This window comes from Bos grunniens, chromosome 2 (assembly GCF_055505025.1).
Source record: "Bos grunniens cultivar Pamir isolate PY7600 chromosome 2, Bosgru_T2T1.0, whole genome shotgun sequence".
In the NCBI taxonomy this organism is placed as follows: Eukaryota; Metazoa; Chordata; class Mammalia; order Artiodactyla; family Bovidae; genus Bos; species Bos grunniens.
In genome coordinates, this window is record NC_141166.1 from 612,866 (window position 1) to 684,746 (window position 71,881).

Below are 71,881 nucleotides of genomic sequence, written 5' to 3' on the forward strand. Positions count from 1 at the left end.
CCTCCTTTTGTGTGACCTGGAGTTTTGTAAGCATCCTAAATACCTAACAGAATCAGGTACAAAATGTGAGAAGAATGAACATAAAGAGAAGTGAAATGTCATTCTCTCTCTCTCTTTTTTTGTTTTTTTGCTGGACTCTGCCTTTTAAAAATTTAACTGATTGGTTGATTTCTTTTGGCTGCACTGGGCCGTCACTGCCGCACACCCGCTGTCTCTAGTGTGGCCTGCAGAGGCTCCTCTACTGCGGCGCCTGGCTTCTCACTGTGGCGGCTTCCCTTGCTGTGGAGCAGCCGCTCCAGGGTGCGCACACTTCAGTGGTCGGCGTGCACAGGCTTCATTGCTCTGTGGCTTGTGGGATCCCCCAGACCAGAGATCAAACCTGTGTCCCCTGCATTGGCAAGTGGATTCTTAACCACTGCACGTCCAGGGAAGTCCCCGGACTCAATCTTTCTGAAAGAACTGAATTTAGTTTCAGGAGGGAAGTATAGCAGTGGTCAATGGTGGTTGGGGAATCTTTAAAGAACTACTCTAAAGGAAGTCCTAGGATGGCTGGAAAGAGCACTCATGGTAAAAAAAAAAAAAAAATGAAACCAGAAACCAGACCCAGAATTAGAGCTGCTGGGGACAGAATGGGGCGGTGCTGGGCCTCTGGACACACTCTTCTCTTTCACATCAGCTGCTGCCCACAGATGTCATTTAGGACAATAGCCCTGAGCGGTGGAGACTTGGCAGATGAGTTGGGGAGGGAACCCAAGGTTTCTCACCACACTGGGGACAGCTTCTCATTCTCCCGGGGCCACTAGGTCATCTGAGGTATTTATTTCAAAGGCTGAATTTATGGCTGAGGCTTAAGCTCTCTTATGAAGATAAGAGAGTAGGTGGGACTTGTACTCAGAGGAGGCACACCCTTTTAGGAAAATGGGAAACCTGGAGATGAGCAGGGTGAAATGAAACAAATGATTATATTTCTTATCTTTTAAGAAGATAGAGAGTGTCAACTAAATGTCAGAATATATTTTGAGTGAACACACAAATTTGTTCGATGAAGAAAGTAATTATTTTAATTTTCCTTCCTTAGAGACAAATACCTTCCTATACAAAAATTATGAAATGAAGAATGTTTCTGCCAATAATATTTAGCAGGAGAGAAATCCATGTAGTATTTCATCATGCCTCTGAAGGTGTCAACTAGATTTCACCCCAAAGTAAATTTCTTCTGTATTTGATGAGCATGTCTGCCTGTGGGACTGTGACACCCACCAGGGGACTCATGATGTATGTGCTCCTGCTTCTTTCCTGTGCAAGGGGGTTTAAGAGCTTATCTATGCGACCAGAGTGCCTGATCTTCCGCCAAGACATAACCCCTTAGGTTGCTTCACCCACCACTGAAAAGGTTCACAGTGGCTTGGCCACATATCTGAGGCCATGATAGAACTAAGGTTAGGGCTCCAAAGTTGCCTGATTCCCACATTGGGAGGACTCAAGATGACTGAAGGCACTTGCATCCAGAGGGTCAGGGGAGGGCACAGCAGGAAGGGTGAGGACTCTAAACGACTTCAGTGGGTATTGGAGAACAAAGCCTGATGCATTTGATCAAGAATTAGTTATGGAAATGTTTGAGAGTGGTTGTTCTATGGAGTCAAGATTCCCCAAGTGATCACTGTGAGGGTTTCCTGGGATTTGATGTAAATCATAGGAATTGAATATTCATTAAATAGCTGTGAACAAGTAGGTCTAATCAGAGTATAACAGCTCATGACTTTCATTTTTTTTTTCTGTGTAAAATGGAAATATTACTACGTTATTTATGTGGGGAGTAGCCCATAGTGCTTTGACCCCAGAGAGGAGGGTTCCCCATATCTCTGCATGCCTGTGGTTTGGTAGGAGGGGTCACACCCAGGTGAGTGGTTGGGGACTCATGCCTGGAGTATCTAGCAGGGCTTAGAGGCTTGGATCTCATGACTTCTTTCCATCTCCTCAGCTTTATCTGGTCAGTTTCAACCATCCTGCATGAGGATGCAGAGGAGGACAGTGGTGGCTGAGTTCTTGACCTTGAAACAATGAGAGGGACTTGCTCTGGCTCCTGGTTTGATCTGTGTCTTGCCAAATTGTCTGATTTCTCCTTTCGGCCTGGATCTTCTAACACCACCCAGGAAATATTAATGCCAGTAACATCCACCACTCTGTTAGGCATATGGCAGCTCAGAGACTGATATGGAAACACCCTCTTTCTGTCATTCACACCCACTTGTTACAGGATCCATAAAGGTTGTGACTTTAGAGGACAGATGGGAGAGGTTTCTATTAGAAGAAGAAAAAAAAAAAACTACAACCCTCAGGCTCACTAGAGAAAAATCCCCTGATTTACCATGTGAATGGCTACAATGGCCTCAGGTGTGTAGTGAGCATAGAGGACAGTGATGAGTGTGAAAGAAGTCTCCAACCAGGAGAACAGGCATGTCGTTAGGTGAGCCCAGTGTGACAGAAGCTGGGGCAGAGGTGGTGATGGGCAAGAAGGAGTAAGGAGGGATTATTTACTTTTCCTAGTTTTAAAAAATATTAAGCTTTTATAGACTATATTTGAACATTTTGGTAGCTGCAAAAAAGATAAATAAAATTTCCTCACTACCTTCTTCACAATAACCCAATTTCTCTCTGTTCTTAAACTTTGTTCAAGTTTGAAAATTGAAATCAATGTGTGTCCATTCTTATTTTTAATGGTGACTGTGCATTGAGGAGAGAGGGTAGAGTGGACTGAATAAAGCACAAGGCACTGGACAGCAAACTGCAGACTAGGGCGCTCCAAGCCCGCACTCCCCACAGTGAAGTCAGCAAAGCAACCAGGGTCTGCCAGTGCAGAGGACCCGAGAAGCAGCAACAATGATGTCTTTTCTGCTCCCATCATTGCCAGCCCTAGCAGGAGTCCAGATTAGCTCCTGGGGTGTGTGTGTGCCTCTATGTTTGTACATGGGTGTGTGTGTGCGTGTGTGTGTACTTAGTATTTCTTCCTGCCACATAAGTGAATCTGGATGCTTCTAGTAAGCAATGGCCATAGCATGCAAACAGCACAGTGAAAAGGGTAGTGTCTTTGGGAGTAGAGTGTGCACACAGAGTTTGTATAATGGGTCCAGGTGCAAACTTCCAGTTGTTCCCGTGGTTCATACCTGTTTTGTGAGGGGAATGGTCTTCCCTTGGGATATCAGCTCAAAGCTTATGGAGACAAGGACTGCACAGGTGTATGTTAGAGCCAGCAGCTCTGGGCATGGATGATTGGGCAAACCAAGTGAATTGCTCGAGGCTCCTGACATGAAGGAAGAGACTGTGGACATAGGGACCCCAGGCCTGCAGAGTCAGAGTTCTGATTGCCTGCAGGGGCTGTGGGTGTTAGTGGAACAGAGAGGTGCAGGGGCTGAGATGCCAGCTGCCTGTCCCAAGACTATAGCAGGAGGGAGCAGAGAAGCACGTGGTGTGGCCCATCTTTGTTTCTGGCACGTCTTTCTGTCCAGACACCAGGCTACAGGGCAGACTTGATTCTTGCTCTTTAAAACCGCTTTAGCTATTCTAACTCTTCATTTTTCCGCTTCATTTTTTAAAAATCACTTCCAGTAGTAAGTGCTAAAACTTTGTTTTCATTTGACAGTTTGCCATCGACATCTTTCCAAGTCAATACCTATGGATCTAACTCATTTAAACAACAGCAATAAACCAAAAAGCAAAGTGATAGTCTTGTGTTATGTGAATGCACTGAAAATTTACTTAACTGGTCCCTTGCCGTGTTTTCTACATTCTGTTATTATGTAATCCTGATACCAACGTTCTTAATATATATGTAGTCGCACAAACGTTCTCACACACCCATTTCTTGTCACCTGCCTTTGCTTGGTAAAGACTAAAAGGCCACTTACATAGTCAAGTTTTCAGTCGTTTCCTTCCTGGCTTCTGAGCCTTGTATTTTTGTACTTTAGTAACATCTCAACTCTGAAATGACAGAATAAGATGTCTTCCGTGCTTTCCTTCTTTCTGTTTTACTTTCGCTGTTTCAGCTCACAGTTCACACAGCCCAGCCCCTGCAGAATCTCCCTTGCTCAGGTTGGCCTGCGGCCCTGCAGTCTCGCGGGGAGGGCCTCTCCGCCGTGGCCTCCCGCTCTCCGCCCGCCCTCGTCTGCCGCCTGGGCCGCTCCGCGACGCCGCGTCGCGCTGTCCCGAGCGGGGAGTCCCCTCCGAGGCAGAGGCCCCGGGCGAGCTCGGGCGTTAGGGCGGTCGGCGCCGCTGCGGCCTGCCGGCGACTCGTCCCGGGGACCCTCGAACCGGTTGTCGGGCGCCCCTGGCGGCCGCTTTCAGAGCGTTCCTTTCCTTCGGCGACCTTCATAAGGGCTGCCACTTAGCCAGCAAAACCGGGATAGAGCTCCAGAGACCGGCAGCACTGGCGGCGATGTCCCCGGTGCTGTGGTGACCTAGGCAGATCTGCTCCTGCTGAAGATTGGATCCGCAGGGCTTTGAGAGGCGGTCTAGTGCCGTGGCCTCCAGTAGGCTGCCGCTCACTCTGGTCGACCAGCATCTCCCCTCATTCTTCCATCCGTAGAGCCTCGGAGCGGGCAGGAAGAGGGTCTTCAGCGCCGGAGTGCCTGTGGCTCGGCGGCCAGGCTCCTGGGTCACCGTCAGGGGCGTCCGTCTCCCCTCCGCGGTCTCCCCGCTCCAGGGTCTGGGTCTTCGCCAGCTTGGACGAGACCGTGCTCGCAGGGCTCGTTGGCGAGCGCCCCTGGGCCCCGTCTCCGTGCCTAGACGCGTCCTGCTCACGCCGTACGTGAACGTTCAGGCTTGCATGGCGAGGACGTGCCGTGTCTCTAGAAGCTGTGCGGCGATCCGAACGTTTCGTCCGCCTGGGTACAGCTCGCGGCGAAGAGAGTAGCGGTGCCCCGCGTGGTGTCCTGGGTCCACATTTTCCTGTTTTCCCGCCTCGGGTGATAATGGCAGTGTGTCTCCGTTGGCAGACGTTGCAGGGTTCCCGCCTGCCGTCCATGAATTCCGGGCGTCCTACCCCGGAGTGGGGCCTAGCCGGACGCGCTGAACAAGGCTGCGCTGAGCTGCACGCCCAGCCCCCCACCCCGAGCTCGGATCTCCCGGCGCCACGTCCTCGCCGCTTGGGGGCCCAGGGCCGTGCGGCGGGGTCTGCTCCCTGACGTGCGCTGTCGTGTCACCAAGCCCTGCGTCCGTGCGAGCGCGAGCTGCGTCTTTGCGTGGACCGCCTGTAGTTTCTGCTGTTCTTGCGGGCTCGTCGTTTGTGTGAACCACACACGGGTCCCACGACGCGGGCGAGCAAGGAGGTCGCCCAATGTGCGGCTCTAGTCCTTCCCGGGCTCGGTGGTGAGAAGCGCCAAACAAAACTTTGAGATCCAAAAAGTGGCCGGAGACGTCCGTTGATGGTACCAAGGTACCGAACCTGGCTCGATCTTTAGTTCTGGAAGAGCCTCTGAACACGCGTCGACGGGAGGACGCTTAGGGGAGAGAAATGCAACCTGCGTGGAACTCGTAGGAAATGAGAGCAGAGTGGTGCTGCTGTACCTTCGCCCTCCGTTCCGGATTTGTACAGGTGGCTTTCATGCTGTTTGGTCGTAGCTGGGTGGTCACAGCCGACAGGTCGACCAGGTGGCCAGGCAACTTCGGCGCTCTTAAATTTAACATACTATAGGATGTAGTAGATGAAGGACATTAAAATCTATAATAATGAAAATTACTATTATCGTTATCACTCGCCGTTACTGTAATTATTACCATTGTCTGTAATTAATGATAAAAGTTTACCCACAAAATAGCTAGCTGCTCAATTGAAGAGGACCAAAGAGGAGTTTCAGTATGTCTTACATATTCGTTTAAAAGCAGAGGAAACTCTCTACAACCCCCGAGGCCCTGCCCCATGCCCCGCAGCAACCATTCTGGAAACCCACACCCCCAAATTCTGCAGCAATAGGCCTCAAGGTCTGGTCTTGGTGAGTGACTGTTTCCTCATTTATCCTTTCCAATTAGAAACAAATCGGCGGGAATATGCTCCTCTAAGCAATCCCGTGGGTGCCCCTGTTCCTGTCAGCCTCCAACTTCCCTACATCACAAGCTCTCAGCAGGACATGCCTTCCTGTTTTGCTACCACTCCTATGCGTACCCCTAGTCTCAGCCTAATGCAAGTGGTGCTGGCTGACCCCTTGCAATGCAAATAGTAGCTGCTCGATGCACTTACTGATCTGTATTTTTAAATATTCATAAACCTGATAATGGAAGGATAATATTGAGTTAGGAACATGTGTGACATTGTTAACAATTTCCTTAGTATTTAGACATTAAATGGAGGGCTCCTTATAACGTTTCCATCCTAAAACTAAAGCTATTGAAAGAGGGGAGAGAAGCTCAAGAAGCAAGTGATATACAAATATATACATATATATAATTATTGGCTAATTTGCACTGTATGGCAGAAGCCAACACAAAATGGTGAAACAATTTCCCACCAATTAAAAACAATTTTTAAAGAATACTCAAGCTATCCGAATGCCTCTTGTATGCAAAGACATGTTGCCACGTTAATTTTTTCACTTTTAGTAGGATTCTAAAATTGGAATGACAAGACGTTTGTTGACATCTTTAAAAAATTGCTTTCTAGAAACATATCCATTTATGTATGTGTGTACTGCACACTAGCCTTCATTTAATTGCCATATTTTGAAAAAAATTAATGTAGAAGGAATTGATTTTTTGCTTGTGAGACCAATGTTTTATGTTTTTGTGTTTTTATTCATTATGGAATCTCACCTGTGTGTCCTCATATTGATATTCGATAAAGATTTAAAGGGATCATTAAGCAGTTGTGAAACTTTTTCTCTGAGTAGCTCCCTCCTTTTTGATGCTCTGCCACACAGATTATAGCCTCCCTGGCCTCCCAGCTCACCAGTGTTCTCAATTCAGATTTTTGCCAGAATGTTTATGGTTCCTCTACCCTCAGCTGCAGCGTGAAAACCGCCTGAAGGCAGAGAGCTGCAGAGTCATGAGGTTGATGTGTGTGCTCACCTTCACTCGAGGAACCTAGTCCTGGAGCCTAACACTGCCTGCTGTTCAGGGTCTGAGAATCAGTTCCTATTTTGTTCAGCTTTCTAACTCCCAATAGTAGGTGAGGAAGTCTAGACGCTGTTCCTCTTATCGTTGCAGGAAGGGGAACCCTTCCCAGGGCCCTAGAGTGGGCTCACATGTGCTGACAAAGCAAGAGGCTTGATGGGGAAGGGCAGGCAGGAGAACAGCAGCAGGGCGAGGAAGCCCAGGGGACTTCTCGCCACATGACCTGCAGTCTCAGGTTTTATGGTGATGGGGTTTGTTTCCAGGTTGTCTCTGGCCAAGCATTCTGACTCAAGGTTCATTTCATGTATTTTGTTCAGCTTTCTAATTACCAGTAGTAGGTGAGGAAGTCCAGATACTCCTTCTTGTATTTAAAAGCAGAAATCACATTTCATTTTAAGAGAAAATTATACTTTTGAATCAATAATTTAAAATCACCTAACCACAAAGGTTTGAAGGTGTCTTTTGTTTCATATTCTTTGTTTTGCTCATGAACATGTTAAAATGAAATATCAGGGGACACACTTAGATGGCTTTCCCCCTGTCACCCCCAGAAGAACTTTCTCCCAATAAATCCTGGGTAAGGTCTTAGGGGTCTCTGAGTTTGAATTCCTAAGGTATATCAAGTCACTGAGGCCATTTTTGCTCCTGTTTTCATAAGATCTGTTGGTCTAATAAGTCACACTAAATTTTCCCACAGTTTATATTGTGGAGAATTTTTTTCACCAGAATCCCAGTGTCCATCTTCTTTTTCAGTCACTAGCAGTTCATTCTGTTCTAAAGTGTGCAGTTCACTATCTCTGGATTGGCTTGAGGTGACGACTTGTGGGAAACTTGGAAGCTCACTTCTCATTTCTAATCCATGAATTTGAATTAAAGGGACCTTAAGGCTCTTGTATTCATTACTAAATAAATACTTATCAATGGAGAATTGTAATCAATGGAGGCACATTAACAAATGAACAGATAGGGACCCTGACCTCATGTGACTTTCTGGAGTACACATACTCTTATAAATAAAAATTTTAATTGGGGAAAAGTTTTGATTAGCATTATAAAGAAAAAACTAAGCTTTCCAGGTGACTCAGTGGTAAAGAATCCACTTGCGAAGCAGGAGACACGGGTTCAATCTCTGGGTCAGGAAAATCCCCTGGAGAAGAAAATGGCAACCCACTCCAGTATTCCTCCCTGGGAAATCCCATGGACAGAGGAACCCGGCAGGTTGCAGTCCCTGGGGTCGCAGGAGTCACATGACTTAGTGACTAAAAACACTGATGGGAAACATCAGGATCACGAGGGATGGTAAAGGGGAAACACCAGCATTAGACAGGCTGGTCCAAGAATGCCCATCCGAGAGGTTAATATCTGAGCTGCCATCCAGGTGAGCAGAAAACAGCAGCCACTTTAAGCTCCAGGACAACGGCATTCTAGGAGAGGGAAGAGCAGGGACAAGGGCCCTGAGATGGGCACCAACTTGGAGGGTGGAAACACATGGGGGCTGAGTTGACATGAGTGAGCGCACACGTGGTGACGGGAAGGGGGGCGGGGGGCGGGGGGCGGGGTCAGTGCTAGCTCAGTGCTGCCAGTCCCTGATCCCAGGATTTGATCCTGCTCTGAATACTTCTCACATAAATACAGCACATTGATGCCACGTGCCCACACAGATGGATGACACAGGGCCCTGGCAGTCCGACAGAGTGCATGCAGTAGTCAAGGCACCAGCAAGATCACAGGATCTGAGATCAGCAGGAATCTTGATGGTACCAGAGAGCCTATTTTAAACTCAGGAGACTGAGGAGCAATTTTTGTAGTCTTGGCCAGTATGGACCAAAATAAATTTATTTCTACAGTTTGAGAACTGTTGCCTCAAAAAAATGTTGGGCATTTTATGAAGTTTATGTAGAAAGAAAACATAGAACCCATGCCTAGAAATCCTACTTCCATGGGAGAAAGCCCACCAGGAAAACTGCTTGGAAAGTTCAAGGAATGTGACTTTTAAATTATAAAAGAGAAAGACAATGAAATACAAGTAAAGTTCAGAGACAGAAGGGGTTGATCCAAAGCCGGCAGGCTTTGTCCTGAAAAACCCAGCACACAGCACACTTGCTCACCTTGCTGGGTTTATTCCTACCATGCTTTCCCATGAACTGTAGCCCGCCAGGCTCCTCTGTGCATGGAATTCTCCAGGCAAGAATACTGGAGTGGGTTGCCATTTTCTTCTCCAGAGGATCTTCCTGACCCAGGGATCAAACCCGTGCCTCCCGCATTGCAGGCAGATTCTTTACGACCCAAACCACCAGGGAAGCCATTGCACTTTACATGGTGCCAATTTAAAACTCAGTTTAAGTAATTTTTTTCAGGTTAAGTAATTCCTAAGACCCAAATAGCTGCCCCTTGATGTTATCTGCACACTGGCGCATGTAGTCTGCAAGAACCCACTCTTCCCTGAAGCCCTCCAGTCACCAGCCTTTTCCACACGTGTCTCCCATCACATCTGTCCGCCGGTGTCATGGGCTCTCTGCCCGACTCTGCACAGAACCGTTGCTGACGGCATCTCTTTTAGGCAAGGAGTCATTCTGTCAGCCATCACCTAAACTTCAACGTCCTCCCATCTGAGATTGTATTTCTATGTTCCTTAAAAGAACATTTTAACAAAATCTCGATTTGAACATGAATGGTTTTACCTACCAATTTTATCTGTTTTTCATTGTATCCCATGGTCTGATTCTGCCCTTAGCCTCTCATGAAGCAACTTGCCAGAACTTATGAATGACTTCTGATCCCTTTTCCATTTACCACCACCCTTCTGTGGCACATGCTTCTGTGACACGCCCTTATTGCCATGACGCTCTCCCCTTCCTTTTGGAATGCCTGCTGTTGCCTTCCTGCCTCTCTGCTGCATCCTTGCCCGTGTGTGTCTCTCCCTGGCACTCACAGCAGGTTCACGGCAGACTCACTCACACGATCTTCCCTTTGGAGTCCGCACCTCCCGTTTTAGCTGTGATATTTGGGTACAAATTCCCAGGTACAAATTCTCCAATCAAGACTCCTGCTCCCACGTCTGGGCTCTGTAGAATCGTTACCTGAATAATTACCATGGATCAAACATAATATACCTTTCCTTCTCCCCAGTTACACCCCTTACAGACCATCTCTCTCTCCTGGGCACCAGGATCCCTGGTTCAGATCATCCATGACCCATTTCTCTACACTCAAGGAGTTATCTGGCCATGTTGGCTCCAGCTCTAAAGGGGTGAGTTGAGCATGATGGACCCAGAGGAGAGTGGAGACAACAGGTACGTACCTGGTGATGTTGTAAATGCACCGAGAATAAAGGGCAGTGCTGATGATAGAACAGACTGTAGAGGGTTTCTGAAGGTTAGAAAACGTTGGAAAGCAGTTTTAAACACAGGTGGGGGAGTGGTGTGATGGAGAAGTTGCAATTTAAAGAGAAAGGCTCATTGCTGGCTCAGAAGGATCTTACTGGTAGCATCTTATCAAATGCTCTCTCTGTTACAAATACTCCAGGTTACAAATCCTTTAGAAATATATCCTACACATTTGCTAGCAGCAGAATAACACAGGCCAAAGTTCTACATTGCAGCCTTGTTCGTAATATAAACAGATTGTTGCATATCAGTGTTCATCCCACTGTGGATGGGCAAAGTGTATTATAATAGTACATCATCCATTCAGTGCACTGCTCTGCAGGAAATTATGTCCTGATAGAGGACAATTTCCAAGGCATTGTCAAATAAATAAAAGCAACATATACAAAACACCATGCTTAATATACCACTATGTATGTTTTGAATTAGGGCATGAAGGAGAAATATATTTTCATGTCTGCTTACAAGGAACTCTAGAAGGATCTGTAAGAAACAAAATACTACCTGTGGAGGCCCAATGGCCCTGGACACACAGGCTAAATGACAGGAGGCACAGATTAAGGCAAAGTGTATTTTGAGTATCTTGAATCATGTGCCTGTATTATAACCTCTTTGGAATTTTCAATAAATTGAATTTTTAAAAACCTCCAAAGAATAAAATTCATTTTACTGTTTTTATTTTACTATATTATTTTTACTGTTTTTACCAACTGAATGACTTTCTGGTTGTTTTACCATGGTTGTCGTTTGGCTTCTCTAAAATGTCTATTCATGAGTCTTTTCTGGTGGTTTTGACGTTTTTAACTTTGATAAGAAACAAAAAGATTTTTCTCAACACCCTAGGTAGTTCGTCCTTTTCTTTTTTCCTCCTTTCGGGTACTTTATATACTTTGTGGGTTTTGGCACTATTTTCATAACTTTTATTTGCAAGAAAGAGGATAAAGTTATCTAGTTTGCTAGGGTTGCCAGAATAGAATACCACAGACTGAGGCTTAAACAACAGAATTGCCTCAGGTTATCCCATCTCACAGTACTCAGCTGCTCAGAGCTCTCCCTTACTGTTCTATTGTGTCATGTTAGCAGTTACGTTTCCACTTTGTTACTAACTTTAGTTGTATTTTTTCTTAGTCGATATAGCTAAAGATGTGTTACTTCTGTTGACCTGTTTGAAGTAAATTTTGTTTAAAATTGATTTCTTTGGTGTTCCTCTTTTGTGTGTTTATCTGAGAGCTAAACTTTACTATTTTCACTCCTTCTTCTAGCTTTGAGTTTGGTCTGTGTTCCCCTTTCTGCCTAGGGTAAAGATAGGTTGCTTATTTGAGCTTTCTTTTTAATGTATGCATTCACAGCTTTACATTTCACTGTTGGTGATGTTTTTTGCAGAATCCCATACATGTTGGTATGCTCTGTTTATATTTTGATTTCTCTCCAGGTGTTTTCTAAGTTCTTTTTAAAATTATTTTTTAGCCTACTGGTTATTTAAGACTGTGTTTTATCTTCACATACTTGTGGATTTTCCCACTTTTCCTTCTACTATTAACTTCATTTCATTGCATTGTGACAGGAAAAAGTTCCTTTGTACGATGTGAGTGTATTTATAGTAGACTTATTTTCTGGCCTAACATATGGTCAATTTTGGAGAATGTGCCCCGTGCACTTGTGAAAAGTATGGAATCTGTCTCTGCCCAGGTCACACGGTGCCCTAGCTGCATGGTTCTTAGGGGTCACCTCTCACGGTCGGGCGCGACTGTTGGGTCGGTCGGCCATTTTCGTGCATTAGTCACACGAGGAGATCACTGGGACAAAAGGGACGCCTTTCTGTCAGCCGGTGACTCTCAGTACCCCATTCTATGGCAGATATGCTAAGAGTGAGCTCTGGTATGTCCCAGGAGCCTCTCTCAGGCTCAGCCCTTGGCTACATTCTCAGAAACTGGAAAATTTAACCCTGCAAAAGGCCTGGCCCAAATACAAACTCAGTTCAGTTCAGTCGTTCAGTCGTGTCTGACTCTTTGTGACCCCATGGACTGCAGCACGCCAGGCCTCTCTGTCCATCACCAACTCCCCGAGCTTACTCAAACTCATGTCCATTGAGTTGGTGATACCATCCAGCCATCTCATCCTCTGTCATCTCCTTCTCCTCCTGCCCCCAATCCCTCCCAGCATCAGGGTCTTTTCCAAAGAGTCAGCTCTCCGCACCAGGTGGCCAAAGTATTGGAGTTTCAGCTTCAGCATCAGTCCTTCCAAAGAACACCCAGGACTGATCTCCTTTAGAATGGACTGGTTGGATCTCCTTGCAGTCCAAAGGACTCTCAAGGGTCTTCTCCAACACCACAATTCAAAAGCATCAATTCTTCGGTACTCAGCTTTCTTTATAGTCCAACTCGATGTTCACTCTTGCTGTTGTAGCCACACGTTCTTCAAAACAAACTCACCCAGAAGCACGATGCAGACAGTGGAGTGCAGTTTATCACACTGGTGGGCCCGAGGCAGAGTCTCCTCTTATCCAAGGACCCTGACCAGTTTTTCTGAAAACCTTATATACCCTAAGTGTACGTGTCCAAACTCACCTTCCCAAATTCCCTGAAACTACACTGAACAAAGCAAAAGAAAGATACAATCAAAGTTAACCCGTGATTCATAAGCCTTAAGCCTGGGTAGTTAACAGCAGACAATTATCAATAGGTCATCCCCCAATAAGCATAATAGAATTTATTATTCTATTTGGTTACACAGATAATTAGGGTATTCTTTTAGGAAACGGAGAGTCTAGATATGATCCCTGGGGCTCTTCCATCCAGGGGGCCTGGTTTTCCAGTTGGCATGTCATTTCCATAGATACTAGAAATATAGCTCAAAGTTCACAGTCCAGCCCAAGATGCAGTCCTGCCTTCAAATGGAGCCTGTTCTGTCTGTTTCCTCCTTCATTGCCATCTCCTGTTTGACCACTTCCAATTTGCCTTGATTCATGGACCTAAAATTCCAGGTTCCTATGCAACATTGCTCTTTACAGCATCAAACCTTCCGAGACCAGTCCCATCCACAACTGGCTGTTGTTTTTGCTTTGGGCCCATCCCCTAATTCTTTCTTGAGTTATTTCTCCATGGATCTCCAGTAGCATATTGGGCACCTACCAACCTGGGGAGTTCATCTTTCAGTGTCCTATCTTTTTGCCTTTTCATACTGTTCATGGGGTTCCCTAGGCAAGAATACTGAAGTGGTTTTCCATTCCCTTCTCCAGTGGACCACATTCTGTCAGACCTCTCCACCATGACCCATCCCTCTTGGGTGACCCACACGGCATGGCTTAATTTGATTGAGTTAGACAAGCTGTAGTCCATGTGATCAGATTGGGTAGTTGTCTGTGATTGTGGTTTTCAATCTGACTCCCCTCTGATGGAGAGGATAAGAGGCTTATGGACACTTCCTGATGGGATAGACTGACTGAGGGGGAAACTGGGTCTTGTTCTGATGGCCAGGGCCATGCTCAGTAAATCTTTAATCCATTTTTCTATTGATGGCTGGTGCTGTGTTCCATCTCTGCTATTTACCTGTGACCAAATTGCCAACATCCGCTGGATCATTGAAAAAGCAAGACAGTTCCAGAAAAACATCTATTTCTGCTTTGTTGACTATGCCAAAGCCTTTGACTGTGTGGATCACAATAAACTGTGGGAAATTCTGAAAGAGATGGGAATACCAGACCACCTGACCTGCCTCTTGAGAAACCTACATGCAGGTCAGGAAGCAACAGTTAGAACTGGACATGGAACAACAGACTGGTTCCAAATAGGAAAAGGAGTATGTCAAGGCTGTATATTGTTACCTTGCTTATTTAACTTATATGCAGAGTACATCATGAGAAACATTGGGCTGGAAGAAGCAGAAGCTGGAATCAAGATTCCCGGGAGATATATCAATAACCTCAGATATGCAGATGACACCATCCTTATGGCAGAAAGTGAAGAGGAACTAAAAAGCCTCTTGATGAAAGTGAAAAACGAGATGAAAAAGTTGGCTTAAAGCTCAACATTCAGAAAACGAAGATCGTAGCATCTGGTCCCATCACTTCATGGGAAATAGATGGGGAAACAGTGGAAACAGTGTCAGACTTTATTTTGGGGGGGTTCCAAAATCACTGCAGATGGTGATTGCAGCCATGAAATTAGAAGACCCTTACTCCTTGGAAGAAAAGCTTTGACCAACCTAGATGGCATATTCAAAAGCAGAGACATTACTTTGCCAACAAAGGTCTGTCTAGTCAAGGCTATGGTTTTTCCAGTAGTCATGTATGGATGTGAGAGTTGGACCGTGAAGAAAGCTGAGTGCCAAAGAATTGATGCTTTTGAACTGTGGTGTTGGAGAAGACTCTTGAGAGTCCCTTGGACTGCAAGGAGATCCAACCAGTCCATTCTAAAGGAGATCAGTCCTGGGCATTCTTTGGAAGGAATGATGCTAAAGCTGAAACTCCAGTACTTTGGCCACCTCCTGCAAAGAGTTGACTCATTGGAAAAGACTCTGATGCTGGGAGGGATTGGGGGCAGGAGGAAAAGGGGATGACAGAGGATGAGATGGCTGGATGGCATCACCAACTCGATGGACGTGAGTTTGAGTGAACTCTGGGAGTTGGTGATGGACAGGGAGGCCTGGCGTGCTGAGATTCATGGGGTCACAAAGAGTCGGACACGACTGAGCAACTGAACTGAGCTGCTAAGCACAGTGACTGGCGTGTTCATCCCCAAATACTGAGAGCGCATGTGCTGTGTGCTAGGTCTGTGCTGGGGGCAGGGGTCCAGCCATGACACCTCACAGTCCTTGACATTCAAGAAGAGAATAAGGCAGAAAACCACCACACTTTAGAAAGAAATGATCCTGCTGCTCCCACAGAGCTGATGATGTGGAGGGAGACAACGAATAAACAGAAAAGCTTGTAGAAGAGTCAGCTCCATGGAGTGAAGGGCAGGACACGGTACAGCGGGATGGGGTGGCTGCGGCAGAGAGGGGCGGGGAGGACAGGTCTCCCGGGGCCCGAAAACTGATGGGTGATGAGCCCCAGTGGGTGCTGACAGGGCCGGCCCTGGGGCCATGAAAGACCGAGGTGGTAAGGGCAGGAGACATGAGGGAGCTGTCACCGCAGATGCACATGAGGACGTGTCTCTGAGGAGGTGACATTTAAGCTGTGCTCCGGGCCACTGTCCCCTTCCCTTGTCACCCAGAGCCAGACACCGAGGATGGCCGCTAACATCAGGCGCACCAGCCAGTCCTGAGCCTGCGCACCCAGCTCACTGTTCCCTCCTGAGGAGTCACAGTCAAGGCCCCTGTGCTGAGTTCCCCTCCCTCCCTCTCCGGACAAGGCTGATCCTTTCCCGTGTGGCCCAGTGGCGTGGCCTGTCCCTCCTCTTGAGAACTTTAAGTCATCAACTCTCTTCTCGATGACAGTCGTCTCCTGATCTGTTTGCCTTATTATGCCTCCAATTTCCTATTAATACACTATATTTTAAATTAGCCAAGAATGACAGCGCACTCTAGACACAGAGTGTCTTAACTGAGCACACTCAATTAAGTGTGGACAAATGGAGCATGAACTAGGACACTTCCCACAATGTCCTCAGTCAGTTTAATGTTTGATTGTGTGTTAAGCAGTGTTTTGTGTTTTCCCGCCTGGTTAGTTTCCTCTGGGTCAGCTGTGCTTTCTCTCACCAACTGTTTCTCCTGACAAAACTACTTGCAAGCACAACTGAAGTTCAGAATATGTTCAAATTGTTCCCTACAGGGCAGGCATCTTAGAGCAAAATTTATTGCAGTGCTGACAAGGCGTCATGTCTTTCTCCAAGTTGGCTGAGAATGAGCAGAGTAGGACTTGTGTGGTTAGTCCCTCTGTTGTGTCCAGTTCCTTATGATCCCTCCTTTGAGAGGAGCCTGGCAGGCTACAGGCCCTGGAGTCCCAAAGAGGCAGACACGACTGAGCCACTATATATTCTTCTGGATTCTTTCCCGTTACAGGTCGTCACAAGATACTGAGTATAGCTCCCTCACTACACAGCAGCTCCTTGTGTCACCTGGTGTACATACAGCAGTGTGTGCGTACTGACCCCAAACTCCTGACTCACCTCTCCCCACACCCCTGTGTCCTCTTAGGTAACCATAAGCATGTTTTCTATGTCTGTGACTCTACCTCTGCTTTGTAAGTAAGTTCATCTGTATCATTCTTCAATATCCCACATGTGTATTGTCATACGATGCTTGTCTCTTTCTGTCTGACTTACTTCACGTAAAGTGAAATCACCATGTTCATCCATGTTGCTGCAAATGGCATTATTTCATCTGATTTTATGACTGAGTAATTTTCCATTGTATATATATTCCACATCTTCTGGAGCAAGCACTTCTTAGACTGTACAGCTTGACTTATTTTAAAGGAACAAAAATCGTGAGTAAACCTAAGTTTTTTAGAGATGGAGAACTTCTCTGCAATGATTCATATAGCATTAATTAGCATTTAATGGATTAGGAGACCAAGAATAGTAGGTAAAATTGGTATGCGGTTTTATGTCACTTATGTCAAGTTCTCATGCTGCTGCTGCTGTTAAGTCGCTTCAGTCGTGTCCGACTCTGTGCGACCCCATAGACGGCAGCCCACCAAGCTCCCCTGTCCCTGGGATTCTCCAGGCAAGAACACTGGAGGGGGTTGCCATTTCCTTCTCCAATGCACGCAAGTGAAAAGTGAAAGTGAAGTCGCTCAGTCCTGTCCGACTCCTATCAGGGTTAAATTATGTTCACAAAATACAGATTTCTTCTGTTCCTCTATTCTTGATTCTCTAAAATTAAGTGGTGCTTTTGTATTCAGTTGTTCTTTGCTTTCATAGCCTTCACATGATTTTCAGAAGTAATTCTTGAAAGCAATTTATTTTATAGCCTTCCTTGCTTATTTTTCTTTTGTTACATCTGCTTTAAATATTGGTCTTGAGAATTCATATTTTTCCAGAAAGTAGTCAATTTCTTGAATATTCTAGTATATTTGCAGTGTATATAAAAGGGTTTATATTTATTTTGTGGGTGGGTATGAGATAATATGAAATATACATCAGACCTGCTGTCTGACACAAGACCCCTAAATGTCTTGAAGTTTCCTGGGTGATAGAAATGTCTTTTGGTTTGTTTTCTTGTATTTTTTCTGAAAGTGTTAATTTTGCTTTTTCCTGGTAGGAAATGATCACCTTCATAACAGACACTTTTGAGGATTATTGCTAAGGCTTGTTAGTGCAATTCTATGTGCCATTTATTTTAAGGCTTGTGATTAGTTTCATCTCTCTCTCTCTTTCTTTCTTTTGTTTTTAGTTTCAGCTCTAATACATGCATTTTCTGTCTCAGTTGAATGCCCCACATATTCAAGGAGGTTCCTTCACTCTGGCTGCTGAGGATTCTCAGCCCCACATGAATGTTGGACACTTTTCAATCCATTCAGTTTAGTTCACTTCAGTCACTCAATCATGTCCGACTCTTTGCAACCCCATGAACCGCATCATGCCAGGCCTCCCTGTCCATCACCAACTCCTTGAGTTCACCCAAACTCATGTTCATTGAATCAGTGATGCCATCCAACCATCTCATCCTCTGTCGTCCCCTTCTCCTCCTGCCTTCAATCCTTCCCAGCATCAGGGTCTTTTCTAATGAGTCAGCTCTTCAAATCAGGTGGCCAAAGCATTGGAGTTTCAGCTTCAGCATCAGTCCTTCCAATGAACACCCAAGACTGATCTCCTTTAGTATTGACTGGTTGGATCTCCTTGCTGTCCAAGGGACTTTTAAGCATCTTCTCCAACACCACAGTCCAAAAGCATCAATTCTTCTGTGCTAAGCTTTCTTTATAGTCCAACTCTCACATCCATACATGACCACTGGAAAAACCATAGTTTTGATTAGAAGGACTTTTGTTGGCAAAGTACCGTCTCTGCTTTTTAATATGCTGTCTAGGTTGATCATAACGTTCCTTCCAAGGAGTAAACATCTTTTCATTTCATGGTTGCAATCGCCATCTGAGGTAATTTGAGAGCCCCCCAAAATAAAGTCAACCACTGTTTCCACTGTTTCCCCATCTATTTGTTGAGCTATTTCAAATCCTAAAAGATGATGCTGTGAAAGTGCTGAACTCAATATGCCAGCAAATTTGGAAAACTCAGCAGTGGCCACAGGACTGGAAAAGGTCAGTTTTCATTCCAATCCCAAAGAAAGGCAATGCCAAGGAATGCTCAAACTACCACACAATTGCACTCATCTCACACACTAGTAAAGTAATCCTCAAAATTCTCCAAGTCAGGCTTCAGCAATATGTGAACCGTGAACTTCCTGATGTTCAAGCTGGTTTTAGAAAAGGCAGAGGAACCAGAGATCAAATTGCCAACATCCACTGGATCATTGAAAAAGCAAGAGAGTTCCAGAAAAACATCTATTTCTGCTTTATTGACTATGACAAAGCCTTTGACTGTGTGGATCACAACAAACTATGGAAAATTCTGAAAGAGATGGGAATACCAGACCACCTTACCTGCCTCTTGAGAAACCTATATGCAGGACAGGAATCAACAGTTAAAACTGGACATGGAACAACAGACTGGTTCCAAATAGGAAAAGGAGTACTTCAAGGCTGTATATTTTCACACTGCTTATTTAACTTATATGCAGAATACATCATGAGAAATGCTGGGCTGGAGGAAGCACAAGCTGGAATCAAGATTGCTGTGAGAAATATCAATAACCTCAGATATTCAGATGACACCGCCCTTATGGCAGAAAGTGAAGAGGAACTAAAGAGCCTCTTGATGAAAGTGAAAGAGGAGAGTGAAAAAGATGGCTTAAAGCTCAACATTCAGAAAACTAAGATCATGGCATCCGGTCCCACTCAATGCATAGATCTCCAGTAATAATTCTTTCCTCAAAAGTTGTTCCTGCTCAGCCTTGTGGAATCTCACCTGTGTGTGATCAGATAACAGAGACTCAGCGGGCTCATTAAGCACTTGTAATCATTCTTTCTGTCTGAGTAGCTCTCTCTTATCGATGCCCTGCCCCACACATATCACCTTCTGCACCTCCCTGGCTCACCTGTGTTCTCAGATCAGGGCTTTGCTGGGCTGCATCTGGGTTCCCCTCCCTGTACCTGCAGCATGGAAATTGCCTGAAGGCAGACAGCCAGGAGTCTTCAGATGGATTTGTGTATCCATCTTCCTCTAGGAACTTAGTCCTGCATGGCCTGCAGTCCAGGATCTGAAAACAGTTGCTCCCAGTATTTTGTTCAGCTTTGTAATTACCAGTGCCAGATGAGGACGTTCAGATACTGTTCCTCTTAAAGCTGGGAGTGGAAGTCACATTTTATTTTTACAGACACTCTTTGAATCAGTAATTCTAAATCAGTTAACCATATATGTTTGAAAGTATCTTTTGCTTCATTTTCTCTGTTTTGCTCTTGCAAATGTAAAAACAAAGCCAAATATCAAGAGACACACTAAAACAGATTTTGTTTTCTGTTTTTCCTGGTTGAACTTTATGCCAACAAATCCTAGGTAAGGACTTAGGAAGCTGCAGCAAGTCAAGGCACCAGCAAGATCACAGGATCTGCAATCAACAGGGATCTTAATGGTACCAGAGAGCCTTTTTTTGCCAGGCCGTAGGAGGTGGATGCAGTAGTTGAGGGGCTAGAGGGATCCCAGGACCTTAATGACACCAGTGAGCCAACTAAAATACAGGAGGCTGAGGCCAGGTACAGCACGTTTGGCCAATGTGAGCTGAAACATATTTAATTCTGAATTTCCAGAACCATAACCTCAAACAAAATGTTCACCTTCGTCTGATATTCACATAGAAAGATTGCACAGAATCTTTTGCCTAGAAATTCTACTTCCCTGGAAGAAAGCCACCAGGAAGATTGCTTGGAGAATTTAAGAGATGTGTGGGTTTCAGGTGGAGAAAGAGGAAGTGAGTAAATGGCAAATGCGGTTCAGAAATGGAAAGGGGTATGTGCAAATCCAGCAGGCTCTCTTTGGTGGAAGGCAGGCCGTGTGCTTGGTGCTCCTTTTGCTGAGGTCACTTTTATCATGTTTTAGGTAGCTCCAATGAAAACTTCGAGTACAGGGGCTTCCCTGGTGGTCCAGTGGTTAAGAATCTACCTTGCAGTGCAGGGGACACTGGTTTGATCTCTGGTCCCAGATGACCCCACATGCCACAGAGAAATTAAGTCTGTACACCGCAAAGACTGAGCCCAGGCCTTCTAGAGCCCAGCTCTCCACAGCAAGGGAAGCCACCAAAGTGGGAAGCACAACCACCCAACTAGAGCACAGGCCTTGCTCGCTACAAGTAGAGAGAGCCTGCAGGCAGCAAAGATGATCCAGTGCAGCCAAAAAGAAATAAAATTATATTTAAACAAAAACCCCTTCAAGTACAGTGACTCTCAATGGCTCAAGTAACTCCTGCTCGATGTTCTCAGCACACTGGCATGTGGGGTCTACAGGAACCCCCTCGACCCGTGAAGGCCCAGAGTCTCCATCAACCACATGTCTCCACCACTGTGATGTGCCATCTCCCTGCTCTCCTCTGCACAGAAGTGCTTCTGATGGTGTCACTCTTTAGGCAGGGGAGTCATTCTTGTGAATCATCTAAGAATTAATATCTCACCTGCAATTTTATTTCTATATTCCTTAAAAGGAGTTCCTTAAAATCCCAATTGTATTCCTTAAAAGAGCGTTTTAACACAATCTTGATTTGAACACGTATGTTTTTATTTATCAACTTTCATGTCTCCTTCATTGTGTCCTGTGCTCTGGCTCAGCCTCTCTTGGCCTCTGCTCTTGGCCTCTCAGGAAACAGCGTACAGGATGTATTAGTTGCATCCGCCCTCCCTCTCACTGGCTCTTTTCCGTCCTCCCTCATCTCCATGACATGTGTAATTGTGTGCACATCACTATCACCGTGACACCCTCCCTCCCTTGGGAAGCCTGTTATCACCTTCCTGCTCCTTTCTCTGCTGTCCCGTGTGTGTCCCTGCCCGACACTCACAGCAGCTTCACAGCAGGTGCTCTCCCTCACTCTTCTCTCCAGAGTTCCTGCTGGAATTTCTGGACACCACCTCCCAAGTATTAACCTCTGACTCTGACTTCTCCTTCCCTGGTGGGCCCTGTAGCATCTTCCCCTGAATGAAGACCACAGATAAAACCTAAATTCTCCTTCTTCCCCAGCTACCTTAGACTCCCCTGTGGATGTCTCCTTCTCATCCAGGCTCAGTGATTCAGTATCATCCATGAACCATTTTTCTATACTCAACCATCTATCTGGCCATATTGATACCATCTCTAGGGGAGTGGGTGGAGCAATGATGGGCAATGTTCAGATGGCAGGTAGAGACCAGACCAGGCAATGAGGGCGTGAGAATGAAGGACAGTGCTAAGAAGAGCAGATTATAGAGAAGTCACAAGGGCAGAAGAGGTTGGAGAATGTTTTTAAAAACAAATCAGGGAGAAATCTGGGAGAGGAGAGGTTGAGTCTTAAGGAAAGAGAAATGATCATTGCATAGCTCCTTGGTGGAGTGGGGGAGGGGGGGAAATCCAGCAACGTGCTAGTTTACCAGCAGAATCCTATCAGTTGCTACATTTCAGTTAGAAATACTTCAGGCTACAAATCCATTAGATTTGTAGAAATTCCATATGCATTAGAAATTGATACATTTTCCTGCAATGGAATAAATTAGGCTAAGGTTATGCATTACATTGTTTATTGTGATGTCAAGATGTCATTTTATATTAGTGTTTATTCCAATGTGGACCAGTAAAGCATATTATAGTACATCGTCTATTCACTGGACTGATTTGTGGAAAATAGTGTCCCAAGAGAGAATATTCCCCAAGATAGTGTCAGCTGAATATAAGCAAGATACATAAAACACTGTACACACTGTGCGACCATGTATGGTTTTAAATGTGGTTGTGCTCAGTCACTCAGTCACGTCCCACACTTTGTGACACTATGGACTGTAGCCCACCGGGCTCCTCTGCCCATGGCGATGCTCCAGGCAGGGATACTAGAATGGGTTGCCATTTCCTGCTCCAGAGGATCTTCCAGACCCAGGGATTGAATCTGAGTCCCTTATGTCTCCTGCACAGGGAGGTGGGTTCTTTACCATTAGCACCACATGTGGAGTGAAGAAGAAATAGATATTCATAGTTGCTTGTGTATCCATAAAATGACATTCTGGGTCGTGTCTCCTGATCCAGGGGCTAAGACTCTGCACTCTCATTGTAGGGGCCTGAGTTCAATCCCTTGTCAGGAAACTAGAACCCACAGGCCATAGCTAAGAGTTCCCATGGCAAAGGTCCCGCGGGCACAGCCATATAAATACTTAGAAAAACAAACAAACAAACAAATAAACCTCCGGAAGCTTTTCCTGAGAAACAAAACACGTGGCTGACTGTGGAAGCAGCAGGGCCTTGACAAGAAGGGAGGGGGTAGGAAGAACAATGTAATATAAAGTATTTCATATTTCTAGGTTCTTGAACCTTGTACATGTATTACAAGTTTCTCAGAAATGCCAAGACATTACAAAAAAATTTTAAACTTCTAAAGAATAAAACTCACAGCTTTATTTCTACAAACTGAATGAAAGTCAAGTTTGTTTTATCAGATTATCTGGCTTCTCTAACATATCTTCTCAGGCTTTTCCCACGGTACCCACACAGTGGTCCGTAGGGCACTGTCTGGATTCTTGTCATAACGGGAAGTGAATCTTTTACACTATCCTGGGTCCTTGCTGTCCGGCAAATGAAGGATGACGTCATCACGTTCCTTGCAGCAGGGGCCCTCTTAGGTAGCACCAACCTTTACTTCCCAAAGGAGCAGTACATCTACAGAAGGAAAAGTGACGGCGTGTACACTAGGAATCCGAAGAGAACCTGGGAGAAGCTTCTGTAGGCAGCTCATGCCATCGTTGCCACTGAAAACCCAGCTGCTGTCCCTGCTGCGTCCTCCAGGAACCTTCGCCAGCGAGCTGAGCTGCAGTTTGCTGCCGCTTTGCTCCTGGAGCCTCCACTAACCAGACCCAGGCAGCTTCCAGGAGCTAAGACTCCTGGTGCTTACGAGCCCAGGGCTGACCGCCAGCCTCTCCCAGAGGCATGTATGTGAACTTCTTACCATCGGTTTGTGTGACACAGACTCTCCTCTGCACTCTGGAGACGACCCATTCCCGGCAACCAGGGAGCTGTCGGTGGGTCTGACTCGGCGGATGCTCACTCGGGAAGTTCTGCCCGTGCGCGGCACCGTTTCCTGTGAACACTCTTGGGAGGTCGTGCCTGATCTCTACATCTGCAGATTCTGAAGAGATTAAAAGGGAAGAGCAGGTGGCAGCTGAGCAAGCTCTGACCAAGGAGGACTTCACCGTGAATGGGTCACTTCAGCACCTGAGTGCAACGCTACTGGATCTGAGGTGCTGGCCTAGTCCACAGGCAGGCAGCGAGCTCGCTGCCTACTCCGCAGATCCCCCTGAAGGCTGGCCTGCAGCGCCCACTGCTCAGGCCACTGGATGGGTAGGCACAGCACTGCGTGGGCTTCAGCTGTTCTTTCACAGGCTCTTTTCTTGGGTGGGGGCTGTGCTGGGTCCTTGCTGCTGCACAGGTTTGCTCTGGTTGCCATGAGCGGGGCGCACTCTCTGGTTTTGGTGCCTGGTCTTCTCGTTGAAGCGGCTTCTCTTGTTATGGAGCGTGGGCCCCAGGGCCCCCAGGCTTCAGTGGTGGCAGAGCGTGGGCTCAGGAGCTGTGGCCCCCAGGCTGTGGAGCACAGGCTCGATGGTTGTGGTGCATGGCCTTAGTTCCTCTGAGGCACGTGGGTTCTTCCTGGACCAGGGATTGAACACATGTCTCCTACATTAGCAGGATTGTTTACCATGAGCCATTATGGAAACCCCACAAACTCTTAAAATGGAAATTGATTGACAGAAAATAAGCAGTTTCTAAATAAATAAATATGTCTACTCATGAGAAAGTTCCGTGGCTTTTGCTTTTTTCCTTTCACATAAGAGGAAAATTTCCTAATTCCTAATTCATTATGTTCTTCCCTCAAACAATATTTGCAACCTCTAATTTTATTAGCTAAGCCTGATCCAATTTTTAAAACACTTTTCTCCCACTTTCCCCTATGCACTGTACATTCTTTATCAATTGAGATAATATTTTATCATTGTTCAGTCACTCAGTCATGTCCAACTCTTTGCGACCCCATGGACTGCAGCACACCAGGCTTCCCTGTCCTTCACCATCTCCCAGAGATTATATTTATATACTTCATATGGATAGGAGGATAATCAGTTGACTTCATCCTTGAATTATTTCTCTGAATCTGACGTATTAATATGCTGCTGCTAAGTCACCTCAGTCATGTCCGACTCTGTGCGACCCCATAGATGGCAGCCCACCAGGCTCCCCCGTCCCTGGGATTCTCCAGGCAAGAACACTGGAGTGGGTTGCCATTTCCTTCTCCAATGCATGAAAGTGAAAAGTGAAAGTGAAGTCGCTCAGTTGTGTCCGACTCTTTGAGACCCCATGGACTGCAGCCCACCAGGCTCCTTCGTCCATGGGATTTTCCAGGCAAGAGTACTGGAGTGGGGTGCCATCGCCTTCTCCAATTAAAATGCTAGTAAGATATACGACACTTGACTGACTTCAGCATAATAAAAAATAACAGAATCAGGTGACCATATCTTAAGACTGATTATAAAAGCAGCAGCCATGTTGATGAGGAGCAGTGACACACAGGGGGACGTTTTATGTGGTGAGAGAGGGGCGCTGGCCTCAGGGATTTAAAGGGCTGCTTGAAAACAGACGAACTCGGCTCAGTGGATGGACGTCCTGGGAGTCACTTCCCAGAGACACATAAGACAGAGTCCTGAGCATCCTGAGTGCCCACAAGGTGGTCTGAAGCGGTGGCCAGGGCACCCCACTGTGTATCAGTGGAGATGGTAGCTGTATTGTGTGTCTGTACGAGTCTGTCTAAGGTGACCCTGCATGCAGAAAAGTATATTTGACTAAATGGCAGATGGCCTCAGCTCTAATAATAAGATCTTTTCTTAAATCAATTTCTTTCTCCTCTCAGCTTCTCCATCTGAAAGGAGTTACTCTTCATGAGACCCATTCTCTTTTAATTCCCTTTTACAAAGTCTCAAATTTTGTAGCTTTTTTCAGTATCTTTCCATGTTTATTCCTCAGACAAGATAAGCATATAGTGCCAGATTACAGGGCTGACAGCGCGGAAAAGACAGTTTACTGATGGTAAAAAAGATCTGCCTTCTCACAAGCAGCCCCCGCTCACGGTGAGGCAAACCGGAAGTGCCTGCAGACGCAGAGCCGCGTGCACAGGGAGCGGGACGCTTTAGCCACAGCCCTTATCAGCGCAGCCATCAGAAAGGGGTCCTTCCTTGACCTGACTCCTGCTTCCTGTTTCTTTAACTCCCTGTGCTTCGGGGTTGCTCTGCTGAGTTGGACTCCCCTTTGCTTTTCTAGATCTCCTTGGGGCCTTCTCACAAGGCCCGGCAGCAGGCAGCAAGCAGCGGCGCCATTGGGCAGGTCTGCTCCTGTAACTCCTCTGGCAGCCGTGCGGCTGGGACAGCGCTGAGCGTCCACCGTCCCTCTCATGGGACCAGAGGTCAGAATGGGGAAGAGGGAAGGGCTGCCTTTGCTTTCTTTCACTCCCAGGCCAGGAGCTCTTAACCTGAGGGATTTGGAGAGCCCAGGGAGCCTGTGGCCTCCCTGAAGTGATGCTTAAAATGCGTCTGTGCACAAGCTTTTGTTCACATAAGAGTAAATGCCTTGGATTCACCCCTTCAGAATATTTTATCTTTGTTCCTAGTCTGTACAGACCCTGTGCTTTGAAGCGCAACACCGCTGCAGTGATTTCATCACACTTCCACTGCTGCCGGTCCCTAGTAAACCCAGCTTTCAGAATCAAGAGAAGCTGGTGGCTGACAAGGCTTAAAAACATCCTTTGAAGTTCCTAGAATCAAGAGCACCTGACTGTACTCTACTGGAACATTTTAACGTGTAGTAGTTTGTTTTTCGCTTGTGAACAGCTAGGTCAAATTGTTTCCAAACAAGAAAACCGAACTAAAGTCTATGTGTCTGACCAGGGTCACAGGACACAAACTACCTTAGGGCGGGTCCCAGGTCAGCCTGAGATTCTGTCATTACAAGGAATCAAGGTAGCAAAGAGCATTTGTGGCACAAACGCTAAAAGTGTTTTATTACTGGATAATTTGGGTTGGGACGGTTCCCTAGAGAAGAGAATGGCAACTCACTCCAGTGTTCTTGCCTGGAGAATTCCATGGGCAGAGGAGCCTGGCGGGCTACAATCTAAGGGACGGCAATGAGTCGGACAGGACTGAGTGACTTTCACTTTCTGTTTTCAGTTTGAATCTATGGAGACATAAAGTCTTTTCTGTGCATATTTGTAAATGCTTCCTACAAATCGAGTTATATGGCTTTGTGTTCTTCTGGAATTGCTCCCATGACATTGATCTGGACTTCATACACTTATGTACCAAATTATTCGGTTTTCTGTGCAATGGTGGTAAAACAGTTAAAAAGCAAGTAAACAAGCCAAAGCCCATGAACTGTTTTCCAAACAGGCTGAAAGCGCCACCTACTGTCCAATCTGTAGAGGTGCCCGAGGAATGTAGTCTGAGCCTTATGGACTGAGAGCCACAGGAACTAGGATATTAAGGTAAGTTAGACTCACATCTAACTATACTTTCTACTTATATGCTATTTATAACGAGTTATGTAGTTATATTTATGATCTCTCCTGAGCATTCTCAATCTTTGGTTACAGAAAGTAAGATATTGAAAATCACTGAGCTGTGGCAGATGTGAGAAACAGTATCAAGCTATCATATGCTTTCCTCGGGTCCCGATTATCCCACACCAAAATGCCTTTAGAGTTCTGGAGCAAAACTGCTCTTTGCCACTTTTATTCCTAGGAACGACTGAGGCCCAGAGCTCCCTGAGTGGCCCCTCCTGAGGGGACTTGACTGTATTTATTTTACATGTTTAAGAGATGACAGAAAAAGAGAAAGCTCTAAAATGGCAAAAGCTTTCAGGTACACCAAAAGGGTGGTTTTTAATGTTGGTTTGAGTGTTTTGTTTTTAGTGGAACAATCCATTATAGAACGGGCCAAAATAAGTTTAGAGAATAACATTTTCTACCTCTGAGAGCTACTAAATAAAACATATTTTTACTATGGGCCTGGCATCAATTCAGACTTGCCTTGGACAGGTGACTGACTTCCAGGCTGCCTTAAACCCAGCAAGCGTTCAGGGAATGACCCAGTGACTGGAGGGGACAGCAGCGTGCAGCCAGCATTTCACTGTTTGTGCTGCTCGTGTGCTCTTTCTGTCTCTAGCCCTTCAGCAGATATTCACTCTCTTCTATGCAGCTTATCATTTGTTTGACTCTGAAATACATTGGTCCGGTTTTTATGATAAGCTGGTTCTGTACAATCATATGTAAAGTGTTTATTTAAAGACAAACAATATACACTCTTGTTCAAGTTCCTCCTGAGTTAAAAGTACACACACACACATACACACACACAAACTGGATAATTTAGAGTAAAATAGAATTTCTCTCTCATCCTTATCAAAGTATCTGTGGTTCATTTGTATATATTCCTCCAGTTTTTAAAAAAAATTTTTTTTCAAATATATATTTATTTACACACAGATAATATAGGTTCATTTTTAGTTCAGTTAGACAAATAATGTGTGTGTTGTTTTACAACTTGCTTTTGTCATGTAACAGTATGACTTTGAGGTGTCACCATTTCCTGTTTGGGGGTTTTCCAGTGGTTTTCAATAGGAATATAAAAATCTTTCTTTAGAACGACATGATTCTGCTATAAGCAAACTAGGTTCATCTAGCATCCACATTCAGGGAAATTCAGAAATGGCTTTAGTTGCCCTGTGCATCCCACCATCAGGAATGGAGGAAACTGCAAGCAAGGAAAGTCTCAGTAATGAACACCAGGCACCCTGTTAACCCAGCTCTAAAGGAGGAGGGTGGGTCGAGGACAACTCATGGGCTGCAGGGAAGGTCTTGTGATCCCTGTGTCTCCAGCCTGGCCGGTAGCAGCCCAGAGAATCCAGGAAAGAGAGAGGGTAGGCGGGGAACAGTGGAGAGCAGGAAACGGGCCTCCTGGGGGCAAAGCACACAGGTCACAGCAGAGCCTGGGGCGGATGAGCGGGTCCGCAGAGGAGCCCGCGGAGAGACACCAGGAGGAGTCTCCCTCCCGCTCACCCCACCCCAGAAGGTGCCCATGAGCCGGGTGCGGGGTCGCATCGCTCCCCTCACTAAGACTGTGCACTTCAGGCTGGTCTTGGGAACACACTTCTTGTTGCACTTGAGTGATTTAATTATACGTCCCTGTAATTTCAAGTTGGGTCTTCTCTGCCTGCCTTCCCCTCACTTTTCACTCTGGCCTCAGTCTTCATTTTTTTCTGGCAAACAAAATGTGGTCAGCAGGCAGAGTTGACTGCATAAAAGGCAAAGATCTGCCTCTGAGGAGTAATATATACTCATATCGCTATGCTAGTTTATTTATATTTATTAATTTAGTATAACATAATGCTACATAAATATATGCATATAATGTAAATAAATATTAACTGTTATGTACTATTATTATTTTAATATATTTACTTATCAATAATATATGTTAATATTAATAATATAGGCTGATTTAGTTAATGACACCCCTGGTGAGAAGACTAATGAAGACTAAAGAAGTCAGGAAAAAACAGAAATTTGAAGATCTTTGCAAAAACTCCATGCTCATGATGTAAATGGTGAGACGTGCATGAAGGTTCTTGGCCAGGGCTCCTCACAGGCTTCTCCAGGCCCCTGTCATGGTCAGCAGTGAGAGAGGGAGTGAGGGTCTGGGCAAAGACCCCAGGCCGAGGCCGGGCTGAGCCCCCCGCCAGTCTCCTTCCTTCTGTCACCGTGCGTCACCTCCTCACTTACACTAGTGTAAACGAGTGTTATCACTTCTCCCACAGAATGAAGGGTGTGTGTTGCAGGAGAGCTGGAGTGAGCTCACTGGTGACACGAATCTTAAAATGATAGAGAGAGGGAGTTGGAGGGAGGGAGACAGATAAATAGACATATGTGCCCTGGCTTTAGACTGTAGTGTGAAATTTATGACATTAAAACTGGTTAGCCTTTAGCTTGTATTTTTATCAGTGCCTGTATTAAACAATTGATCAGTCACCTAAATATCATAGACTCTAAATCATAAACTAGGATTTTAAAATACTGTACTTTTCTGTGTTACCAAAATGTGCTTTTGAAGCCAACGTTCAGGTCATCCAGTGTCTTCTTTTTGTGTTTGGTCACATGTTGTTCTCTTTTCTAACTTTTGCTTTGTATTTGGGGTGTAGCCCGTTAACAAACAGTGTTGTGACAGTTTCAAGTGACACCAAGGGGAACAGTTCACCCAAACACACACATGCGTCCTTTCTCCCCCAAACTCCCCTCCCATCGAGGCTGCTACATAGCATTGACATCCATGTGCCAAACAGTGAGTCCTTGTTGATTCCTAAACAAAGCAGACGTTTGTTGCATCATCAGAGACTCTGTCAGAATGTTTCCCAGAGGTTAGTGAGGAGTTTCCTGGAAAACACTCAGCCCACCCCCTGTTGCCAGAGGAAGAGTGTTTATATACAGGTGTTAGTTTTGGGAGAATTTGGTGAACTGGACCAGCTCGTACAGAGATGGAAACAGCTTGTCACCATAACACTGTCACCATTCCCCAGTAGGTTCAGCCTCCCCTGAATGCACCCCGAGTCCTGACCGCTGAGGAGGCCAAGCCCGCTCTCAGCCCCCAGCACCTCCTCCCACAGGGCCGCGGCCCGCAGGAGCCGGAGGGACTGACCGCTCATCCCCTCCTCCCCCTACCCAAGGGCCTGCCCGAGCCAGCTCCCTGCTCTGGTTGAAGGTGGAAGAAGGCCAAGCAGCAACCTCAGAATCAGTGCACAGGATACCCTCCATTCCCAGGAGTGCGGGCTCATCATTTAGGGCCTAGGGGACACGGGGGCGGGAGAAGCCTCAGCGCTGGACACGGTGGGAGCCTGTTTGCTGAACAGACTCAGGGACTGTCTGTTGGCCATGGGATCTGAGGAACAGGAGAGGATTTGGTTGGACTGGGGCTAGCTGGGAGGGTTTGCCATGGTCTAAAGCACAAGCTGTGTCTTTCTGGGCTGAAAATATTAACCGCTGAGCACTAGCTCCCATCAAAAGAGGGTATTGGTTAGAGGTGTCCTGAGATGTAAGAGCTTCTTAGGGAGACCAGAGGAGATGCTAGGAGAATGCGAAAAGCCTTGTAGAGCCTGAACCACACTCCCAGCCTTCTGACCCCAGTTTCGGGAGGTAGCAGTTTCTTATGCATGTCCCTGGTGGTTCAGATGGTAAAGAATACACCTATAATGTAGGAGACCTGGGTTCCATCTCTGAGTTGAGAAGATCCCCTGGAGAAGGAAATGACAACCCACTCCAGTATTCTTACCTGGAAAATCCCACGGACAAAGGAGCCTGGTGGGCTACAGTCCATGGAGTCACAGGGACATGATTGAGAGACTAACACCCTTTCAGGTGAGGGCAGCTGGTTTGCTTGGGCTTGATCAGGGAGAGGCACAGGTGAGTGTTACTTTTGACAAGTGAAAGAGTCTTTGGGCCTAGAAAAGGAAACAGCAGTCTCAGAGGCCATTGCTGAGTCATCTAACTTCGGGAAAACAAAACCAAACTTTAGGTCCTGCCCTGATGCTCCAGGCTGGTTGCATCTACCTGGGACTTACCACCCCTTGTCCAGAGGATTTATCACCCCCTGCCCAACTACAAATGCCATCTCAACTAAAGAATACCCAAAACATCCTGCCTGACTAACGTTTCCCTTATCGCTTCCACAAACCTCCCTTTAAATATGAAGCCTCCCTGATACCTCTCAGGCTCAGCCGGGTTGCTGGCCGACTGCCACCCCTCCTTGCCTGAATAAAGGTCACCTACTTCCGTTGAAGTTGTCTCTCCTTTTCTGCCTCAGCCCAATCTAGATCTTACAACCAGCACTGTCCGAGAGAAGAGGGCAAACAGGTGCCCCCCGGGACTCAAGACACAGGCTGCTTAGTCAGCAAAACAGCTGTGAGGGAGTGGGGTGGGCACCTCGCGGGGACTTTCCTCCGGTCCCTGGGTGCCCTGCAGTTCCAAGCTTTGGCCTGAATGCATCATAAAGAAGGAGCCTTTGCATTCTACCTATTAGGAGTTAACCACTAAAGGAATGTTGCCTATAAGCTTGAACATAAAGTCCCATCTCTGGGAGCCCTGCATCCCAGGTAATGAGCACCAAGCTAAAATAATAACTTTGTTTAGCTCACAGGAAACTTCCTGACCAGACTCACCTGTGAATCACGTCAGGGAGGCAGACATTAACACATCCCCTCTGGAGCCTGATCAGAATGAGGAAATATTTGACTTTCCTCCCCCACCACTTTTGAGAATTAATATAAAGGAAGCCTGAATTCTAACTCAGGCAAGATGGGTCCTGAGACAAGAGTCCTGGGTTTCTGAATAAAGTCACTGTTCCTTGCCCCAAGAACTCATCTCTCAATTTATCGGCCTGTCATAAGATGAGCAGGACAAGCTTGGACTCAGTTACAGAAGAGCTGACAGTCTTGCTCTTTGGGGGGAAGATTTCCATTTTCATTCATTTAGTCATTCATCGTGTATTTGAGTCCTGCTCAGAGCCAGGCCCTGCCAAACTCACCCTTGGAGACCCGGCTCAGACCTCACCAGGTCCAGGATGCCTGTCTTGATCCCATGCTCTGCCCACACCATTTTCTGCCTCACCCAGGACCCCTCAAGTCTTTAAGCACACTGCGATGAGCTCTCCAGCTTGTGGGCCCTGTGAGGACCTTGAACAGATGCAGAACAGGGCTCAGCAAATGTGATGATGACCAATAATCAAATCAATGAGCTGGTCAAACACAAACCAGGCTTAGGTCACATTCACCAAAGGACATCTTTTCTCCCTCCTTCCAGAGCCAGAGTTTCAGGGGGACCTTTACCAGGAGCCCAAGGATCTTCTCTGACACTAACCTCATCCAAAACATTAACAGTCTGGGTGGATTTTATTTTTAATTTTATTTCTTTTTACACTTGAAGTCACTTCGTGACTATTCCACTGAATACTGAGTAACTTAATGATCACTTCTGTTGTGTCTGGGCCAAGAAAACCCAATACACGGGTAGGATGCTGAGGAGGAGAAGATCAGGGGAATGGGGCGGGAGGAACAGCAGAGGCAGGTCACGCCCACCCCGTCCTCACTGCCCCAGGCCAGGAGTAGGATGGTAAGGAGGAGAAGGTCAGGGGAATGGGGCAGGGGGACAGCAGAGGCAGGCAGCCCCCACCCCGGTCCTCACTGCCCCACCCCACCCCCTTTGTACTTAACCAACCTGACTGTGATTACCAGGGTCCAGATGTCTCCTTGCTAGATGTTCTGTCCTTTAGAGCCAGCTGTAGAGGTCACAAGACAAACCTAAGTTCTGGGGCCCCTGTGTGATCCAGGAGCAGTCACCTGTGCCTTCAGAGGGTCAGTTTCTGACCCACAGTGATGCTCTCCCAGAGTCGGGCGTGAGTTGGTGGCCAGCCCTGCTCACTGTGAGATGCTGCAGCTCTTGCTGTGCCCTGAAACCCCTCCCTGCAGCCTGGCTGTGCTCAGGGAACACCTGGACAAAACAGGCATGAGCGAGTAGGAGAGAGTGGGCACTTCAGGGGCAGAAGAGATACAGAGAAACTTGATTTCGCTCTGGCCACTTCCAACTGGTCCCAGCCTAATGCCATTTGTCATACACCCTGAGTGGACACGATCTCCTGGGAGCTCAGAGGACTCTCCTGGGAGCTCAGAGGATGCTCCTGAGAGCTGGGATGTGGCACTGTGGAGGATGGGGCTAGGATAGCCCCTCACATGAGGTTGGGGCTCTGGGACTCAGAAGCTGGCCCGGGTTTGAAGCTGGGCCTGGCAGGTTTGCACTGCAGACTGTCGGGTGTCTGGCTGAAGCTGCTGGCATCCATGGTCACACCTCCCTCACCCATCTGACCGTTTCTGGTCCCAGCAGTTAAGCAGGGCTGGTCTGGCAGGCAAACGGCTGAGACAGGGGCTCAGCATGGGCGGCTCCTCCACCCGCCTCTGCTCTCCTCTCTCCTGGTCTCTCTCCTTAGCCACCTCTGCCCACCCCCCCACCATGTGGTTCTCTTCTGAGGCTGCCGTGGGGAGGCCCGCATGGAGTCCTGGTTGGGTGGGTGTCACAGAGGGTCCCAAGAAAGTGTGTCGTGGCTGGGCTGGTTGCGCTGTGCTCACCAGTGGCTCAGGGTGGGTGAGGCAAAGAGGCTCCCTGCACAAAGATGGTTCCTAGTGACGTGGATGGAGCGACAATGGTAATTTTATATTCTGTGAGTTTTTCACAATTAAAAAGAAAAGAACTTGGGTGTGTGTATGTATTATAATGGCCTAGAAAGGAAATTTTTCAAGTCAAACAGAGGAATGAATCGTGTGCTAAACCATAGATGAGTCTCAAAGACATAGCACCAAGTGTAAGAAACCAGCATACGTGGCCACAGTTGTACAAATCCGTGTACTTTAAATATGCAGAATAGGCAAATCATTAGGGTCAAAAAGCACACAGACAATTGCTGAAAGCTGGGGAAAGGCAGAAGGGGAAGTGCCTGTTTAGTGGGTAGTGGCTTTCTCTGTGAGGAGATGAAGTGCTCTGACTTAGATAGCCATGATAGATGCACAGTTTTGCAAACAGATGGTGAATCATTTGGAGAAGGAAATGGCAATCCATTCCAGTGAGTTGCACATTTTACAGAGTAAATTTTATGATATGTGAATTAGATTCCAACTTAAAAATTGTGATTGATAGAGGGTTTTTTTTTGTTGTTTTTTTTTTAAGAATTAACACAAGAAACACATCTTATCCTGAGTTTTGCTTGATTCTCACCCTTCTAACGTCTGTAGGCAAACATCTGGACAGGGATGAGGATTCAGGTTTCCCCCTTCAGGGACTGACTTCTCTGAGCTTCCCTTCATCACCAAACGAGGATCCTCAGCCTCTGCAGGAGCTGCTCTCCATGTTCCTACCATCCCCTCTTCTTCTCCTACCCCTGCTCTGATGGGCTTCCTCCCTCCAGCTCCGCCTCCTGAGTTCAGTCTGGGCTCCTCTCACCAGCGCTCTTGCTGGGCTCCTGACTGCCCTCTGGCTGCAGCCTCTCCGCCCTCCTGTTTGCTTTCTCCCTGTGGTAACTGATCTGCTTTAACTGCAGTTCTGAACATGTGCGTTCTCTACTCACAGCATCTGAGTGGCTCCCACTTCCCAGGAAGGATAGTGGCATCCCAGGCCAGGCTCTAAATGCCTTTCACCCTCTCTCCCCTGCCCCCTTCCTCTGCCAGCCCTCACCCCCTGTGTCCACCCCGCAGTCCACCCCGCCTTTGACATCATCCAGGAGTTGAGATGAACGCTCTGCCTTCACATCTGCCTTTCTGGGGGAACCTGCTCTCTGTTGCACCCACCACTGGCCCCAACTCTGGATTCCTGGCTGCTGAACTGCGTACCTCTGAGGCCTTGGCTTGAAAACCATCTGCTCTGCTGATTTTCCTGACTCCCTCGGGCTGTGTCGTAACTCCTTGTCTTTCTTCTGGTCCTGTGTGCCTTTTCTTGGTGAGCACGTGCCATATGGTGGGGCACTTATGTCTTGTCTGATGCCCCTCTTAGGCCCAGGGCTTCTTGAGGACAGGAATCCAGGCCCCACGACTCTCCACGATTCTCTGAGGCCCGGAGGTGCTCACTGCTCACCTGCACGGTGACTGAAGGCTGTGGCTCCCCCGTCAGGCTTGCAGGGCCATCTGGGCCTCATCTCAGCCACTGTCTGTGCTGTGGGGGAGCAGCTTTCACTCCAAGAAAGCCCCCCGCGCTCTTGTTGCAGAGACAGGCTCTGGGAGGCCCGGGCGTCAGGGGCTGCGGCTCCGGGCTCTACAGGAGCAATGGTCGTGGTGTGCGGACTTAGCTGCTCCGCGGCGTGTGGGATCTTTCTGGATCGAACCTGTGTCTCTTGCCTTGGCAGGCAGATTCTTTACCACTGAGTCAGCAGGGATGCCTGAGATTACACATGTCTGACTTCTGCCAATTTTGCTGAGGCCCAAGGACCGTTGAAGAATCAAGAAACACCCAAGAGCAGCCGGGCCGCTCGTCTTACACACGTGGAAGCCGACACCAGCGGAGCGCACAGATGGTGTCCCTCGGCGCGTGCCGCACCTCGGGCCGGGGCCCTCACTCCATGTCCAGGGACTCTCCTGAGCCCACCGCTTCCTCCCCCAGGTCAGAGGAGACCACCGGCACCCACGCCAGGCCTCTCAGGGTCTGTGAGCCCCGGGAGGCATGGCTGAGTGTCTGGGGGTCAGACAGAGCCTTTATCAGAGGGGCTGAGAGGGGTGGGAGCTCGGCAGGCTCCTCTCTTGTGGCCCAGCTGTGTCTTCTGCAGGCTCACTTTCTACTCCTCATGGTGACCAAGAATGTATAGCTTCCCAAGGAGGGCCCTTCCATATTTTAACAAGTGTAGTGAAGGGTCCTTCCTGTCATTATATATTTTATTTGCCACCAGAGCTTTGAACAAGCAGTGACACACTCCGTCAAGCCCTCATGTAATTGTAGACACTTCCAAGAAGGGTTCAAGATAAAACTTTAAAAAAAAAGCTCCTAGGCAATTGAACCACTTGAGCTGTGACATAAAATCATTTCCTTTAATCTAGTTTATTCATTGTGGATAGCACTCCAAAATAATACTTTAAAAGTCACCATGGTCTTTTGGCCTTTATTTCTGAAGGTGTTTGCTGGTGGGCCCCATTTGTCTGAGGAGATCGGTATATGAACATGAAACAGCATCATTTCCAGTCTGATGAAAGTTGCCATTTTCCTCTTCTCTGCAAGGGAAACACCACCTTGGCTCACCCCGCAGCTATTTCACAGTGTCAGGAGTGGAGGCCAAAAAAGCCCCTGTGCTGTACTCATAAGTGTAACTGGATCCCTTAGAAATCAGCCCAGCTAATCTCCACCCTCAGGAGCTTTAACACCTTGCTACTCAAATGCAGCCAGGGGTCTGCAGGAATTGGCATTTCCTGGGAGCTTGTGAGAAATGAGGAACCCCAGGCCTATCCCATCTGCTGCGTCCAAGGCCGTAAGTATCCTTTACATCACTGAGAGGAGCGAAGACTGCAGACCCTGAGGCAAAGCTCAGTGCTTCATCTTTCTCAGCAATTGTGAGAGCACTTATCATCCTTCCACCATTTTCTTTTTTTTAACTGATGCATAGTTGACATATCCCTTCATATTCATTTTGGATGAGCAACACAATGACTCAATGTCTGTATGTACTGTGAAATCATCACCATGATGAGTCCATCTCACGTCCATCATCTCACATTGTTACATCTTTTGTGTGTGTGTGATGAGGACTTTTTAGATCCACTCTTTTAGCAACTTTCAAATATACAAATTAATTGTTTAAAATAGTATTATTAGCTGTAGCTGCCATGCTGCACATGATGATCCCATGAGTGAGTTTCTGTAATTGGAAGTGTGTGCCTTTTGACGACCTTCACCTACTTCACACACCCCCACAGCCCACCTTCTGCAAACACCAAGCTGTGCCCTGGATTGAGGACCGTGGTGCTTTGCTTTTTATTTTATTTATTTATTTATTTAAGATGCCACATGTAAGTGAGCTCACCCTTTTTCTGTGCACCTGTAGGACTAGTGCAGGTCTTAGTAGGTCCTGGATCTCTTACCCTCTCAACATTCATGTGGAATCTTGGGCTGCTGTGTGAGAATGATCATTCAGTGGATGGTAAACTCAGTAAGATGGGAATGTGATCTCCTCCCACCGCCTGTCATGGGGCAGATTCTCCCAGCCCTGGTGTGTGGCTCTGGGGCACTTCCACTCCACATCAGTAAAGTGTGTGGTCATTCAGTAATCACTCTGTTTCCAACAATCATGATAATGGACATCACCTTTGATAAATGCTTCATTAATTAGAGCAACTGTTGTTTGGAAACACAAGTCCAGACCTGAATCTCTCCCTTTGAAATATCAAACATCCGGCAAGAAAACAACTCCCTGGGAGACTTTCCCCCAGATTTCAGTCACAGAGTCAGCAAACCATGAAAACTTCACATGTTCTATAGGCCTTTACAGAAGGTTGCTTTTACATTAATTAAACCACAGGAGTGGGTTTGAACCAGCCCTAATCCTAGATGATGCAGAACTGACTTCTGTAACTCAGGGAACATTAATTGTGCTCTTGGAATCTATGGACAGATAGGAATGAGAATTCACTCGTATAAAAAGCCACATGCAAAGATCTTAACCCTGTCTCAAATTTTAATTGCAGGCATGGCTGGCAGAGTCTTGCCCCATATACTCCCCATTTCAGAGATTGTTAAAAACTTTGAATAAGGTGAAATTCCCATGGGGAGGACCCCTTGTGTTTCTAGAGTACAAGTTTCAACCTGATTGATTAGTCCCCCCAGAGGGACCTGGGGTGAGGGAATTAAAGCCAGTTGATCATCAATCACTTTCCAGTGTCAGTATTTACCAGAAGATAAAGACTGCCATAAGTTAACCTCTCCATTGTCCAGGCATGGCTAGTTCCTAGACCTTCAGAGATGACACTTGGTTCTTTGGCTACAGTGCTTTGGTACCCAGGAAACTATGGCCAAGTGCATGACTATGTGATTTTGGTGGCTGTTCTCTGACCTGTGTAACTGGAGAAAGATCACAGAAATTATGCAGATTGTTTTATGTGTCTACCAAGCAGCTGTCACTTTTAACTCTTTCATCCACAGCCTAATCTTGAATCTCAAGTTCAGTACAACGAATCTTCAATCAAATATCTAGGAGCAAATGGAAGAGGCTGGGGGTAAGCCTAAAGATTAATACATGTCAGAGCTGGTGAACGTTAGCAATTACCTACTCCAGTCTCCAAATCCTCTGAAGATGTGTGGCATCTCCAGATCATCGCAGAGCCAGGCCCCTCCCAGCACACCCCCATCACTCATACTTCAACCATCCAATCAACAGTGACCGAGAATCAAATCTTGTCAAGAGCCAGGAAAGAACCTTGAGCAAGACACAGCCCTGATCTCGCAGAGTTTTCAGTCCAGCAGAGGTTACATAAGAACTGGCAATCTGATGAATGTTACAGAGGGTGAATGCAGGTGCTCTGGGAGCTCATGGAAGGGTTAGGGAAGACTCCCCTGAACAAGGAGTATTGGACATCAAGATGAAATGATGGGGAACTGGTGGAACAAGGTGTAGGGAAGAGAGCTCCTCAGGCAGGAGAAACAGCATATATAAAGCCTTGACTCGGGGGAAACATATGGTGCCAGGCTCTAAAAGAAGTCCAGGGTGGCAGGGAGATTAGAGTGAGAAGAAACACCAGGGTCACTCATGGAAGGTCCTGGACTCTTGGGCCTGGTGGTAGTGAGAAACTACTGAAAGTTTTAAGGAGGATTTGGGTTTGTTTTTTTTTTTAGTTACATTTTCTGCTGTAGGAAGGATAGGTTGGAAGGAATGCAGAGAGACTCTTTGAGGGCAGGGGTCAGGCAGAGATGGAAACTTTGACAAATTCAGGCAGAAAAGGGTGGGAGATTCAATTAAGGGGTGACATTTGAGACAGAAAGTAGAGTGAACATCACTCTAAGAGCTCGATTCAGCTTGACCATTCTCCTGAGAGGTTTTCCTGGTGGCTCAGATGGTAAAGAATCCACCTGCAATGAGGGAGACCCGGATTCAATCCCTGGGTTGGGAAGATCTCCTGGAGGAGTGCATGGCAACCCACTCCAGTATTCTTGCCAGGAGAATCCTCACGAACAGAAGAGCCTGCAGGGCTACAGTCCATGGGGTCACAAAGAGACACAACTTAGCAACTGAGTAGCAACTGAGTACACAGGCTCAGTGTTCACTCTGGCTGAGATCACTGAGAGCAATGTAACCAGTGTTACATCTGCCTACAGGAGGTTTGTTTCAAGAACAAAATTCACAATGTAATGTGAATTAAATTCACATTAATTTGTAATGGGAACAAAATTCACAATGTTTCTAAAGTATAGCTCTCAGCATATGTGTTAAAACAAACAAACAACAACCAAAAAAAAAAAAAACCTACCCTATTTCTACAGTGGAGGTGGGCAAACTTCTATAAAGATCCAGAGAGTAAGTATTTGAGCTTTGCCATATGACATCTGTTGCATCCTCTCAGTTCAGTCATTGTATCCAAGAAGCACCACAGATAAAAAGTACATGAAAGAGCCTGTTTCAAGAAAACACTTAAAGACCATGAAATGTGGATGAATATGAGTATAATGAATATAATTTTCATGCTGCAAATATTATCCTTAAGAATTATTTTCAACCATGTAAAGATATAAAAACCATTTTTAGCTTTCAGGCCCTACCAGCACAATCTGGGAGTGGAATTTGGTCCATGGAACATAAGATGCAATGGCCTATTCTATCCATTTATAGTGGACTCTCCCACCCATAGGGACCACCATTCCAAAACAGAGTGACTGTGCTATGTGCTGTGACTATGAACCCTATACTCAAAAAACAAAACCCAAATTACCAAAAGCTGCCTGAGGTGTGAGGGGTTCAAGTCCTCCCCCCACCGGATGCTCCCCCACCCCCCACCTCCCACTCATGGGTGGCCACCCTGTTACTGCCAAAATCTCGCCTTTCTCTGCCCACCAATGCCCAATTAAAAAATACGGAGATGGAATTTTGGAGGAAGTAGACAGCTTTACTCCTCAGCTGGCCAAGGGGAGCCCACAGCAGGCTAGCACCCCAGGAACAGTGCCCTGTCCCCACCCGGGGGGCCTGAGAGACTGTACACAGCCAGGGTCTCCTGGGTCCCTCAGCCTGCCACCTTCCTTCCGAAATGCAAACAGCCCTAAGAGGTGACTGCTACAAGAGGGTGTAGGGAGAGCAAAAATGTGGTGCAGGATGAAGATTACGTAGATTAGGGGACTTCTGGTTACAGACACTACAGGTTGGTAACACTTCAAGTAAAACTAGGGGCGAATAGCTCTGACGACCGGTCGTGTGTCTTCTCCAGGCTGCGCTGTTCACTGTCCTTGTTCTCACAGAGGAAACACTTCGTTTCTATTTTTGCTGCAACAACCTCATCTGTGCGTCCCCAGCCTCCAGCAGGGAGTGAAGCTGCCCTGTCCGGTACCCGCTTTCCTGCTGTGCGCTGGCGCCCATCGAGTTTTGAGCAGCAGTTACTTGCTGGGCAGAGTTCCTCACCCATCAAGTCGTCAGTAGCTGCTGAGGCTCCCAGAGGGACAGAAGCCGCCACGCTTGGTGTCCCCGGCCCTCGGGCTGCAGACGTGGCGGCCGGCGGAGCCAGAAGCCGAGGCGGCCCCGTGTCCCCGTCCGACGGCGCCTCCAGCGGCCGCATCCTCCTGGCTGGGGCTGCCGCTCGGCCGGCCGCTCTGGGAAGCCGCGCTCGTGGGGCAGGCGACGCGCACGGAGGGTCCGGGGCCTTGCAGGATCTGGGGTCCCGTCCCCACAGAAGCTCCGGGCCCCTGGCCGCCGCTGGAACCCGGGAGCCGGGTGCGCCCCGAGAAGCCGGGAGGCGGCGAAGAGAGAGTGGGGCGGTCTCCGGGCGTCGGAGCCGGTTCCGATACCCCGCAGGCCGAAGATGCGGAGGACCCGGGGATCCCGCCGGCGGCACAGCGGCCCCTCCGCCGGGCTAAGGGCTTCCGACCGACCGGGCTCGGCCCCGCGGGGAGAAACTGCACCCGCTCCCCGCACGCGGCCACAGACGGGGCGCGAGTCCCCGCCCACTCGCCTCCCCGGGCCCGACCCCGGGCCTCCGGCCGCTGTGCGAACCCGGAGCGGAGGACCGGGAGAAAGGGCGCACGTGGCACACCCGAGCTCGGTCGCGGGGCCCAGGGCTCAGACGTGCGGGCGCCCGGGCCCCTCTCCAGCAGAGGACCGGAGAGGGAAGCTCCGGGGCTGGGGATCACCAACGGGGCGGGGCGGAAGGAGTCTCCCGGGGCTCCGGGCTCAGCAGCGCTGCTCTTTCTCAAGTGCTTCTTGATCTCAGCGGTCCGAACCGCCCTCTGCAGTCCTGCCACGCTGCTGTTACCACGTTGTGCTTTTCTGTTGAATGTACGCTGTAGATCAGGACATCACGGGGGAACTAGGAGTTAGAGAGGGTGGGCACTTGCACAAATAGGTGGTGAGAAGACTCGGCGTCTCAGGGACCCCCACACCCGCAGCCACATCCTGCCCACCCAGCTCCCACCCTAATGTCTCGGGCTCCTCCTGCCTGAACCCTGCAGAGGCCTAGCTGTCCCTTGGATTCTGTGCCTGTGTTCACCGGGACCTCTCCAGACTCAGCCCTGTCTGTGCAGATCCCACCCACCCTCCCCGACCTCAGGCTTTAGGAAACGACCCTGAGAGGTGTCACCCAAATACAATCTGATCGTTGTTTCTCGCTGGTGAAAAATTAGGAAAGCATTCTTCTAGGCCTGTTCATTGTGAGCCACATTATGACCCAATTGTTGTATTATCTGTATATCATATTTTCATAGGTGATTATACTCTGAGCTGTTGTGAAGGTCCTTCGCAATTGTTTAAAGTAATTTTCTCTCAAGTTGTGCAGAAAGAGTAGTGTGATCAACAGTTTCCCTCCCCCCAAAAGACGTCCAGGTCCTAATCCCCAGAACCTGTGACTGTTAACTCAAATGGCAAAAGGGACTTGTGTGGATGTGGTTAAAGAAAGGATCTACACCCAGAGGCCCTCTGGGTTACTGGTGAGGGTGCAACGTAGTCCCAAGCGTCCTCAGAAGTCAGAGAGGGAGTCAGGAGGGTCACAGCTGGTGAAGGAGACATGAGGACATGAGCCACAGCGGGGCTGAAGTGGCTGCTGGGCCCACAAGCGAGCAGGACAGCGACCCCTAGAAAGAACAACCCCAGATCCTCCAGAAGGAACACAGACCCTCTGACACCTCCATCTCCGCACAGCGAGATCCACATTGGACTGCTCCAGAGGGATGGGAAAGTGAACTTGTGCTCATTTGTTATTCCAGCAGTAAGAAATGGATACAGGTAGGGAAATGTATCTTTTTTAAAGATACATGGGTCCCTACTGGTAGGAAGAATTTCTTTAACATTTAAAATATGTTCTTTAAAAAATGTATCTTTTTAAAAGATACATGGCCCCACTACTGGCAGGAAGAATTTCTTTGTATCAGGGAGTTAGAATGAGAAAAGGTAACTTGATAATATGTATCCTCTGAAAAGCAATTCAGAAGCCACGCTCCTGAGAAAGAGGGAAGGGAGGATGAGGGTAGATATGAAAGGCCCTCCCTGGGGGCAGAAAGGGACTGTGGGCAGAGGAGCCTCAGGGAAACAGCTGGGAGGGTTGTGCTCGTGATCTTACTTAGATCTGGAGATGCTCTGGAGACAGCTGAGCTGAGAGAGGGTGATGCACAAGGGGGTCCTGGGGCCTTGCACCTGCATCTTGACCACCAGGTGAGCGCCGTCTCTCAAAAATGAGCATCCAGAAGCGGGGAGCCGGAGGGGGGTTCCCACTGGAGGGAAAGAGTAACCAGGGGAAAAAATGACCTTATATCACAACGTGCCCCATGGAAACTTAGCTTTGTATCTTTTTTTTTTCTTCTTCTGATACCTATCCGAAAGTGACAGTGATATGTTACCAAATGCTGAGGTAAGAAACCAGTCGTTCTCAGTGCACAAGCCTGAAGTAAACTGTGCTTGTGAGTCGGGGCGAACACGAGCCGGCTCTGAGTCACACAAACATCCACATCCTATCGCTACCCCTGTCTACTTGTGTGATTTTGGACAGGACACCTAATGTCTTTAATCACCTGTTTCTTTACTTCTAGAGTAGAAATGGCAATCTTATTGCATCATAGAGCTGTGTGGAAAGTTACATGAGATAAGACATGTACTGACACTTAGATGAGGGTAGCTCAGTTCAGTTCAGTCATGCAGTCATGTCCAACTCTCTGTGACCCCATGGACATCAGGCCTCCCTGTCCATCACCAACTCTGGAGCTTACTCAAACTCATGTCCATTGAGTCGGTGATGCCATCCAGCCATCCCATCCTCTGTCGTCCCCTTCTCCTGCTTTCAGTCTTTCCCAGCATCAGGGTCTTTTCCAGTGAGTCAGTTCTTAACATCTGTGAGGGTAGCTAGCGATCTCCCAGATCCCAGGGAATGACTCTTGATACTGAGCACAGGGGGATCATGCTTAGCATCCTCTGGATTCTGGTCCTGCTTTGGATTCTTTCCATCCATCTGGCCTGTTTCCACTTCTGCATCCCCCTTGGTTCAAAACACCTTATTACTCTCAACTTTAAAAATCTACTTTTCACTGTACAAGGTTGGAGGAGTTGGTGAGAAGCAGCCTGTCTCTGTGCCTACTCTGAGCCCTTTGAGTTCAGGAAACAAGGTTCTGAGGCAGCTGACAAAACTCAGACTTTGGTACTTTTAGAAACCTAGCCAAGATTACATCACAAGTGAGGGTGACCACGATTCAAATGCAGATACGTCCTGTCCCTGGGTCTCAGACCCACAGGAGGTCCACTTCCCATTCTACTCAGATAGCCTCAGCAATTGCTTTCATGTTTCTAACTTTATAGATTTCTTGGGCTTCCCTGGAGGCTCAGCTGTAATAAATCTGCCTGCAGTGCAGGAGATATGGGTTCCATCCCTGAGTCAGGAAGATGCCCTGGAGAAGGAAATGGCAACCCACTTCAGTATTCTTGCCTGGGAAATCCATGAACAGAGGAGCCTAGCGGGCTATAGTCCATGGATTCACAAAGAGTCAGACACAACTTAGTGATGAAACCACCACCACATTATTATCAAAGCAATCTATGTTTTATTGTAGCAAACTTTGAAAAATATTGATAACTAGGAAAGAAGACATTTAAATTTACCTGTATAGAATTCAGAAAATCTACCTATCAGAGATGATCTTGCTTCATATTTTGGTTTATTTCCTTTCCAATTTAAACATTTCCATGGTGTGAAAGTTGCTATACTTTGTTTAACCAAATCTTTATGCTGAGAGTAAAGATTATTTCTCATTTTAGAGTACATATTCTAATAGTCAAAATATTTACCTATTACTTGGTATAAATTCCCAGAATTGAGACTTAAAATTTCCATGCCAAACATAAATAATTTTTACTGCTTTTTGATCTGTATGTACTGTCAAAGGACCAAACAAGAGGGAATGTTGAATACTTAATCTGCTAAGGATGATAGCTACAATCTTTGTTAAATGTGTATGATATATTTTATGAGGCACTTGTCTCTATTTAATAGAAGACAAAATAATATCTCAGCCTTAATTTGTTGAGGGAAGTTGACTTCTTTTTTTCCTGTCTTCTAACAAGCATTTGTATTTCTTTATATGAACATTTCAGTTTATGGATCTTGCCAAACTTTTTGCTAGATTGTTTTATTACACACTTATAGGGGCTATGTGTTGGTAATGTCAGACTTTTGTCAAGTGTATTATAGTCTTGAGTTTGTAATTTTTCTTTTCCTTTTTGACATGTAAGTGTTTAGCAATGTTGCAGTAAAACCCACAAAGACTTTTCTATGTAGTTTGGCCTTCAATGTAATGCTTATATATTAGTTTGCTGGGGCTGCCATGACAAAATCGCACATCCCCAGAAGCTTGAATAGCAGACATTTGTTTTCTTATAGCCCCAGAGGCTGGACACCCAAGATCATAGTGTGGTTGGGGTTGATTCTCCCAAGGACTTCCTCCTTGACTGGCAGACAATGGCTTTCTCTGGGTCCTCACTTGCCCCTTCCTCTGTGTGCACCCTTCCTGGGGTTTCTTTCTGTGTTCAATTTCCTTTTCTTTTACGGACAAGAGTCATACTGGATTAGGGCACAACTTAAAGGCCTCAATTTATTTATCTCTTTAAAAACTCTGTCTGCAGATATAGTTACATTCTGAGGCCCTGCAGGTTAGCACTTCAACACATCTCCCTGGGGGGACACAACCCAGTCCATCCGAGTTTATCAAGGTCTTCCCCATCTCAAGACTGCATACATGTTTATACTTTATTCTTAAGGTTTACGGTATCAGATTTTATATTAAATGCCAATTGGAATTTCCTTTGATATGTGGCACAAATCTTACTGAGAAATAGATTATACAAAGAAAAGCTTGTAGGTAATATAAGTACATAATTTGCAGAATAATAGTAAAGCAAATTCTCATTTTTTCAACACCCACTCTCATTTTTAAAAATTCTAATTTTTCTGGATATCTCAATTCTATGTCATTCCCTGCCTTTTATTTGAGATTTGCACATGCATATGAGTTCCTAAGCATTACACAGGCTTTTCCTCTTTTGTCCCTTTATGTAAGTAGAATCACAGTGATTATCTTTTTGTGACATACTATTTAATTTGTGTGTGGTATCGGTTTCTGAGGTTCATTCATTCATATGCATGCCATTGAATTACTTTTACTGCTATATAGTAGTCCATACTTTAAATGTACCAGATCTATCCATTCTATTGTTGCTGGATGTTGGAGCTATTTACAGCTCTTTGCTGTTAAGAATGTCATTCACATGTATCTGCTTTATGAGCTGGATGGGAATTAATGAAGCCTAGGGTGTGCACTTGTGCAGCTGTGCTATGTTACAACAGTTGCCATTCTGATTAACAAGGAATGACAGCTTCTTCTGTTCCACATCTGAGCCAACCTTTTCATAGTCACTCACAAATGTTGCTCAACTGTGAGCTGTGAGATGGTGTTTTGTTGCAATTTTAACTAGTATTTAATTTATCACAAATGAAATTGATCACATTTTAAGTGTTCGTTGGACTTCCATGTTTCACCTTCCATGCAATGCCTGTTAACGTGTTTTTGACATCTACTTTAAAAAAATATTTATTGGTGAAAGACCTTTACACTTGCTGCACATGTCACTTCCCACTCCCTAGCTTTTGCTTTCTTCATTTCATGATGTCTTTTGATGAGCAGCAGTTGTTACTTGTAACATGATCATATTTATCCATCTTTTGCTTACCCATTTGTTCGGCTTTTTAAAGTAGTTCTTCATTCCCCAGACATCATAATAGCATTCTGTTACGTATTATCCAAAAGGTTTCATGTTTTTTGTCTTTCATAGTTAATGTTTATTAATACCTTCAATTTAAGTTTCAATTTACCTGCAGTTTATATTCATGCCTTGTCTCTGCAGAAAAACAGCTTCTTTTCCAGCAAAGCCTGTGGAGAGAAGATAGCACCCTACCCTCTCCCCACATCTCCCTTCACCCACAGCCCCATCCCTAGAGGCTGTCAGAGATGCAAGAAATAAGAGAGAGAGAGAGAGCAGGACGAGTGGAAGAGAAGGATGGCGCTGATGCCCTCCGTGTGTGGTGTGGGGTCTCTCCCCCAGGAGGGAGCATTTAAGTAAAGGCCTGGAGCCAGTGAAGGAATGAGCTGTCTGTCGCTGGAAGAGAAGCGTGTTTCAGGGGAATCAGAGAGAAGGGAAATGCTCTGCAACTGCGGGGGCGTGGGGATTTCAAAGAACAGCCCAGGGTGCTGTGTGGTCCAGCACCTGAGAGGGGAAGGGGTTCATTTTCACAAACGTTCCCGTTCTTCACAAGAGCTGCCTCCACCTCCAGGTAAAAAAAGTCTCACTTTTAAAGACTCACCTGAACCTCCCCTCCTCTATGAGACTGTCAGGGCCCCCAGACTCCTGGGCGGAGCGAGTGGACTGTCCACTACCCTGTGATGGGGGTTACTTTCTGTATTACCAGCAGAGAATGAGCTTCTCAAAGAGAGATTTGTTCTTTATCACTATTGATAAAAATGTCCAGTAAATATAGGATGAATGTAGAAATCAATCCAAGAAGGAATGATGCTAACATTTTCTTCCATCTTCACCTTGGCCCATTAGAAACTGGGTATAGTAGGAACCCTGGGCTTCTGTTAAAAAGAATCTAGTAACAGTCAGGTCCATCTTTAACCTTGTAGGTGGGTCCTAGGAATGAGACTCAGGCCAAAGCTTCCCGCCCTCCCCTCACTGAGAGTTGGTGACCAGTCAGCACTTCTGTCTGTGTTCCGCCCAGTGGGTGTCAAGGTCTGCAGGCTCCATGGGCCGATCTTCCACCTGGCTTGGCTCTCCTTGGCCATCCCAGATTCACAAGTGCCCATCTGCTACAGGGACCAAGACGCTGGTGTCATTACCTGCTGTGAGTCACAGCCCTGGGACCCTGGCTGATTTTTATTTGCTTCTGGTGACAAGGGCACCTGCCTGTCCCTGAATAGAGGGGCTGGCTATGCTGCCCTGGTCAGCTTCCTGCACAGACAGCCTCCTGTCTTTTCACCTTGACTCCTCCTGTCCCTTTGTCTTATTAGGACGTCCTGCCTGTCACAGCCACTGCTGTTCCTCACCCTGAATGAGGAAGTAGGTAAGTTCTTATGACCCCGAGAATCCCCGGGTGGTGAGTTATGCGGCCAGCCCTGGCCTTAGCACCCCAGGATGATCAGCGACCTAGCCTGCACTGAATGCAGTCGATTCGTTCTGCCTGAGAGAGAGGAGGAGAGGGTGGACTTGGGGTGGGTCCTGAAGGTATTTATTGAGTCAGAGATGCTGAGATCAGGCCTGGTTTTCCTGATGGGGAGTCTGAATCATCATTGAAAGATGGCAGCCTTCCCCAGCAGTCTGGGGGCTCAGGAAGCCCAGCCAGCCTGCGGGCTCTCTGCTGCCCTGAGTGAGCCCCGCAGACAGCTGCTCCAGGTTCCATGGGCTGCTCTCCTCGTGGGGTTTTCTGGTGGTTTTTGTTCATTGCTCCCCTCACATCTCCTTGGACTATTCAGCACAAGTGATGTGTGCCTGTTCCCTGAGATGCTGAACACACTGGGAACTCCTCCTTTTCTGTGACCTGGAGTTTTGTAAGCCTCCGAAATATCTAACAGAATCAGGTACAAAATGTGAGAAGAATGAAAATAAAGAGAAATGAAATGTCATTCTTTTTTTTTTTTTTTTTTGCTGGACTCTGTCTTTTAAAAATTTAACTGATTGATTTCTTTGGGCTGCACCGGGCCGTCACTGCCGCACACCCGCTGTCTGCAGTGTGGCCTGCAGAGGCTCCTCTACTGCGGCGCCTGGCTTCTCACCGTGGCGGCTTCCCTTGCTGTGGAGCACCCGCTCCACGGTGCGCACGCTTCAGTGGTCGGGGTGCACAGGCTTCGTTGCTCTGTGGCTTGTGGGATCCCCCAGACCAGAGATCAAACCTGTGTCCCCTGCATTGGCAGGTGGATTCTTAACCACTGCACGTCCAGGGAAGTCCCCGGACTCAATCTTTCAAAAGAACTGAATTTAGTTTCAGAACGGAAGTATAGCAGTGCCAAACAAGGTCAATGGTGGTTGGGGGATCTTTCAAGAACTACTCTAAAGGAATTCCTAGGATGGCTGGGAAGAGCCCTCATGGTAAAATAAATGAAACAAGAAGCCAGACCCAGAATTAGAGCTGCTGGGGACAGAATGGGGCGGTGCTGGGCCTCTGGGCACACTCTTCTCTTTCACATCAGCTGCTGCCCACAGACGTCATTTACGACAATAGCCCTGATCAGGGGAGACTTGGCAGGTGAGTTGGGGAGGGAACGCAACTTCTCACCACATTAGCGACAGCTTCTCGTTCTCCTGTGGCCATTAGATCATCTGAGGTATTTATTTTGAGGGCGAACTTATGGCTGAGGCCCGAGCTCTGTTATGAAGACAAGAGAGTAGGTGGGACTTGTATTCAGAGGAAGCACACCCTTCTGGGAAAATGGGAAACCTGGAGATGAGCAGGGTGAAATGAAACAAGTGATTATATTTCTTATCTTTGAAGAAGATGGAGAGTGTCAACTAAATGTCAGAATATGTTTTGAGTGAGCACACAAATTTGTTTGATGAAGAAAGTAATTATTTTAATTTTCCTTCCTTAAAGACAAATACTTTCCTATACAAAAATTATGAAATGAGGAATGTTTCTGCCAATAATATTTAGTAGGACAGAAACCCATGTAGTATTTTATCATGCCTCTGAAGGTGTCAACTAGATTTCACCCCAAAGTAAACTTCCTCTGCATTTGATGAGCGTGTCTGCCCTGTGGGGCTGTGACAACCACCAGGGGACTCATGATGTATGTGCTCCTGCTTCTTTCCTGTGCAAGGGGGTTTAAGAGCTTATCTGTGTGACCAGAGTGCCTGACCTTCCACCAAGACATGACCCCTTAGGTTGTTTCACCCACCACTGAAAAGGTTCACAGTGGCTTGGCCACATATCTGAGGCCATGACAGAAGTAAGGTTAGGGCTCCAAAGCTGCCTGATTCCCACATAGGGAGGACTCAAGATGACTGAAGGCGCTTGCATCCAGAGGGTCAGGGGAGGGCACAGCAGGAAGGGTGGGGACTCTAAATGACTTCAGTGGGTATCAGAGAACAAAGCCTGATGCATTTGATCAAGAATTAGTTATGGAAATGTTTGAGAGTGGTGTTTGTTCTGTGGAGTCAAGATTCCCCAACTGATCATTGTGAGGGTTTTCTGGGATTTGATGTAAATCATAGGAATTGAATATTAATTAAATAACTCTGAACAAGTAGGTCTAATCAGAGTATAACATCTCATGACTTTCATTTTTTTTTCTGCATAAAATGGAAATATTACTACCTTGTTTATGTGGGGAGTAGCCCACAGTGCTTTGACCCCAGAGAGGAGGGTTCCCCATATCTCTGCATGCCTGTGGTTTGGTAGGAGGGGTCACCCCCAGGTGAGTGGTTGGGGACTCATGCCTGGAATATCTAGCAGGGCTTTAGAGGCTTGGATATCATGATGGTTTCTGTTTCCTGAGCTTCATCTGGTCAGTTTCAACTGTCCTGCATGAGGATGCAGAGGAGGACAGTGGTGGCTGAGTTCTTGCCTTGAAACAATGAGAGGGACTTGCTCTAACTCCTGGTTTGATCTGTGTCTTGCCAAATTGTCCGGTTTCTCCTTTCAGCCTGGATCTTCTAACATCACCCAGCAAATACTAATGCCAGTAACATCCACCACTCTGTTAGGCATATGGCAGCTCAGGGACTGATATGGAAACAGCCTCTTTCTATCATTCACACCCACTTGTTATAGCATGCGCAAAGGTTGTGACTTTAGAGGATATATGGGAGAGGTTCTATTAAAAGAAAAAAAAAAAAAATACAACCCTCAGGCTCACTAGAGAAAAATCCCCTGATTTACCATGTGAATGGCTACAATGGCCTTGGGTGTGTAGTGAGCGTAGAGGATAGTGATGAGTGTGAAAGAAGTCTCCAAACCAGGAGAACAGGCATGTCATCAGGTGAGCCCAGTGTGACAGAAGCTGGGGCAGAGGTGGTGATGGGCAAGCAGGAGTAATGAGGGATTATTTACTTTTCCTAATTTTAAAAAAATATTAAGCTTTTATAGACTATATTTGAACATTTTGGTAGCTACAAAAAAGAAAAATAAAGTTTCCTCACTACCTTTTTCACAATAACTGTTTCTCTCTGTTAGTAAACTTTGTTCAGGCCTGAAAATTGAATGCAGTGTGTGTCGATTCTTATTTCTTAATGGTGACTGTGCATTGAGGAGAAAGGGGAGAGTGGACCAAATAAAGCCCAGGGCGCTGGACAGCAAACTGCAGACTAGGGCGCCCCAAGCCCGCACTCCCCCACGGTGAAGTCAGCAAAGCAACCAGGGTCTGCCAGTGCAGAGGACCTGAGAAACAGCAACAATGATCTCTTTTCTGCTCCCACCATTGTCATCCCTAGCAGGAGTCCAGATTATCTCCTGGGGTGTGTGTGTGCCTCTATGTTTGTATGTGGGTGTGTGCATGCGTGTGTGTGCATGTGTGTGTGTACTTAGTATTTCTTCCTGCCACATAAGTGAGCCTGGATGCTTCAAGTAAGCAATGGCCATACCATGCAAACAGCACAGTGAAAAGGGTAGTGTCTTTGGGAGTTGAGTGTGCACACACAGTTTGTATAATGGGTCCAGGTGCAAACTTCCAGTTGTTCCCGTGGTTCATACCTGTTTTGTGAGGGGAATGGTCTTCCCTTGGGATATCAGCTCAAAGCTTATGGAGAGAAGGACTGCACAGGTGTATGTTAGAGCCAGCAGCTCTGGGCATGGATGATTGGGCAAACCAAGTGAATTGCTCGAGGCTCCTGACATGAAGGAAGAGACTGTGGACATAGGGACCCCAGGCCTGCAGAGTCAGAGTTCTGATTGCCTGCAGGGGCTGTGGGTGTTAGTGGAGCAGAGACGTGGAGGGGCTGAGATGCCAGCTGCCTTCCCAAGACTATAGTAGGAGGGAGCAGAAAAGCACGTAGTGTGGCCCATCTTTGTTTCTGGCACTTCTTTCTGTCCAGACAGCAGGTTATAGGAAAGACTTGATTCTTGCTCTTTAAAACCGCTTTAGCTATTCTAACTCTTCATTTTTCCGCTTCACTTTTTTAAAAGGTATATATATATATATATATAGCCCTACGCTATGCTATGCTAAACTAAGTCACTTCAGTCGTGTCCGACTCTGTGCGACCCCGTAGACGGCAGCCCACTAGGCTCCCCTGTCCCTGGGATTCTCCAGGCAAAAACACTGGAGTGGGTTGCCATTTCCTTCTCCAATGCATGAAAGTGAAAAGTGAAAGTGAAGTCGCTTAGTCGTGTCCAAACTGCACCTTCCTGGCTTCTCCATCCATGGGATTTTCCAGGCAAGAGTACTGGAGTGGGGTGCCATTGCTTTCTTCGATGTATACCCCTGGAAGTGCTAAAACTTTCTGTTTTCATTTGACAGTTTGCCATCTACATCTTTCCAAGTCAATACCTATAGATTTAACTCGTTTAAATAACAGCAGTAAACCAAAAAGCATATTGATAGTCTTGTGTTATGTGAATGCACTGAAAATTTACTTAACTGATCCCTTGCCGTGTTTTCTAAATATTCTGTTTTTACCTAATGCTGATATCAACATTCTTAATATATATGTAGTCACACAAATGTTCTCACACACCCATTTCTTGTCACCTGGCTTTGCTTGGTAAAGACTAAAAGATCAATTACGTAGTTAAGTTTTCAGTCGTTTCCTTTATGTCTTCTGAGCCTTGTATTTTTGTACTTTAGTAACATCTCAACTCTGAAATGACAGAATAAGATGTCTTCCGTGCTTTCCTTCTTTCTGTTTTACTTTCGCTGTTTCAGCTCACAGTTCACACAGCCCAGCCCCTGCAGAATCTCCCTTGCTCAGGTTGGCCTGCGGCCCTGCAGTCTCGCGGGGAGGGCCTCTCCGCCGCGGCCTCCCGCTCTCCGCCCGCCCTCGTCTGCCGCCTGGGCCGCTCCGCGACGCCGCGTCGCGCTGTCCCAAGCGGGGGGCCCCCTCCGAGGCAGAGGCCCCCGGGCGAGCTCGGGCGTTAGGGCGGTCGGTGCCGCTGCGGCCTGCCGGCGAGTCGTCCCGGGGACACTCGAACCGGTTGTCGGGCGCCCCTGGCGGCCGCTTTCAGAGCGTTCCTTTCCTTCGGAGACCTTCATAAGGGCTGCCACTCAGCCAGCGAAACCGGGATAGAGCTCCAGAGACTGGCAGCACTGGCGGCGATATCCCCGGTGCTGTGGTGACCTAGGCACGTCTGCTCCTGCTGAAGATTGGATCCGCAGGGCTTCAAGAGGCGGTCTAGTGCGCCGCGGCCTTCGGTAGGTTGCCGCTCGCTCTGGTCGACCAGCATCTCCCCTCATTCTTCCATCCGCAGAGCTTCGGAGCAAGCAGGTAGAAGGTCTTCAGCGCCGGAGTGCCTGTGGCTCGGCGGCCAGGCTCCTGGGTCACCGTTAGGGGCGTTCGTCTTCCCTCCGCGGTCCCCCCGCTCCAGGGTCTGGGTCTTCGCCACAGCTTGGCCGAGACCGTGCTCGCAGGGCTCGTTGGCGAGCGCCCCTGGGCCCCGTCTCCGTGCCTGGACGCGTCCTGCTCACGCCGTACATGAACGTTCAGGCTTGCATGGCGAGGACGTGCCGTGTCTCTAGAAACTGTGCGGCGATCCGAACGTTTCGTCTGCCTGGGGTACAGCTCGCGGCAGAGAGAGTAACGGTGCCCCGCGTGGTATCCTGGGTCCACATTTTCCTGTTTTCCCGCCTCGGGTGATAATGGCCATGTGTCTCCGTCGGCAGACGTTGCAGGGTTCCCGCCTGCCGTCCATGAATTCCGGGCGTCCTACCCCGGAGTGGGGCCTAGGCGGACGCGCTGAACAAGGCTGCGCTGAGCTGCACGCCCAGCCCCACACCCCGAGCTCGGATCTACCGGCGCCACGTCCTCGCCGCTTGGGGGCCCAGGGCCGTGCGGCGGGGGGCTGCTCCCTGACGGACGCTGTCGTGTCACCAAGCCCTGCGTCCGTGCGAGCGCGAGCTGCGTCTTTGCGTGGACCGCCTGTAGTTTCTGCTTTTGCGGGCTCGTCGTTTGTGTGAACCACACACGGGTCCCCCGACGCGGGCGAGCAAGGAGGTCGCCCAATGCGCGGCTCTAGTCCTGCCCGGGCTCGTTGGTGAGAAGCGCCAAACAAAACTTTGAGATCCAAAAAGTGGCCGGAGACGTCCGTTGATGGTACCAGGGTAACGAACCTGGCTTGGTCTTTAGTTCTGGAAGAGCCTCTGAACACGCGTCGACGGGAGGACGCTTAGGAGAAAGAAATGCAACCTGCGTCGAACTCGTAGGAAATGAGTGCAGAGTGGTGGTGCTGTACCTTCTCCGCCCTCCGTTCCGGATTTGTACAGGTGGCTTTCATGCTGTTTGGTCGTAGCCGGGTGGTCACAGCCGACAGGTGGCCAGGCAACTTTGGCGCTCTCAAATTCACTATACTGTAGGTTGGAGTAGATGAAGGACATTAAAATCTATAATAATGAAAATTACTATTATTGTTATCACTCGCCGTTACTGTAATTATTACCATTGTCTGTAATTAATGATAAAAGTTTACCCACAAAATAGCTAGCTGCTCAATTGAAGAGGACCAAAGAGGAGTTTCAGTATGTCTTACATATTCGTTTAAAAGCAGAGGAAACTCTCTACAACCCCCGAGGCCCTGCCCCATGCCCCGCAGCAACCATTCTGGAAACCCACACCCCCAAATTCTGCAGCAATAGGCCTCAAGGTCTGGTCTTGGTGAGTGACTGTTTCCTCATTTATCCTTTCCAATTAGAAACAAATCGGCGGGAATATGCTCCTCTAAGCAATCCCGTGGGTGCCCCTGTTCCTGTCAGCCTCCAACTTCCCTACATCACAAGCTCTCAGCAGGACATGCCTTCCTGTTTTGCTACCACTCCTATGCGTACCCCTAGTCTCAGCCTAATGCAAGTGGTGCTGGCTGACCCCTTGCAATGCAAATAGTAGCTGCTCGATGCACTTACTGATCTGTATTTTTAAATATTCATAAACCTGATAATGGAAGGATAATATTGAGTTAGGAACATGTGTGACATTGTTAACAATTTCCTTAGTATTTAGACATTAAATGGAGGGCTCCTTATAACGTTTCCATCCTAAAACTAAAGCTATTGAAAGAGGGGAGAGAAGCTCAAGAAGCAAGTGATATACAAATATATACATATATATAATTATTGGCTAATTTGCACTGTATGGCAGAAGCCAACACAAAATGGTGAAACAATTTTCCACCAATTAAAAACAATTTTTAAAGACTACTCAAGCTATTCGAATGCCTCTTGTATGCAAAGACATGTTGCCACGTTAATTTTTTCACTTTTAGTAGGATTCTAAAATTGGAATGACAAGACGTTTGTTGACATCTTTAAAAAATTGCTTTCTAGAAACATATCCATTTATGTATGTGTGTACTGCACACTATCCTTCATTTAATTGCCATATTTTGAAAAAAAATTAATGTAGAAGGAATTGATTTTTTGCTTGTGAGACCAATGTTTTATGTTTTTGTGTTTTTATTCATTATGGAATCTCACCTGTGTGTCCTCATATTGATATTCGATAAAGATTTAAAGGGATCATTAAGCAGTTGTGAAACTTTTTCTCTGAGTAGCTCCCTCCTTTTTGATGCTCTGTCACACAGATTATAGCCTCCGTGGCCTCCCAGCTCACCAGTGTTCTCAATTCAGATTTTTGCCAGAATGTTTATGGTTCCTCTACCCTCAGCTGCAGCGTGAAAACCGCCTGAAGGCAGAGAGCTGCGGAGTCATGAGGTTGATGTGTGTGCTCACCTTCACTCGAGGAACCTAGTCCTGGAACCCTAACACTGCCTGCTGTTCAGGGTCTGAGAACCGGTTCCTATTTTGTTCAGCTTTCTAACTCCCAATAGTAGGTGAGGAAGTCTAGACACTGTTCCTCTTATCGTTGCAGGAAGGGGAACCCTTCCCAGGGCCCTAGAGTGGGCTCACACGTGCTGACACAAAGCAAGAGACTTGATTGGGAAGGGCAGGCAGGAGGACAGCAGCAGAGTGAGGAAGCCCAGGGGACTTCTCTGCCACGTGACGTGCAGTCTCATGTTTTATGGCAATGGGGTTGGTTTCCAGGTTGCCTCTGGCCAAGCATTCTGACTGAAGGTTCATTTCATGTATTTTGTTCAGCTTTCTAATTACCAGTAGTAGGTGAGGAAGTCCAGACACTCCTTCCTGTATTTAGAAGCAGAAATCACATTTCAAGAGAAAATTATGCTTTTGAATCAATAATTTAAAATCGCCTAACCACAAAGGTTTGAAGGTGTCTTTTGTTTCATATTCTTTGTTTTGCTCATGAACATGTTAAAATGAAATATCAGGGGACACACTTAGATGGCCTTCCCCCCGCCACCCCCAGAACTTTCTCCCAATAAATCCTGGGTAAGGTCTTAGGAGTCTCTGAGTTTGAATTCTTAAGGTATATCAAGTCACTGAGGCCATTTTTGCTCCTGTTTTCGTAAGATCTGTTGGTCTAATAAGTTACACTAAATTTTCCCACAGTTTATATTGTGGAGAATTTTTTTCACCGGAATCCCAGTGTCCATCTTCTTTTTCAGTCACTAGCGGTTCATTCTGTTCTAAAGCATGCAGTTCACTATCTCTGGATTGGCTTGAGGTGACGACTTGTGGGAAACTTGGAAGCTCACTTCTCATTTCTAATCCATGAATTTGAATTAAAGGGGCCTTAAGGCTCTTGTATTCATTACTAAATAAATACTTATCAACGGAGAATTGTAACCAATGGAGGCACGTTAACAAATGAACTGATAGGGACCCTGACCTCATGTGACTTTCTGGAGTACACAGACTCTTATAAATATTTTAATTGGGGAAAAAGTTTTGATTAGCATTATAAAGAAAAAACTGAGCTTTCCAGGTGACTCAGTGGTAAAGAATCCACCTGCCAAGCAGGAGCCACGGGTTCAATCTCTGGGTCAGGAAAATACCCTGGAGAAGAAAATGGCAACCCACTCCAGGATTCCTCCCTGGGAAATCCCAGGGATAGGGGAGCCTGGCAGGCTGCAGGCCCTGGGGTCGCAGGAGTCAGACATGACTTAGTGACTAAACAAGAACACTGATGGAAAACATCAGGGTCACGAGGGATGGTAAAGGGGAAACACCAGCATTAGACAGGCTGGTCCAAGAATGCCCATCCGAGAGGTTAATATCTGAGCTGCCATCCAGGTGAGCAGAAAACAGCAGCCACTTTAAGCTCCAGGACAACGGCATTCTAGAGAGGGAAGAGCAGGGACAAAGGCCCTCAGATGGGCACCAACTTGGAGGGTGGAAACACATCGGGGCTGAGTTGACATGAGTGAGCGCACACCTGGTGAAGGGAAGGGGGGCGGGGCGGGAGGGGGCGGAGTCAATGCTAGCTCAGTGCTGCCAGTCCCTGATCCCAGGATTTGATCCTGCTCTGAATACTTCTCCATAAATACAGCACATTGATGCCATGTGCCCACACAGATGGATGACGCAGGGCCCTGGCAGTCAGACAGAGTGCATGCGGTAGTCAAGGCACCAGCAACATCACAGGATCTGAGATCAGCAGGAATCTTGATGGTACCAGAGAGCCTATTTTAAACTCAGGAGACTGAGGAGCAATTTTTGTAGTCTTGGCCAGTATGGACCAAAATAAATTTATTTCTACAGCTTGCAGAACTGTTGCCTCAAAAAAATGTTGGGCTTTTTATGAAGTTTATGTAGAAAGAAAACAGAACCCATGCCTAGAAATCCTACTTCCATGGGAGAAAGCCCACCAGGAAAACTGCTTGGAAAGTTTAAAGAATGTGACTTTTAAATTATAAAAGAGAAAGACACTAAAATACAAGAAAAGTTCAGAGACAGAAAGGGTTGATCCAAAGCCGGCAGGCTTTGTCCTGAAAAACCCAGCACACAGCACACTTGCTCACCTTGCTGGGTTTATTCCTACCGTGCTTTCCCATGAACTGTAGCCCACCAGGCTCCTCTGTGCATGGAATTCTCCAGGCAAAAATACTGGAGTGGGTTGCTATTTTCTTCTCCAGAGGATCTTCCTGACCCAGGGATCAAACCCGTGCCTCCCGCATTGCAGGCAGATTCTTTACGACCCGAACCACCAGGGAAGCCATTGCACTTTACATGGTGCCAATTTAAAATTCAGTTTAAGTAATTTTTTTCAGGTTAAGTAATTCCTAAGACCCAAATAGCTGCCCCTTGATGTTATCTGCACACTGGCGCATGTAGTCTGCAAGAACCCCTCTTCCCTGAAGACCTCCAGTCACCAGCCTTTTCCACACGTGTCTCCCATCACATCTGTCTGCCGGTGTCATGGGCTCTCTGCCCGACTCTGCACAGAACTGTTGCTGACGGGATCTCTTTTAGGCAGGGAGTCATTCTGTCAGCCATCACCTAAACTTCAACGTCCTCCCATATGAGACTGTATTTCTATGTTCCTTAAAAGAACATTTTAACAAAATCTCGATTTGAACATGAATTGTTTTACCTACCAATTTTATCTGTTTTTCGTTGTATCCTATGGTCTGATTCGGCCCTTAGCCTCTAATTAAGCAACTTTCCAGGGCTTATGAATGACTTCTGATCCCTTTTCCATTTACATCCACCCTTCTGTGGCACAGGCTTCTGTGACACGTCCTTATTGCCATGACGCTCTCCCCTTCCTTCTCCCCTTCCTTTTTGGAATGCCTGCTGTTGCCTTCCTGCCTCTCTGCTGCATCCTTGCCCGTGTGTGTCTCTCCCTGGCACTCACAGCAGGTTCACAGCAGACTCACTCACATGATCTTCCCTTTGGAGTCTGCACCTCCCATTTTAGCTGTGATATTTGGGTACAAATTCCCAGGTACAAATTCTCCAATCAAGACTCCTACTCCCATGTCTGGGCTCTGTAGAATTGTTACCTGAATAATTACCATGGATCAAACCTAATATACCTTTCCTTCTCCCCAGTTACACCCCTTATGGACACTCCCTCTCTCCTGGGCACCAGGCTCCCTGGCTCAGATCATCCATGACCCATTTCTCTACACTCAAGGAGTTATCTGGCCACGTTGGCTCCAGCTCTAAAGGAGTGAGTTGAGCATGATGGACCCAGAGGAGAGTGGAGACAACAGGTACATACCCGGTGAGGTTGTAACTGCCCTGAGAATAAAGGGCAGTGCTGATGATAGAACAGACTGTAGAGGGTTTCTGAAGGTTAGAAAACGTTGGAAAGCAGTTTTAAACACAGGTGGGGGAGTGGTGTGATAGAGAAGTTGCAGTTTAAAGAGAAAGGCTCATTGCTGGCTCAGAAGGATCTTAGTGGTAGCATCTTATCAAATGCTCTCTCTGTTACAAACACTCCAGGTTACAAATTCTTTGGAAATATATCCTACACATTTGCTAGCAGCAGAATAACACAGGCCAAAGTTCTACATTGCAGCCTTGTTCATAATATAAACAGATTGTTGCATATCAGTGTTCATCCCACTGTGGATGGGCAAAGTGTATTATAATAGTACATCACCCATTCAGTGCACTGCTCTGCAGGAAATTATGTCCTGATAGAGGACAATTTCCAAGGCATTGTCAAATAAATAAAAGCAACATGTACCAAAACACCATGCTTAATATACCACTATGTATGTTTTGAATTAGGGCATGAAGGAGAAATATATTTTCATGTCTGCTTACAAGGAACTCTAGAAGGATCCGTAAGAAACAAAATACTACCTGTGGAGGCCCGATGGCCCTGGACACACAGGCTAAATGACAGGAGGCACAGATTAAGGCAAAGTGTATTTTGAGTATCTTGAATCATGTGCCTGTATTATAACCTCTTTGGAATTTTCAATAAATTGAATTTTAAAAACCTCCAAAGAATAAAATGCATTTTACTGTTTTTATTTTACTATATTATTTTACTGTTTTTACCAACTGAATGACTTTCTGGTTGTTTTACCACGGTTGTTGTTTGGCTTCTCTAAAATGTCTATTCATGAGTCTTTTCTGGTGGTTTTGACGTTTTTAACTTTGATAAGAAACAAAAAGATTTTTCTCAACACCCTAGGTAGTTCATCCTTTTCTTTTTTCCTCCTTTCAGATACTTTATATACTTTGTAGGTTTTGGCACTATTTTCATAACTTTTATTTGCAAGAAAGAGGATAAAGTTATCTAGTTTGCTAGGGTTGCCAGAATAGAATACCACAGACTGAGGCTTAAACAACAGAATTGCCTCAGGTTATCCCATCTCACAGTACTCAGCTGCTCAGAGCTCTCCCTTACTGTTCTATTGTGTCATGTTAGCAGTTACGTTTCCACTTTGTTACTAACTTTAGTTGTATTTTTTCTTAGTCGATATAGCTAAAGATGTGTTACTTCTGTTGACCTGTTTGAAGTAAATTTTGTTTAAAATTGATTTCTTTGGTTTTCCTCTTCTGTATGTTTATCTGAGAACTAATATTACTCTTTTCATTCCTTCTTCTAGCTTTGAGTTTGGTCTGCTCTCCCTTTTCTGCCTAGGTGTAAAGATAGGTTGCTTATTCGAGCTTTCTTTTTAATGTATGCATTCTTAGCTTTACATTTCACTGTTGGTGATGTTTTTTGCAGAATCCCATACATGTTGGTATGCTCTGTTTATATTTTGATTTCTCTCCAGGTGTTTTCTAAGTTCTTTTTAAAATTATTTTTTAGCCTACTGGTTATTTAAGACTGTGTTTTATCTTCACATACGTGTGGATTTTCCCACTTTTCCTTCTACTATTAACTTCATTTCATTGCATTGTGACAGGAAAAAGTTCCTTTGTACGATGTGAGTGTATTTATAGTAGACTTATTTTCTGGCCTAACATATGGTCAATTTTGGAGAATGTGCCCCGTGCACTTGTGAAAAGTATGGAATCTGTCTCTGCCCAGGTCACACGGTGCCCTAGCTGCATGGTTCTTAGGGGTCACCTCTCACTGTCGGGCTCGACTGTTGGGTCGGTCGGCCATTTTCGTGCATTAGTCACACGGGGAGATCACTGGGACAAAAGGGACGCCTTTCTGTCACTCGGTGACTCTCAGTACCCCATTCTATGGCAGATATGCTAAGAGTGAGCTCTGGTATGTCCCAGGAGCCTCTCTCAGGCTCAGCCCTTGGCTACATTCTCAGAAACTGGAAAATTTAACCCTGCAAAAGGCCTGGCCCAAATACAAACTCAGTTCAGTTCAGTTGTTCAGTCATGTCTGACTCTTTGTGACCCCATGGACTGCAGCATACCAGGCCTCTCTGTCCATCACCAACTCCCAGAGCTTACTCAAACTCATGTCCATTGAGTTGGTGATACCATCCAGCCATCTCATCCTCTGTCGTCTCCTTCTCCTCCTGCCCCCAATCCCTCCCAGCATCAGGGTCTTTTCCAAAGAGTCAGCTCTCCACATCAGGTGGCCAAAGTATTGGAGTTTCAGCTTCAGCATCAGTCCTTCCAATGAACACCCAGGACTGATCTCCTTTAGGATGGACTGGTTGGATCTCCTTGCAGTCCAAAGGACTCTCAAGGGTCTTCTCCAACACCACAATTCAAAAGCATCAATTCTTCGGTGCTCAGCTTTCTTTATAGTCCAACTCGATGTTCACTCTTGCTGTTGTAGCCACACGTTCTTCGAAACAAACTCACACAGAAGAACGATGCAGATAGTGGAGTGCAGTTTATCACACCAGTGGGCCCGAGGCAGAGTCTCCTCTTATCCAAGGACCCTGACCAGTTTTTCTGAAAACCTTATATACCTTAAGTGTACGTGTCCAAACTCACCTTCCCAAATTCCCTGAAACTACTCTGAACAAAGCAAAAGAAAGATACAATCAAAGTTAACCCATGATTCATAAGCCTTAAGCCTAGGTAGTTAACAGCCGACAATTATCAATAGGTCATCCCCCAATAAGCATAATAGAATTTATTATTCTATTTGGTTACACAGATAATTAGGGTATTCTTTTAGGAAATGGAGAGTCTAGGTACGACCCCTGGGGCTCTTCCACCCAGGGGGCCTGGTTTTCCAGTTGGCATGTCGTTTCCATAAATACTAGAAATATAGCTCAAAGTCCATGGTCCGGCCCAAGATGCAGTCCTGCCTTCAAATGGAGCCTGTTCTGTCTGTTTCCTCCTTCATTGCCATCTCCTGTTTGACCACTTCCAATTTGCCTTGATTCATGGACCTAAAATTCCAGGTTTCTATGCAATATTGCTCTTTACAGCATCAAACCTTCCGAGACCAGTCCCATCCACAACTGGGTGTTGTTTTTGCTTTGGGCCCATCCCCTCATTCTTTCTTGAGTTATTTCTCCACTGATCTCCAGTAGTATATTGGGCACCTACCAACCTGGGGAGTTCATCTTTCAGTGTCCTATCTTTTTGCCTTTTCATACTGTTCATGGGGTTCCCTAGGCAAGAATACTGAAGTGGTTTTCCATTCCCTTCTCCAGTGGACCACATTCTGTCAGACCTCTCCACCATGACCCATCCCTCTTGGGTGACCCACACGGCATGGCTTAATTTGATTGAGTTAGACAAGCTGTAGTCCATGTGATCAGATTGGGTAGTTGTCTGTGATTGTGGTTTTCAATCTGACTCCCCTCTGATGGAGAGGATAAGAGGCTTATGGACACTTCCTGATGGGATAGACTGACTGAGGGGGAAACTGGGTCTTGTTCTGATGGCCAGGGCCATGCTCAGTAAATCTTTAATCCATTTTTCTATTGATGGCTGGTGCTGTGTTCCATCTCTGCTATTTACCTGTGACCAAATTGCCAACATCCGCTGGATCATTGAAAAAGCAAGACAGTTCCAGAAAAACAACTATTTCTGCTTTGTTGACTATGCCAAAGCCTTTGACTGTGTGGACCACAATAAACTGTGGGAAATTCTGAAAGAGATGGGAATACCAGACCACCTGACCTGCCTCTTGAGAAACCTACATGCAGGTCAGGAAGCAACAGTTAGAACTGGACATGGAACAACAGACTGGTTCCAAATAGGAAAAGGAGTATGTCAAGGCTGTATATTGTTACCTTGCTTATTTAACTTATATGCAGAGTACATCATGAGAAACATTGGGCTGGAAGAAGCAGAAGCTGGAATCAAGATTCCCGGGAGATATATCAATAACCTCAGATATGCAGATGACACCATCCTTATAGCAGAAAGTGAAGAGGAACTAAAAAGCCTCTTGATGAAAGTGAAAAATGAGATGAAAAAGTTGACTTAAAGCTCAACATTCAGAAAACGAAGATCATGGCATCTGGTCCCATCACTTCATGGGAAATAGACGGGGAAACAGTGGAAACAGTGTCAGATTTTATTTTGGGGGGGTTCCAAAATCACTGCAGATGGTGATTGCAGCCATGAAATTAGAAGACCCTTACTCCTTGGAAGAAAAGCTTTGACCAACCTAGATGGCATATTAAAAAGCGGAGACATTACTTTGCCAACAAAGGTCCGTCTAGTCAAGGCTATGGTTTTTCCAGTAGTCATGTATGGATGTGAGAGTTGGACCGTGAAGAAAGCTGAGTGCCAAAGAATTGATGCTTTTGAACTGTGGTGTTGGAGAAGACTCTTGAGAGTCCCTTGGACTGCAAGGAGATTCAACCAGTCCATTCTAAAGGAGATCAGTCCTGGGCATTCTTTGGAAGGAATGATGCTAAAACTGAAACTCCAGTCCTTTGGCCACCTCATGTGAAGAGCTGACTCATTGGAAAAGACTCTGATGCTGGGAGGGATTGGGGGCAGGAGGAGAGGGGATGACAGAGGATGAGATGGCTGGATGGCATCACCAACTCGATGGACGTGAGTTTGAGTGAACTCCAGGAGTTGGTGATGGACAGGGAGGCCGGGTGTGCTGTGATTCATGGGGTCTCAAAGAGTCGGACACGACTGAGCAACTGAACTGAACTGCTAAGCACAGTGACTGGCGTGTTCATCCCCAAATACTGAGAGCGCATGTGCTGTGTGCTAGGTCTGTGCTGGGGACAGGTGTCCAGCCATGACACCTCACAGTCCTTGACATTCAAGAAGAGAATAAGGCAGAAAACCACCATACTTTAGAAAGAAATGATCCTGCTGCTCCCACAGAGCTGATGATGTGGAGGGAGACAACGAATAAACAGAATAGCTTGTAGAAGAGTCAGCTCCATGGAGTGAAGGGCAGGACACGGCACAGCAGGATGGGGTGGCTGCGGCAGAGGGGGGTGGGGAGGAGAGGAGTTCTGGGGCCCGAGAACTGATGGGTGACGAGCCCCAGCGGGTGCTGACAGGGCCGGCCCTGGGTCCACGAAAGACCGAGGTGGTAAGGGCAGGAGACATGGGGGAGCTGTCACCGCAGATGCACACGGGGACATGTCTCTGAGGAGGTGACATTTAAGCTGTGCTCTAGGCCACTGTCCCCTTCCCTTGTCACCCAGAGGCAGACACCGAGGATGGCCGCTAACATCACGTGCACCAGCCAGTCCTGAGCCTGCGCACCCAGCTCACTGTTCCCTCCTGAGGAGTCACAGTCAAGGCCCCTGTGCTGAGTTCCCCTCCCTCCCTCTCCAGACAAGGCCGATCCTTTCCCGTGTGGCCCAGTGGCGCGGCCTGTCCCTCCTCTTGGGAACTTAAAGTCATCAACTCTCTTCTCGATGACAGTCGTCTCCTGATCTATTTGCCTTATTATGCCTCCAATTTCCTATTAATACACTATATTTTAAATTAGCCAAGAATGACAGCGCACTCTAGACACAGAGTGTCTTAACTGAGCACACTCAATTAAGTGTGGACAAATGGAGAATGAACTAGGACACTTCCTGCAATGTCCTCAGTCAGTTTAATGTTTATTGTGTGTTAAGCGTGTGTTCTGTGTTTTCCCGCCTGGTTAGTTTCCTCTGGGTCAGCTGTGCTTTCTCTCACCAACTGTTTCTCCTGACAAAATTACTTGCAAGCACAACTGAAGTTCAGAATATGTTCAAATTGTTCCCTACAGGGCAGGCATCTTAGAGCAGAACTTACTGCAGTGCTGACAAGGCGTCCTGTCTTTCTCCAAGTTGGCTGAGAACGAGCAGAGTAGGACTTGTGTGGTTAGTCCCTCTGTTGTGTCCAGCTCCTTGTGATCCCTCCTTTGAGAGGAGCCTGGCAGGTACAGGCCCTGGAGTCCCAAAGAGCTGGACACGACTGAGTGACTATATATTCTTCCGGATTCTTTCCCGTTACAGGTCGTCACAAGATACTGAGTACAGCTTCCTCACTACACAGCAGCTCCTTGTGTCACCTGGTGTACATACAGCAGTGTGTGCATACTGACCCCAAACTCCTGACTCACCTCTCCCCACACCCCCGTGTCCTCTTAGGTAACCATAAGCGTGTTTTCTATGTCTGTGACTCTACCTCTGCTTTGTAAGTAAGTTCATCTGTATCATTCTTCAATATTCCACATGTGTGATGTCATACGATGCTTATCTCTTTCTGTCTGACTTACTTCACGTAAAGTGAAATCACCATGTTCATCCATGTTGCTGCAAATGGCATTATTTCATCTAATTTTATGACTGAGTAATTTTCCATTGTATATATATTCCACATCTTCTGGAGCAAGCACTTCTTAGACTGTACAGCTTGACTTATTTTAAAGGAACAAAAATCGTGAGTAAACCTAAGTTTTTTAGAGATGGAGAACTTCTCTGCAATGATTCATATAGCATTAATTAGCATTTAATGGATTAGGAGACCAAGAATAGTAGGTAAAATTGGTGTGTTGTTTTGTTTTATGTCACTTATGTCAAGTTCTCATGCTGCTGCTGCTGTTAAGTCGCTTCAGTCATGTCCGACTCTGTGCGACCCCATAGACGGCAGCCCACCAAGCTCACCCGTCCCTGGGATTCTCCAGGCAAGAACACTGGAAGGGGTTGCCATTTCCTTCTCCAATGCACGCAAGTGAAAAGTGAAAGTGAAGTCGCTCAGTCCTGTCCGACTCCTATCAGTGTTAAATTATGTTCACAAAATACAGATTTCTTCTGTTCCTCTATTCTTGATTCTCTAAAATTATGTGGTACTTTTGTAGTCAGTTGTTCTTTGCTTGCATAGCCGTCACATGATTTTCAGAAGTAATTCTTGAAAGCAATTTATTTTATAGCCTTCCTTGCTTATTTTTCTTTTGTTACAGCTGCTTTAAATATTGGTCTTGAGAATTCATATTTTTCCAGAAAGTAGTCAATTTCTTGAATATTCTAGTATATTTGCAGTGTATATAAAGGGGTTTATATTCATTTTGTGGGTGGGTATGAGATAATATGAAATATACATCAGACCTGCTGTCTGACACAAGACCCCTAAATGTCTTGAAGTCTCCTGGGTGATAGAAATGTCTTTTGGTTTGTTTTCTTGTATTTTTTCTGAAAGTGTTAATTTTGCTTTTTCCTGGTAGGAAATGATTACCTTCATAACAGACACTTTTGAGGATTATTGCTAAGGCTTGTTAGTGCAATTCTATGTGCCATTTATTTTAAGGCTTGTGATTAGTTTCATCTCTCTCTCTCTCTCTTTCTTTCTTTTGTTTTTAGTTTCAGCTCTAATACATGCATTTTCTGTCTCAGTTGAATGTCCCACATATTCAAGGAGGTTCCTTCACTCTGGCTGCTGAGGATTCTCAGCCCCACATGAATGTTGGACACTTTTCAATCCATTCAGTTTAGTTCACTTCAGTCAGTCATGTCGGACTCTTTGCAACCCCATGAACCGCAGCATGCCAGGCCTCTCTGTCCATCACCAACTCCTTGAGTTCACCCAAACCCATGTCCATTGAGTCGGTGATGCCATCCAACCATCTCATCCTCTGTCGTCCCCTTCTCCTCCTGCCCTCAATCTTTCCCAACATCAGAGTCTTTTCCAATGAATCAGCTCTTCGCATCAGGTGGCCAAAGCATTGGAGTTTCAGCTTCAGCATCAGTCCTTCCAATGAACACCCAAGACTGATCTCCTTTAGTATTGACTGGTTGGATCTCCTTGCTGTCCAAGGGACTTTTAAGCATCTTCTCCAACACCACAGTCCAAAAGCATCAATTCTTCTGCGCTAAGCTTTCTTTATAGTCCAACTCTCACATCAATACATGACCACTGGAAAAACCATAGTTTTGACTAGAAGGACTTTTGTTGGCAAAGTACCGTCTCTGCTTTTTAATATGCTGTCTAGGTTGATCATAACGTTCCTTCCAAGGAGTAAACATCTTTTCATTTCATGGTTGCAATCGCCATCTGAGGTAATTTGAGAGCCCCCCAAAATAAAGTCAACCACTGTTTCCACTGTTTCCCCATCTATTTGTTGAGCTATTTCAAATCCTAAAAGATGATGCTGTGAAAGTGCTGCACTCAATATGCCAGCAAGTTTGGAAAACTCAGCAGTGGCCACAGGACTGGAAAAGGTCAGTTTTCATTCCAATCCCAAAGAAAGGCAATGCCAAGGAATGCTCAAACTACCACACAATTGCACTCATCTCACACACTAGTAAAGTAATCCTCAAAATTCTCCAAGCCAGGCTTCAGCAATATGTGAACCGTGAAATTCCTGATGTTCAAGCTGGTTTTAGAAAAGGCAGAGGAAGCAGAGATCAAATTGCCAACAGCCACTGGATCATTGAAAAAGCAAGAGAGTTCCAGAAAAACATCTATTTCTGCTTTATTGACTATGACAAGGCCTTTGACTGTGTGGATCACAACAAACTATGGAAAATTCTGAAAGAGATGGGAATACCAGACCACCTTACCTGCCTCTTGAGAAACCTATATGCAGGACAGGAATCAACAGTTAAAAGTGGACATGGAGCAACAGACTGGTTCCAAATAGGAGAAGGAGTACTTCAAGGCTGTATATTTTCACACTGCTTATTTAACTTATATGCAGAGTACATCATGAGAAACGCTGGGCTGGAGGAAGCACAAGCTGGAATCAAGATTGCTGTGAGAAATATCAATAACCTCAGATATTCAGATGACACCGCCCTTATGGCAGAAAGTGAAGAGGAACTAAAGAGCCTCTTGATGAAAGTGAAAGAGGAGAGTGAAAAAGATGGCTTAAAGCTCAACATTCAGAAAACTAAGATCATGGCATCCGGTCCCACTCAATGCATAGATCTCCAGTAATAATTCTTTCCTCAAAAGTTGTTCCTGCTCAGCCTTGTGGAATCTCACCTGTGTGTGATCAGATAACAGAGACTAGCGGGCTCATTAAGCACTTGTAATCATTCTCTCTGTCTGAGTAGCTCTCTCTTTTAGATGCCCTGCCCCACACATATCACCTTCTGCACCTCCCTGGCTCACCTGTGTTCTCAGATCAGGGCTTTGCTGGGCTGCATCTGGGTTCCCCTCCCTGTACCTGCAGCATGGAAATTGCCTGAAGGCAGACAGCCAGGAGTCTTCAGATGGATTTGTGTATCCATCTTCCTCTAGGAACTTAGTCCTGCATGGCCTGCTGTCCAGGATCTGAAAACAGTTGCTTCCAGTATTTTGTTCAGCTTTGTAATTACCAGTGCCAGATGAGGACGTTCAGATACTGTTCCTGTTAAAGCTGGGAGTGGAAGTCACATTTTATTTTTACAGACACTCTTTGAATCAGTAATTCTAAATCAGTTAACCATATATGTTTGAAAGTATCTTTTGCTTCATTTTCTCTGTTTTGCTCTTGCAAATGTAAAAACAAAACCAAATATCAAGAGACACACTAAAACAGATTTTGTTTTCTGTTTTTCCTGGTTGAACTTTATGCCAACAAATCCTAGGTAAGGACTTAGGAAGCTGCAGCAAGTCAAGGCACCAGCAAGATCACAGGATCTGCAATCAACAGGGATCTTAATGGTACCAGAGAGCCTTTTTTTGCCAGGCCGTAGGAGGTGGATGCAGTAGTTGAGGGGCTAGAGGGATCCCAGGACCTTAATGACACCAGTGAGCCAACTAAAATACAGGAGGCTGAGGCCAGGTACAGCACGTTTGGCCAATGTGAGCTGAAACATATTTAATTCTGAATTTCCAGAACCATAACCTCAAACAAAATGTTCACCTTCTTCTGATATTCACATAGAAAGATTGCACAGAATCTTTTGCCTAGAAATTCTACTTCCCTGGAAGAAAGCCACCAGGAAGATTGCTTGGAGAATTTAAGAGATGTGTGGGTTTCAGGTGGAGAAAGAGGAAGTGAGTAAATGGCAAATGCGGTTCAGAAATGGAAAGGGCTATGTGCAAATCCAGCAGGCTCTCTTTGGTGGAAGGCAGGCCGTGTGCTTGGTGCTCCTTTTGCTGAGGTCACTTTTGTTGGGTTTTAGGTAGCTCCAATGAAAACTTCAAGTACAGGGGCTTCCCTGGTGGTCCAGTGGTTAAGAATCTACCTTGCAGTGCAGGGGACACTGGTTTGATCTCTGGTCCCAGATGACCCCACATGCCACAGAGAAATTAAGTCTGTACACCGCAAAGACTGAGCCCAGGCCTTCTAGAGCCCAGCTCTCCACAGCAAGGGAAGCCACCAAAGCGGGAAGCCCAACTACCCAACTAGAGCACAGGCCTTGCTCACTACAAGTGGAGAGAGCCTGCAGGCAGCAAAGATGATCCAGTGCAGCCAAAAAGAAATAAAATTATATTTAAACAAAAACCCCTTCAAGTACAGTGACTCTCAATGACTCAAGTAACTCCTGCTCGATGTTCTCAGCACATCGGTGTGTGGGGTCTACAGGAACCCCCTCCTCCCGTGAAGGCCCAGCGTCTCCATTGACCACGTGTCTCCACCACTGTGCTGTGCCATCTCCCCGCTCACCTCTGCACAGAACTGCTTCTGATGGTGTCACTCTTTAGGCAGGGGAGTCATTCTTGTGAATCATCTAAGAATTAATATCTCACCTGCAATTTTATTTCTATATTCCTTAAAAGGAGTTCCTTAAAATCCCAATTGTATTCCTTAAAAGAGTGTTTTAACACAATCTTGATTTGAACACCTATGTTTTTATTTATCAACTTTCATGTCTCCTTCATTGTGTCCTGTGCTCTGGCGCAGCCTCTCTCTCGGCCTCTGCTCTTGGCCTCTCAGGAAACAGCATACAGGATGTGTTAGTTGCATCCGCCGTCCTCTCTCACTGGCTCTTTTCCGTCCTCCCTCATCTCCGTGACATGTGTAACTGTGTGCACATCACTATCACCTGACACCCTCCCTCCCTTGGGAAGCCTGTTATCACCTTCCTGCTCCTTTCTCTGCTTCCCCGTGTGTGTCCCTGCCCGACACTCACAGCAGCCTCACAGCAGGCACTCTCCCTCACTCTTCTCTCCAGAGTTCCTGCTGGAATTTCTGGACACCACCTCCCAAGTATTTACCTCTGACTCTGACTTCTCCTTCCCTGGTGGGCCCTGTAGCATCTTCCCCTGAGTGAAGACCACAGATGAAACCTAAATTCTCCTTCTTCCCCAGCTACCTTAGACTCCCCTGTGGATGTCTCCTTCTCATCCAGGCTCAGTGATTCAGTATCATCCATGAACCATTTTTCTATACTCAACCATCTATCTGGCCGTATTGATAGCATCTCTAGGGGAGTGGGTGGAGCAATGATGGGCAATGTTGAGATGGCAGGTAGAGACCAGACCAGGCAATGAGGGTGTGAGAATGAAGGACAGTGCTAAGAAGAGGAGCAGATTGTAGAGAAGTCACAAGGGCAGAAGAGGTTGGAGAATGTTTTTGAAAACAGATCAGGGAGAAATCTGGGAGAGGAGAGGTCGAGTCTTAAGGAAAGAGAAATGATCATTGCATAGCTCCTCGGGAGCGGGGCAGGGAATCCAGCAATGTGCTAGTTTACCAGCAACATCCTATCACATGCTGTATTTCAGTTGGAAATACTTCAGGCTACAAATCCATTAGATTTGTAGAAATTCCTAATGCATTAGAAATTTATACATTTTCCTGCAATGGAATAAATTAGGCTAAGGTTATGCATTACATTGTTTATTGTGATGTCAAGATGTCATTTTATATTAGTGTTTATTCCAATGTGGACCAGTAAAGCGTATTATAGTACATCATCTATTCAGTGGACTGATTTGTGGAAAATAGTGTCCCAAGAAAATATTCCCAAGATATTGTCAGCTGAATATAAGCAAGATACATAAAACACTGTGCACTGTGTGTGACCATGTATGGTTTTAAATGTGGTTGTGCTCAGTCACTCAGTCATGTCCCATACTTTGTGACACTATGGACTGTAGCCCACCGGGCTCCTCTGCTCATGGCGATGCTCCAGGCAGGGATACTAGAATGGGTTGCCATTTCCTGCTCCAGAGGATCTTCCGGACCCAGGGATTGAATCTGAGTCCCTTATGTCTCCTGCATAGGGAGGTGGGTTCTTTACCATTAGCACCACATGTGGAGTGAAGAAGAAATAGATATTCATAGTTGCTTGTGTATCCATAAAGTGACATTCTGGGCCATCTCTACTGATCCAGGCGCTAAGACTCTGCACTCTCATTGTAGGGGCCTGAGTTCAATCCCTTGTCAGGAAACTAGAACCCACAGGCCATAGCTAAGAGTTCCCATGAACAAGGTCCCACAGGCACAGCCATATAAATACTTAGAAAAACAAACAAACAAACAAATAAACCTCCAGAAGCTATTCCTGAGAAACAAAACACGTGGCTGACTGTGGAAGCAGCAGGGCCTTGACAAGAAGGGAGGGGGTAGGAAGAACAATGTAATATAAAGTATTTTATATTTCTAGGTTCTTGAACCTTGTACATGTATT

At 46.5% G+C, this 71,881-nt stretch overlaps 1 long non-coding RNA gene and 1 pseudogene across 2 annotated transcripts; both read left to right on the forward strand.

Moving 5' to 3' along the window:
* Positions 1-22,465: 22,465 nt before the first annotated feature.
* LOC147377200 (small ribosomal subunit protein uS2 pseudogene) lies at positions 22,466-24,497 on the forward strand (annotated as a pseudogene).
* A 368-nt stretch (positions 24,498-24,865) lies between these two features.
* LOC147377201 (uncharacterized) lies at positions 24,866-36,400 on the forward strand. Of its 2 annotated transcripts, none has more exons than XR_015136130.1 (3): positions 24,866-26,153; positions 27,133-27,227; positions 35,671-36,400. It is a non-coding gene; the product is annotated as an uncharacterized LOC147377201 (long non-coding RNA). The 2 variants fall into 2 exon arrangements; XR_015136131.1 differs by lacking the exon at positions 35,671-36,400 and adding an exon at positions 29,236-31,569.
* The last annotated feature ends 35,481 nt before the right edge of the window (positions 36,401-71,881 follow it).